This window comes from Periplaneta americana, chromosome 8, assembly GCF_040183065.1.
Source record: "Periplaneta americana isolate PAMFEO1 chromosome 8, P.americana_PAMFEO1_priV1, whole genome shotgun sequence".
Classification (NCBI taxonomy): domain Eukaryota; kingdom Metazoa; phylum Arthropoda; class Insecta; order Blattodea; family Blattidae; genus Periplaneta; species Periplaneta americana.
The window spans coordinates 20,277,942-20,342,421 of NC_091124.1; the positions used below are offsets into that span (position 1 = coordinate 20,277,942).

Here is a 64,480-nt window from a genome sequence, read left to right on the forward strand (position 1 = left end):
GTATACTGAGTCCTTCAGGGCTACCTCCAATGGGAGGCAGTTATTATCTTATCTTATCTTATCTTACTAAAATATAGCCTAGCTCACTGCTGTTCTTATTAGTACATAAACATTTTTGTTCGCTCTTCCTGTTGCTAGAATCTTATTCAGTAAATTAGCCTCTAAATTTGATCAGAAACAGATTTTATATAGAAAAACAAAATTACAAACATATAAATATAGAAATAATTGAAATGTGTTCACAGTACCGTATTTTGGAAGTGTATCTTTTCGTGTAGTACTTGAGAAGAACTAAAACTACTGATAATATTAAAGAGTATTACTAATAAATTTGGAACTTACGACTATTCGTCACGATGATAAACAGGATGTTGAGTTCGACCTGAAATAAAACAAGACCAAATTATAAAAGTGTGAAACAGAATAAGAAATTAGGAAGTAAAAATCAAAATATGTTGGATACTGTACCCAGAACGTCAATCTTCATCAGTTTTCTTCACTCAAATTTGTTCACCATGCTTCAATGACGGATTTATTTTGTAGATAGGTTTATTTGTACGTGGATGGATTTCAAAATTAATTTTATTCTGAAATCTTCATAATGTGGTAGCGGTAAATAATCAGTAGGCCTATGTATATTTATACGTGGACGAATTTCAAAATTAATTTTATTCTGAAATCTTCATAATGTGATACCGGTAATCAGTAGTATATTTATATGTGTACGGATTTCAAAATTAATTTTTTTCTGAAATCTTCATACCGGTAATGTGGTACCGGTAATCAGTGGGGCATTCATATTTATAAAAACCTTCAAAAGATGTAGTAGTAGGTTTAATGCTATCATAAACAAAAATTTTTCAAATTGTGTAGATCTATATAAGCTACTTCAAAGATAAAGTAAAATAAAAAAAAAATAACAGAAATTACGCAGACAAATCTTACGAAATCGCAGTACTGATTTGCTTCTAAAATCATTACAGAACTGTAATGAAACTCTTCTTATATCCTAATGCATTGAAGTAATCACTGAACGTTACTATTTCGAACATTACTTGATAAAACAAGAATATTTTGATAAACACAACATAAATCAGCAATAAAAATGTTTCTATTCTCTAAGAAGCCTAACAGTTCTTTAAGTTTATTTTACTATAAGGCCTATATTAAAATAAAGCCCATTTAAGTAATGTCGGTGAGAGATCTTACCAAAATGAATTTAGTTTCTTTATGATCTCTCCATCACGAATTTATTGAATTGATATATGACTAAGCAGTTACAGTCCTATAAAAATTCAAACACAAACATAATAATAAACATATTTGCACTATAACCCATGTACTAATCTGATATCAATCTGCGGAAAAAGCATATACACACTTAATAAAAAAGTGCATATTCTAAGAACATTTAACACCACAACAAAATTACAATTCTGCTAAAATAAGAAGAAATTTTTGTCACTGGCCTTTATCCGGTCTGATGGCTTCATTTTCTTGACTTCATTAGGCTCCAAATAATTGAAGATTCAGTTGAAAGTAATTTTCAGCAGTTAGTTATTCACTATTACGACACCGGAATTCACTTTGAAAGACGAAGCACACGTTAAAGAACACAGATCTAAACTATAAGAAAGATTGTTGTAAGTTCAAAGAAAACTGTTTTGAGAATTCGCATTCTTGTCTGTAATGTGGTATCCATGGAAAAGAACCGCCCACATTCAATTAAAAAATTGTAGCCAATTGTTTAAGTATAGCAATACGTTCTCTGATTAATTTGTCTAAAGGCCTAGTCTCGTAAATACAGTATATATATACCGTAATTAAAATCGCTTATAAGTTCAACTAAAATATATAAATAATTCAACAACGACATTAAAATGCAAATATCTCACCTGAATGTCTTTTAGAATTTAAAACAATTTCAGAATCAGTGTTTCTCGACACAGACATAGGCCTTATTCATATCTCTTTCAAATGTACCTCGTCTTGGATAAATAAATTATTATTATTATTATTATTATTATTATTATTATTATTATTATCATCATGTTTTTCATGTATACTTAATTTCTATAGTTAAAATTCAAAGATTTACTAAATACATAGCTCGTTATAAAATTATTACGAATTCTTTTTACTAGGCCTATTGCTAGAACGGTTCGTTGAAAAATAAAAATTCGATAGCGTTGTTTTACACTGGAGACCCAAGTTTAAATCCAGGCGCACCAATTGAAAGTTGTGGTGGACTAAGAAAGTGATGGAGCAGTATTCCTTGGTATAATCCGCTCTCCCATCATTATTTTACAATTTTTACACAATTCATAAATACGTGTGATAAATGTGCAGAAAGAATGGAAAGTTATTGGATAAAATTCATGGAATTCTTACAATGGGCATTCCACTGAACAAATAATTATTATGGCCTTCGCTGGCGTTGACGTCGACACCTGGGTCTTCAAAACGGCAAGTGATAATAAAAAAATATGTCTCAAATGAGTTAAAATATAGCCCACTAATATCGTTACTGGTAGGCAAATATTTCTTATTGACATAATTTGTTGATAATATGTAAAAATTGAAGTTAATTTAACAATTTAAAATTGAGCATATGAGTATACAGCACATATACGTAAAAGCTGTGCGTTCTCGGATACTCGCAAATTTGAAATTACCCAAAAAAACTTTCAGAACAATAGATTTACAATGCACGCTTGTAAAAATGAATTTCATTCTTATACAAATCATATTAATTACGTTATTTTACTCTTAAAGCTACTTATTATAGCCTATGCGACCTTTCGACAGTTATAAAATATACGGTAGTGAGTAACCTAACTTTTCGGACGTCGATTATCACGCCTTCTCATAAGGATATAGGCCTACTAGATATAAAGTAATGCTTGTCCCAAATATGTACGTACAGTACATGATATGGTAGTGTGAATAGAGCGTTAATAACATCACAGTTTTTCCTATTTATTATTAAATTTAGATAATACACTTACACTTAGATACAAAATTATTTTCACGTATTGTAAAATTCACAAAATAAACTTCCTGGTGCTATTACGCAATTTCATATCAATGACAACCGCTTTAAATCCAGAAAGAGAATATTTGGAATAATAATACGATATTATGAATGTCATACGATAATTATAGACAAAAGATACTATGGTACATAAAATGATAAAGTTGAAAACAATACAATGAGAATTTTTACCTAAATTGTTGACGAAGACACGAAATGAACAGATGTAACGTCCATAGTGTGATAACTGGCTGTGAAACTAGCCGCTCGAAAGGGGTTCACAAAACAAGTCTCAGGGACCTAGGATCTAAAAAGAATAACAATTTCAAAAATATTAATGCAAAGAATATCTAATCATAATTTAAATATTAGAAACTATTTAGTCCCAATTAATAATAATATAACCGCCACGGTGGCTCAGTGCTGGGCTTATAAGTCAAGGGCCCGGGTTCAAATCCCAGTTGATCCGCAACTTAGAGGTTTTTACAGGGTAACTTACTTCGGTTTACTTGTGACATCTCAACAATAATTCTCCACCACTACCACCGTCGTCATCATCATCATCATCATCATCATCATCATCATCATCATCATCATCAGCAGCAGCAGCAGCAGCATTCATTACGAGTGGAATGTAGGCCCTCCTCCTGTGGCGCACTCTGGATAGTCTCTGACGAACTAAGTAGTCTACGCTTCTCGCCATTAGCGACATCTAAAAGCCACGCTCGTAGTGTCGGGACGATTAATAATAATAATAATAATAATAATAATAATAATAATAATAATAATAATAATAATAATAATAATAGTAATAATAATAATAATTGAATTCTTTCATGATGGAGCTTGAATATTTCTTCATTTATGACACGGTGCAGAAACCCAAAAACTGGCTCCACTTTTAAGTTTCAACTCATACATATTGCCTGTTTTTCCCTTGATTCTAAAAACAGAAGTACACAATTTGCACTCCTTTATTAGGCCTACATTCAGTATCGTTGTGATTGTAATATTTGGCATTTTCGGAGAACGAGAATATTATTTCAAACTTATTTTTACTATCTCAACCATTTAAACGATAATCCAAGTTACCTTAACAATTGTATCAAAACCTATCCAAATCTTCGCGAACAATAGGGCCTATAGACTAACCAAATTCTGAACAATCATGAAAATGATTTCTTTCTTATTCCAAAAGTTGTAGTTAAATCATAAAAAAGTATTAATAACAATTGTATTAATCCTTCGATTACTCTACTTGGTATTTCATACTATATAAAAAAAATACCTCGCGCTTGCTCGAAAAACCAATAGGACACTTACAAACACATTTAATCTCTTCCATATTATCTTCTGCACAAAATGTATTCTATTTAATGTTCCCTAGGAAACCAAAACGTTTTTCAACAATAATCGCGTTATTATTGAACTTGATGAGTAATTATTACGTGCAATACGCTTCAGATATAACGATGACAACATAGATTTATAATACAGCGTAACGGAAGACGAACCAAATTCAATGCTTGCAGACAGAAACTGTAAATGTTCTCTGATTGGTCAGAAGTTACGCATGTATGACTGAATAACCGTGAGAAAATTGCGAAAGACGGTAGTGAAATAGGGGAGGCAAACAGGGGCGTACATTTCGGGTGTGCTAGGTTTGCGACTCATCAGTATACAAGTGGGATACTTCTTGTATCCTTTCAGTTTAAACATTTCAGTATCCTCGTGTGTAAGGCGTTCCGTTATTAATGTCGCACGCAAATCACTTTTAAAGAGTGATTAATTCATGTACGTTTAGAGAATCACATCTTTCAATTTATTTTCACCAGACGTTAGAGACAAGATGATGGAAGATGATGACTACACCTGTCTCCATTTGAAGGTAATGAAAGTTTGACAAATATTGCTATTTCTATACTTACTACACTACTACTAGGTAGCTTTATTAAATTTAGGCTTTCGCATATGGTTACTGTAAGAATAAAACAAGCGTCCCCCAACTATGGGCGTAACACCAAAAGCTTTAGTTCTTTTTGCCACTGTAGGCATTGCCTAAGGTGCATCATGGAAAGGCGAAATACATAGCACCGCATGATAATGATTAGTGGAGTAATGATGGAATGTTTGTAGGGAAAACTGACGTACTCCACAAAACCTACCACCAAACACCATCTTTGTCCGCCACACATTCTATTTGTACCCTTAGGAACATGAAAACAGGTTACCAGCGTAGAAAGCCGACGCTCTACCCTAGCCCTTTGGCACGATATCTCATGCTTATACTGGGTGTTCAGTTCAAAGTGTGTCATGGCTCGCTGTATGCCGTCATGTGGCTAGTCGATGAGCCTAGAGAATTCAATCTTCCTACACTTCCGCAGAGGTGTATTACTTATGTGCTAGAGAAGTTGCCTAGCAAGTACGGCGTTCATTCAGAAGAGTACTTACCGATACGTACGGTAACGCCGGTACTGGCAGGAATGTGAACTTTTTCGAAATGTGTACTGAGGTAATTTTTTTTCTTACTGTCGGGATATGGGGAGAGGGTTGAGACGATTACTTAGCCTACGTATTTGTTGACATTAACTTCGACGGTCAACATGGACACGGAGCATTTGATTTGTATTGTGGGATGTTGCCGTAAGCAACCAATGATAACAAATACCCTGCGTACGACTTGGTCGCGCAAAACACAGTTCGAAAGAGGTTATGGTAGCACACAGACCGAACAGACCGCCATCTGTTGCTACGACGTTCAAGTTATACCGTACACGTTCTAAGTTCAGATTGAACGCCTTGATTAATAGGCAACTTCTCTGACACAAAAGCTGAAACTCGCTTCAAATCGCTGACTCATCAACAGTGACGTCATGACACACTTTCAAATGAACACCCAGTAGTAACCTATATTATTATTTTTATTTTTACTTTTAAGTCTTTGTCTTGAAAATCTCATGATTCTTTATGAGTAGGTGTACTGTATGTACGTATGTTGTATGTGATTACGATTAGAGATAGCAGATAAATCACAGTTGTTTGATATTTTGTCACAGATACGAGACTGTCATTTTAATATCAATAAGTGAAGACGAGAAAAATCTGTAATAAATTATCATTGTCTACCTTTCGAATCCCTTCACTCAGTACTCATAATCTACTTTTTTATGGAGAAAAAGGTGGTGGAACTCTGTGTAGAATATATTCTAGCGGACGAGGAGATGATTACTGTCCAGAATACGGGAATTTTGCCATTTTTACCTCCTTTTCGTCCAACTGTACGACTTTCAAGGCTTAAGCGGAGTTCAAGGAAAAATTATGTTAAAAACGCACCTTTTTGTTGTATTTTCATATTAGAACAGACAAATGCGTTTATTATTATTATTATTATTATTATTATTATTATTATTATTATTATTATTATTATTATTATTATTATTTGACTCCAGAAGAAAAGCACTGCCGATATTCCTAAAATTATCTTTGGCAAAGATAATGAATATTCTCAATTCCACTTCCTCCTACCTGTAAGCTGTATATTTGCGCATGCGTATAATTTAGTTACAGTGTACTGGCGGGTATGAGGTTGAATTTTAAAATGTGAACGTGAATATTAGTGATTGAAAACGACGAAAGTTTAGTGTTGCATTGCATATTTCTTTATAAAAATTGACGACAAATAAGGGAAATGCGACGTGTTTAGTGTTAAGCTTTCATTTTTGACATTCATTACAAATATAATGAACCATAATTACTCAAAGGCAAATATTCACCAATTTTTATTTCATCCAGACCAAGTAGGCCTACACCATCAAATATCCAGATGAGGTAAGTACAATGATTATAATATTCTATACATTATAATAATCATTCTTCATAAAAAATATCATCAGAATGTGATCTGGTAATAGCCTAGTACACTTTATTTGCTGGAGATTCGAACCTAAAACATCGTTTTTTTCATCCCGATACTGTTTGTGAACACTCTTCCTTTACTGTAGCTAAGTTAAGCCGAGTACAGTATGCTGTATGTGACAAAATGACCGATAAAAGCCATAGATATTTAAAATAATGTTAATAATTGTGCACTAATGTATAGGCCTATATATTACCAGTGACGTCAACTTATATGGGTCCGAGCCCACCTAATAATTTGTCGTGTTATTACTATTGGCATTATTAATGATATTTGAATCGACTTTTTCAAAAAGGACATATGTTACATTTTTGTCAAAACCGGTTTTTTTATGGAAACTGTAACTTAATGGATGGCCAATGGAATAATAATATGAGTAAATTATAACATAAATCAGTCACATTTGTAGTTAACTTCATGTAACAAGAATATCAAGTTCCAATTTTAAGTTTCCCTCCTGCTAATATATTTTTCTTCAATATCTCAAAACATTAAATTTGTAACATGTGTCCTTTTTGCAAAAGGCGATTAATTTACTTATTTTACCTTATAACTCAAGTGTTTGAGCCCAACCAATGCTTTCCAAAAGTCGGCGCCACTGTAGCCTATATTATAATAATATTATTATAATAATATATAAATATAAATAGTATATAATATAATATATATTATTATAATAATATAGAGGTAGATGTATTTGCTACATATAATAATGGGTTTCATTTTTTTGTACACCACTGAATGTGATACGGTACTTTTTACATCATCTGCCACACTATACTTCAGACACATGTTTCTTGTCAGATTCATGACATTAACCTGTGACACTCTCTTCACTCACTTATTATTTTCAAGTTATTCTTTCCTATAATCAGATGCTCACAATTTATTTTCTCCATTTTCATCTCTCCCTAATTGATTCTTTTACTCTTTTCATATACTTATATCTTAAATTCTTCTAAACTTATAATTCCCCTCTTGCTACTGCCGACTCTTTTATTAGAAGATTCACGTTATTTCCACTATAGGCCTAATTGCATTTTATTCATGTTCTTCCTTTAGAGTCCACTTGTTTATGATAATACTCTAGTACATAAACTTATATCTGCCCCCTTTATCTGTAACCTTCTCTGTGCTTAATTTTACCACTTACGGTTCCTCTGTCTCCTTTGCATTCTCTTTCTTCGTCCTCACTTCACTTTCCTTATTCTCACTGGCTCCCCATACTGCATAGTTTACAACACTTAATAATCTGTTCTCAAACTCAAGCCTTCATTGTAACTAACAGTGACGTAGCGTCAATGTAAGCTGAAAAGCTTAGCTTCCCCAGTTAATAATAATTTCATAATAAACCTGCAGTTTATGAACAAAATTATTTATTAATTTTAATATAATTTATATTTATGCGTTAAATATTGTGATGCGGCAGCTCAGGATGATTTGTGATGCAGCAGTAAACAAGAAGCCTGCACACACTAGCTTCCAAGCAGACTGGTTTCTTCTGTGTAATCCACCCCGCAGATTTTCCATCCCTTTCTAACTAAACTACCTAGTCGCAAGGCTCGCAAGAAGCTAGCTTTAACACTTAAAATAAGTAGTTTCCGAGTATTCCTTTTCGTCAGTTGTGTTCAGTTGAAGTGTTAGTGTGCATTGTGGCTGATATAATAAATAATGAGTGAAATAACAGTTCCTGACACTAATTTACTTGATTTTTTTTAGGACAATTCTATTATCAAGACTGACTTATGAACAAAAGTGTGATTTAGAAAACAAATGACCGACTTCCTTGCTGTCAATGAAGGACACAACCAAAAGACAGACGCCTACTTACGTAATGATACTAATATTGTGATTTCTCTAAGTATGACAGGGAGTGAGCTAATGTTATACGTATACGTGTCTATATGTTAGAGATATGTGTAAACAGTGAAATCATATTTTACTACGTATCATTTGAGGTCATGCCTTATTGGTGTTACTTACGAGGTTCCAACCAATCTTCGACTGCTGACTTGACATTGACTATTATTTATTTTAAAACTATACTTTTGTAATACGTTTTCTCATATGTACATCAAAGACAACTTGACTTAGCTTCCCCTGCTCAAAATCTCATGCTACGCCACTGGTAACTAAGTCAAGTAACTAGTAGAGGAAAATAGTGTCTGAGGTCTTCTGGATAGAATGTTTCTTTTGCAATAATGTATAGCCTACCAATGTCGATGAAGTTGTTCTAGATAGGAACATCGCTTTTCTTAAAAAAAAATTGCTTATACTTTTTCATTCGAGTTCATATTGCTGACAGTGTTCCTAAATTGTATGTGTGGTGTGACATCTGGAAGACATTCAGTTTTAAACAATAAACTGTCATTGCTGCTGCTAGGCATAGTGGTGGGAGGTCTTTTGCTAGTAATGCTGGGATGACTCTTTCTTTTATACGAAGAGAATAAATTGTTTCACAAAGTGTTTTCTCCATTCTTTAAAAAGTTTAAAATGTAGCATCTTTTCTACGTTCTATGAACGCAGAATTCAAACGATTACGTAAGGAAACGAGTTTTCTCTCATTTCAATAATATGATATTATAAAGGAAGTGTTGGTCGGATCTTTTTCACTTCACAAAAAAAAAAAAAAAAAAAAAAACTAAGATGGAGAAAGCTCATTTGAAACGATGCTCCTCGGATGCACTATATGCTAAATGGCACGCCGAATGTTTGAAGTGGTAGATATTTTACTTCACAATCACAATTGCCGCTGACACTCGAAAATATCGTTGTACGGTACCTTAAGAAAACTACGAAAAAACTATTGGCAGTTGAGTAAATTATGAGACTTGTATATGAAGAGTCCACTGCAAGAATGACGGATGTCACTTTCTTGTCGAAAATGAACCAAGACTGTCAATGCATAGCTTAAGACATATGGAATGTACATAGAGAGTTATATGGATTAACACTGATAGTCATTGTCCAGTAATGATCGGAAAATCACAGTTAAGCTTTGAGCGCTAAGCATTTCAAACTTTCAATTGCTTCTCCTCAAAAATGTATTCCAAATGACATCCATCATTCTTGCAGTGGACTCTTCATATTTAGTTAATTTTGTGACTGCTAATAATTAAATTGTGTTATAAATTAATTTCCCCAGAGATGTCTAAGTCTTCGTGAAAGGAGAATGTGTAACCAAGATAATGAAAACCTAATTATTGAACATTCATTCTAGAATTAGATATATAGACCTTAGCTTACACATGAACATTATATTTATGTGTTCGCATTTTCTATCAATATTATTAATTTAATGAGAAATGTATAAATTGAAACTGGATTAAGTGTGTAACGGACAGACCTCTCCATTTCTGATTTTTTTTTCACTTGCATTGACTTCCGGTGGCTTTATCTTTGTAGTAAAAGTAGGCGTTCACAAGAGTTGTGGTTCAAATCCCTGTTTATGGTGGATGGAATAAATTAGGATCTATTCTTTGCGTTCGAGTTTTCAATAACTGTGAAAATTGGCGCCTCTGACAGACTAATGACAAGCGGACCTACGACTAAGACATTCATTCATTTCATAATGTTCTGCTCAAGGGCAGATCTTTCACTGCAAACCCAGCATTCTCCAGTCTTTCCTAATTTATTTAATCGACGACTGCTTAGGTATAGATTTCCATTTGCTTTTTACATATCCTTTTCTCTTCAAACTTATTTGAGATTGAAGTGGTGTAGGACATCATAGGTCAGTCGATTTGTCGTAAAACCATGAGTGCTTCGTAACAGATAGTAAGAACCTTATGGTAAGGGTAAGTGAGCTAACTAAAAGTGGAAGCGTAGCAAGGAAAAGAAGCTTCCTGCGCAAGAGGTTTCACAAGATAATGAATGACGTAATGTCGAATCCCAGAGTGAGACAAGTGACCATGAGATTTAGAGCTCACACTTAGATATTTCAGTCAGTCCTAGAATCCTTTCTTACATGGATGAGAGAATGTGTGTGTGTAGTTACATTTTTCTCCATCCAACCCCTCTTCTCGTCATGGAAGTAAGGTGTAAAAGAAAATGACAACTGTTTATCAAAATAAATAATTTTTATTTAAGTAATTACATTCATTTTAAATAATGTTATTTAAATTACAATTATTTGTTTAATTTTATTTTAATTGATAGTCTTTATTTAGTATAACATATATAAATATGATTATTCAATTAATAGTGATATATGCGTTGTACAATATAATTTACAATACAGCATAATATCTTGTCGAAATACTTCTAAGGGATTATAAAGTAACCTATGAGATGGAGCACCTTACAAACCAGTGTCGATGGCTCTAATATTAAATATTTTCTAAAATTGGCCCGATTCGCCCGCTGGGCCAACCGTAGCATTATTCGTGCTACAACTAAGTGTAGACGTATACATTCTTGATAGCACTGGGTTAAGAGAACGCACATTTTGGTCATTGTGACATAAAACGTAGTACGATGGTTAACTGAGACTACGTTAACCTACAGAAACCCATTTAACATGGTAGATAATTTGTGAGTTAGAGGTATGTTCCTACACTTATTTTAAATTCTTGATCTCCTTCATGAGAGCATTTTTTGTACACCATACATACCACATAATGGATTTTCCACTGACTGTCAATGGACGATGCATGCAAATAATGAAGCAAAATTGTTCAGTCTCGTATGTTGTCTAGAATCCACGTAACGAAATCTTCGACGTCTGTGTAAATGGAAGGCGTGGAGGATAGGCAAGACGCGAAGCCTACAGACACAATGCCGACCTGATAGCAGATGCGGGAGCCGCCATTCCTGGAGATGCTGGCTATTAGAGGGCCGCCACTGTCCCCGTTGCATGCGTTCATCGCAGGGAGGCCTCCTGCACAGAACTGTCCTGGAAACACCTTGCGCCCACGCAGATTGTACTCGCACAATGTGCGGGATATGTACGGCACATCCACCTTCATTAACACGTCGCTCTCCATGCCTGCACAAAGTTATTTCATTAACGAAATGTAGGCCTATCTTTTGAAACTGGATTCGAGTCAGTCTGAGGTGAGGTATGTCACAGGCATGCACTAAACCATCTGTCAAACTCGTACTCCCAAGGTGCAAATGAATACGGAGGTGGTTCGTTACTGATCTCCTGATTGCTTCATGTCCCAATGTAAGATAGGGCCGGGCGCGTGAACGTAAACAGAGCTGTTGTACTAGTAACAGTGACGGCTGGTACTGTGCCCCTATTTTGGTACATACTTAGTACTGTAAATAATTTTATCATCATTCTCGTCTTTCTCAGTTGGCCTTTTAGTCCGTAAAATGTATACAGGGTGATTCACGAGTAGTTAGCATCACTTACAGAGCTTATTTCCGAAGACATTCTGAGCAAAAACTGCCATATAAACATGTTTTTTTACAAAGATTACAAAGATATTTTATTGCAAGCAAACATTACATACAATAACAAATATTTTACATATTATTGTAATACTCGTATATGAATATTCTTAAAAATTCGAAATTGATTACCAATCTCATAGTCAAATATCCTACATATTACATTTATTGTATAAATGCAATGTAACTGGATCACACCCGAAAAAGCAAGATGCTTGAGGTCGGGTGTGACCAAGAATGAAAACTGGATAGAAGAAAAAATAATAATAATATAATAATCACAACTGTGATTAAACTGTTAAATGTAATTACACATAAAGTATAAAAAGAATAAGAAAAAAAAAACAAAAACAAACGGTACCATAGCCTATACATAAACATACTAAGTTAAGAATACAACATTGTTAAAGTTACAGAAAAAAATAATAAAGAATAAGAATTTACTGTACATGAAATGTATCCTATTCTCAATATTTCCAGAGTTACACTAATTTGAAGTTGTTAAAATACCTTTTATTTTTAGTTTTAAGGGTAAAAGAATATTACAATTACAGAATTTATTGACTAATATTCTGAAGCTAAAAATGTGTTCTTAATTCCTTAGTTGCTTTGTATAGATTTTTTTAAATTTTTAACTAAAATTACATCATTCTTACACGCTCCTCACAACAATTGTTACAGATCACACGACTTCTAGCAGTTCGATTTTGCATCCTAATGCACAGTTTTAAAGAGTTTACAAGAATGACGTGATTTATAACAATTGTTGTGGTAAGTGCTTTAAAAAAATGTAATTTTGTAGTTAGAAATTGAAAAAAAAATCTGTACTAAGCAACTACGGAATTGACAACACACTTCAGAGTACTAGCCAATTAAAGAAATGATACTTCTGAATAGTTCATTGTATAATTGTAACATTCTTTTACCCATAAAACAAAAAAAGTATTTTTTAACAATTTAAAATTAGTGTAACCCTGAAACTATTGAGAATTGTACCCATGTTTATATGACTTTTTTGCTTAAAATGTCTTCGGGAATGTGTTTCATAAGTGGCGATAACTTCTTGTAAATCTCCCTGTATACATTTACGGGCCAATAGGCCTACTGAGAAAGACGAGGGTGATAATAAAGTTATTACAGTAACAAGCATATACCAAAATAGGGGCACAGTACCAGCCGCCACTGTTACTAGTACAACAGCTCTGTTTACGTTCACGCGCCCTGCCCTAACTTATGTTGAGTCAATGCAAGGGAAATGAAGCAGTCAGGAGATTAGTAACCACGCCCTCTGTATTCGTTCGCGCCTTGAGAGCACGAGTTTGACAGGCATGCACTAAACGAATAATTTATTCAATTATGCCATATTAAAAAGTGCCACGAAGGTAAAACATGCTTTCTCATTATGCGTTTTAGTATATGTTTCCAAACAATAAAATTGAGTTCCTTTTCCATGTTGTGAGTGATATTGCCATGTGCAGTTTATTTTCTTGGTATTCAAAGGCGAGTTTACCAAAAAATAGACTATAATTAGACTAGAGCTTAAAGTGGCAGATTTTAGGGGCGGCAACTTTTAAGAGCGTGTTTACCTCAGTTATAGTAACTAGGCTTTCACAAAGGATAGGTGACTATCTAGAATCTAGATCAGCGGTCATCAAAACACTGCACGTTCGTGCTAGCGTCTCTTACCCGCAGACAAGACACAGCCGTAGCGTGCAATCGTCGCTGCTGGCGGGTATGCTGTCTCTCTATCCCTTGTGCACAACGGAGTAGAGTTCCTTACCCTTCATGCACTCTACCCATTTCAGCGAGTGCTGACGACCACTGATCTAGATGATATGGACCTGGAGTACTGGTGAAATGATCTAGGCCTATAGAATGAATATTTAGTCCCTCATTATCACCTGACATCTTTTAAATTTAATTCAGAAACGTAGCTTTTCTTCTTTACTGCGAGTTAGGAATTATGCCTATTTGTTAAAAAAAAAAAAGAATGAGAATGGACTAAACGTAAGCGCTCATTAACCAAATCGGATTCTTTCGGCGCGATCAGATTTTTATTACTCTGTAACAGCGGTCATCAGCACAGAACACCCTCGGGCTAACGTCTCTGACCCGCGGATAAGAAACTGCACTATGATACATCCATAGCTGCTGGCGAGTATGCTCTCTCCCTCTCTGTCTGCTGCATGACAGGGCATATTATGTTGCACTGAATACCCTTTACTCATTTCAGCGAGTGCTGACGATCACTGGTCTGTAGTATCGCTCACTTCTCTGCAGTTTCAAATTGATCATCTATCAGTTTTGTTATATACCGCTAAAGCGAGCACATTACTTACTTGTAGTATTCTGTACTAAATCTGTAAATAAAATTAGTAATTCTGATAAAGATTTATTTTTAATTGCGTTAGCTTCAGAAGAAGAAAAAACAAAGTGCCGCGTCATCCATTTCATTTATACCTTTAATATTAGCGCGACTGGAGCCTCGTAATCGATATATTGTCATGACTCATTATTTTGATCTTGTCCCGTACGGATATGCGTCTAAAATTCTTTGATCGGAATCCGGTCATGTGGACACAGGCGTTGCTCAATTTAAAATAGTGCAAAGAATAAAAATCCGAACGCGCTGAACGAATCCGTTCCGGTTAATGAGTGCGTACCTTCAATTTTCTACCTATTTTTAACATTGAGCGACAAGTATTGTTGGGATCATTGGAATAATATGACGATTTAATAAATCAATTTTCTATTCAAATTAATTTTAGAGAAGGTTGTGTGGGTCCTGGAGCCTTTCTGGAAGCTATGGTGATATGTAGTGGTAGTAGTATTAGTAGTAGTAATAGTATTTTACTTAACGAATCTTGACTGAAGATATAGGCTAATTTAGAGTCGAAAGTCAAGGAGGACGAGAAATGGACAACAAATTTTACCTGCAGCCCTCTATCAACAACAGAGACGTCCCATAAAACTACAGCACGGGACACAAAGCTTTACTTATCTCCCGAAGAAATCCATGTTTGGAATTTTATCGTAGTTTAAAACACAATGCCCCCTATCGGGCTTGAACTCGCTAACTTAGAATCCAAGCATAACCATTAGACCACGAGGACGCCTGGCGAGATTGAAAGTTCCACCTAAACCTGGGGTAGAATTCGAGCTCTCCCAATTCGCAGTCTGTTGCCCTACAGATAAGAGTCAAGTAGGTTCTAGTGAATACAGAATTTCTTGAAAAAATGACGTGAAAGTTTATCGAGAAAGTAATACGTACTGTTTCCTGTCATTCCCCAGCCAGCCACGGTGAGATTCAGGCCAGCTAGAAAGTCATTCTTCGTGGTCAATCTTCCAGGCACAGGCAAACACACAGGACTCACATATTCTGTAAGAAACATATCTGCAATTATTATTCCACGCTTAACTAATAACTACATCCTAAAACACGTTTATATTATAGTATCAGTTTCTACACAATTACAACATACAATCAACTATGCTTATAGTGAATCCCCAAGGATTTTGATATTTGGTTCACTACAACTGAAATGTGGTAACACACAAAATAGAATACCTAAAATAGAACTGATATTATTGTTGTAGAATCTGTTCATCCCCATCATTCACAGATTAGGCCATCATATCTTGGGTGCAGAATCTGTTAATAATAAATAAATATAAAATGATTGTTTTTATTTTTATTTCCATTGGCACTGAACTGGTCTCGGCTTAATTGACATTCATTTCAAACTTGTACACCTCTTATTAGTATAAGTATGTCGGCGAGATGATACTCTTGCATAATCTTGCACTATCAGCTTCGAGTCACAGGTCTGGGATTTTTCATCTAAATAGGACGAATACAATGAGAACAAGGGGAATACAAGGAGAACAAGAGGAATACAAAAATTAGAAATAAGGAGGGCAAGGGAAGACAAGGAGAACAAGGGGAATACAAGGAGTAGGGATGGACAAGAAGAATACAAGAGAAATAGAAAAGAAGGGGAATATAAGGAAAATAAGGGGAAGATAAACAGTATAAGGTAAGCAAGGGAAATGGCCAGGAGACTAAGGGGAAGATAAAGAGCAAAAAATAAATACAAGGAAGAGAGGGGTAATAAAATGAAAAGATAGCGAAGACAAGGAAAACAAGAGAATTAAAGGAGAACAAGGGGAATGAAAAGACACCAGGAGAAGGCAAGGAGGAGAAGGGGAAGACAAGGAGAGAAAGGGGAGACAAAGAGAATAAGGTGAATACAAGGAGAAGACGGGAATACAAGAAGAACAAGGGCAAGGAAAGGAGACTTAGGGGAAGACAAGGAGAACAAGAGAATACAAGGAGAAGGGGGAAAGTGCAAGAAAGAGAGAGGGAGGACAAGGGCAATACAAGGAAGACAAGAGGAATACAATGAGAACAAGGAAAAGGCAAAGAGGAAAGTCAATACAAGGAGAACAAAGGAAAGGCAAGGAGACTACAAGGAGAGCAGGGGAAAACAAGAAGAGCAAGGGAAAGGCAAGGAGGACAAGACAAATACAAGGATACAATACAAGGGAAAGAAGGGAGAAACAAGAACAAATGGAATACAAGAAGAATGAGGGGAATAAAATGAGAAGACGGGGAATACAAGGAAAAGAAGGAGAAGACAAGAAGAGCAATGGAGTAGAAGGAGAAGAAGGAGAATACAAGGAAGAGTGGCTGATAAAGAGAACAAGGGGAATACAGGAGAAAATGGGAATGAAAGAAGAATAAAGGGCAGGCAAGAACAAGTGGAATACAAGGAGAACAGGGGGATTGCATTTTATGTGACTGTCAATTCTCAAGTTCCCTTCCCCCATTCCTAATGAGGAGAAAGACGTAGTTCTATCACAGTCTACTACATACAGTCACGAAGCTTGAGTTTTGGGGGTGCTAGAAACAATGGACTGTGACGGTACAATTTTGCATTGCCTGTAATGAGGCGATATTAGCGTTCCTAGTAGTGAGCAACTACTAATGTTTGCATATTTACTACGTATTGAGCTTCGCGACTGTATATACTAGACTGTGGTTCTATGTCAAAAAACCAAGGAGTGGATTTGTATAAGTGAGTATTAAAATTACATATTTCATTTCTCCTGATTATTATTATTATTATTATTATTATTATTATTATTATTATTATTATTATTATTATTATTAAATTACTACAGCAGTGAAAAACTGTGCATCGTTGAGCAAGCCGTGAAAATGTTCAGTGTAGCCTACCTGACAGCTCCACTCTCGTCTTCAGTCGAATGAGTGCGATGTCGTTTTTGAACTGGATCCTGTCCTGCTGATTGTACCGGGGGTGCAGCACGATCTCGGAAACGGCGTAGTCTCTCGAACGCAGAGAACAGCGGTTAGTTTTGCTACTGTTCTGGGGACAATCTTCTTCTCGCCTCAAGTCGTACTCTCCAAGCCGAACAGCAACTCTGAGAAACAAATAAATCACAAGATTAATCAAAGTGTTAGTAGCAGTTACAAAGGGTGATTCAGAAAGGACTTTACAACTTTGAAAGCTTACGAAAATGTATTGAGAAGACTTCGTTGGTTTTAATGTCATTTGATAGTAGAACACAGGGAGGGAAGGTAAATGGACCGTGACAATGAAAATCCCAATCCGCCATTTTCCAAAGTAACTGTGGAAAACCACGGAAAATTCACAGTCAGGTTGGTCGGTCCGGGGATCAAACCACGGACCTCCCGAATGCGAGTCCCATGCAGAACGCATGAGCCACCTCGCTCGATTATAATTTTATTAAGAACTAGCCGTACCCGTGCGCTCCGCTGCACCCGTTAGAAATAAATATAAAGTAATTACATAATTAAAATAGGACATTTGATCCAGGGAACATTCGTGTTTGATACAAGGATAAATCGTTTAATATGTTACTTAATTTAAATTGCAATCAAATAATTAAAATGCGATCATTTTGGTCCAGAGACCACTCATTTGGTGCAATGACAATTCCTTTAACATGTTTCTTAATTGTCATTACCAATTATTTTTGGAAAAGCGAAAATTAACAGAAAAATTTTGGCTACAGATTTATTATTATGTTTGTATTATATTATATTATATTATATTATATTATATTATATTATATTATATTATATTATATTATGTAAAACGTGTGTTGATAACGGATGTACTCGAATTAGAAAGTTTTTAATTTGTTGTGGGAGCTCTTGAATCTCAGGAGGAACAGCTTTTACAACAGCGCAACATAATCTGCTTGGCTCATTACCCAATTTTTTTGCATTGCATTTATTGCATATATATTTTATGTATTTTAACACGATTCAATTGTGCATAGTTAAAATTTGAATTATAAAATAATGGATTGCTAAGCTAACGTACTACTGTATTACTGCATAGTAAATCAATACACTCTCGTTGTTCGTTAATTCTCTGAGATAAAAATGAATATGTTCATAAACATTATTTTAAGAAATACAGGAAATGAATACACAGAATAACCTATCAAGTTTTCTGTGCATAAGAAGCTATTTTAATCTTACCTGTCCTCAATTCACTCACAAGTTACTGTAATAACATTATAGCATTATGTCCATCTAGAGAAACTACACTTTCCAATGATGAAATAATAATTAATTATACAAATCGGTTAATTTAGCTTCCGATATTACTTCATACAAACACAGAAACATTGTCTGTAGGCTATGTTTCATAGTTTTTTATTGTTGTGTCCAAGGCCCCTTATAGACGAAGTCATTTGTTTTTTATTTCAATACACTGCCTTAGATGGCAGTTATTTTAATTTAAAAACTCATTTATCTCATTAAATATCGGTCCTATCAAAATGTTTCAAAGAATAAAACTTATCAGAAATCATTTTTTAAAGAAACTTTTGTTATGTAACATTTTTCACAAAAATCAATAATAAGCGAGATATTTCGATTTATTTAATTCAGGCCCCTTTATAACCCCCCTTTTAAATAATGTATTTTGAATGCCATATAGCCTAAAATCTAAGTTACAACGAACTTAATTTATATTCCAATTTTCATCGAAATCCGTTCAGCCATTATCGCGTGAAAAGGTAACAAACATACAGACAGACAGACAGACATACAAACAAAAATTTCAAAAAACCATTTTCGGTTTCAGGGTGGTTAATTGTATATGTTAGGACCAATTATTTTTGGAAAATCGAAAATTACCAGAAAAATTTCGGCTACAGATCTATTATTAGTATAAGTATAGATTAGATTAGTCGTTGGACCGATGGATTGGCATTATTTTTTCCCAGGTAAAATGTAAAAAGAAGTGGCGTTTAAAGCGACAAACAAAAAATGTCTCATAACTCATGAGGTTATAATTTATAAACACAGCTGCTCATATGAAAAATTCAACACAGAAAAACAAATAAAAATGTTAATATTCTGTATATTTATTATATACATTTTTAACATTACTTCGCATTTTTAGTCCCTGTTTTGGGTGTTTTAATGACTTTTTTTTCTACCTATTTCTAACGTTTTAAGTGTCTACATATCCGAGCTATTATTACTATTATTATCATTAGTATTATTGTCGTTGTCGCTATTGTTGCTGCTGCTGTTGCTGCTGAAGACCTTCCGCTCCAGCTACAAATCTATACAACGTTCGGAGTTTAAAAAATATTATTGGGTATATAGGCATGTTCTTAGCGGACATCCCCCTCATTGTAATATATCGTCGGATAAGAATAAAAACCTCGTATCTCAATTAAAAAAAAAAAAGCTTAATCGGAAGATAAACTCGTAACTAACCCGTAAAAAGTGTAAAAACAACTGTTTCTGATTTAAAAGTAAAATTTGGTCAATTATGTTTAAAAAATATAAAAATGAAGTCTACAAACAGTTTTTTGTTCCTCGTCTGAAGTTTGGTTCTCGTGAGATACGAGGTTTTCATTCTTAGCCGACGATATGGTAACTAAAATAAGTTATTTACGTATTTTCTAACGTATATAAAATAACGGAAATATCTAAATACTATAACTAAGCATTGCTTCAAATAGAAACGCTTTATATTGCTTATGAATATACTCATAAATAAGTTTCTTGTATTTCCAATAACCGGATAAATGGAATATATTTACTTTTATTATTTTATATACGCTAGAAAATATCTGTATAACTTACTTTAGTTATATTACAAAGAGGAGAGATATCCGCTAAGAAGACGCTTATACGTATACCCAAACGTATTTTCTAAACTCCGAACGCTCTATAGCGAAACATTTTTCATTTCCTGGCAGGAAAATGAAGATAATCTCTCTTGCATAGTAAATTGTTGTCTTTTGTCTTTTATTATTATTATTATTATTATTATTATTATTATTATTATTATTATTATTATTATTATTATTATTATTATTAGAATAAAACTTTACTTATACTTCGTGTAACCAATGCTGTGATAATACATGCGAAAGAAATAAACACAAAACTAAACAAACAAAACACATAGCTTAAAATTAGGCCAACCTAATTTACTGTAATAGTATTTGAATTCGTTACAGTTCAGAGCTTGTTTCATCCTATATCTGATATAAGTTTAGAGTAGTAGCGGTCCACACCTGTGGAGTAACGGTTACACGTCTGGCCACGAAACCAGGTGGCCCGGGTTCGATTCCCGGTCGGGGCAAGTTACCTAGTTGAGGTTTTTTCCGGGGTAACTTTAGGTGTTAGACCCCGGGCTCATTTCACCGGCATTATCACCTTCATCTCATTCAGACGCTAAATAACCTAAGGTGTTGATAAAGTGTCGTAAAATAACCTACTAAAATAATTAAAAAAAAAAGATTAGCTGAGTAACAGCATCAGTGTTGCCAACCTGTTTAGACTAAAAATTCCTAAAATGCTTCTTATTTTATTGCTAGATTCCAATAAAAGAAATCTCTAATTTCAAAATATGATTTCAGCTTAAAATTGAATAGTAGTCTTTATTAACAAAACTTATAATAACAAATAGAACACAATTAATCGGCCAATATAAGCGTTTAATAGAATATTTTTGCTCTCATTAGCCATCATAATGTAGGCTACTATCAATAAAGGGGAACTTGCAAGTTTTTATTTTATGAATATCCCTAATATCCCTCCCCTCACTATACATTTCTGGAATTATGAAACAAAGAAAACCTTTGATATGAAGGTTTACTTGCTTCAGTTTTAAAGGGAAGATTACTTTTAATTGTCAGCAGACTCCCGGAAGACATACTCATTTACACAAATCTACCCTTTTCTTACTTAATCTTAAATATATTATTTGCTTAAGTCACAAATCCTAAAATCACATCATCTTAATCTCAATGCGCTTCGCCTGAAAGTCTGAGTAGTAATAAATTCAACCAATACAGTTTCCCCTTTCAGTAGAGAAAAGGGGAAATCCGCACTTAACAAAATAATACACTCCCATACTTACCCAATCACCTTCCTACGAGAAAAAACTGCGAGTAAAAAAACTCTGTAAGAATGATATTTTTCTTCTCTTACAGCAATGAGGAATATGATAAAAATGGAAAGCTACATTTTTATTCTTGTTAAAAATTAATTCTAAAGAAATATTTAATTCTAATTTTAAGTATATTTATATATACCTAAATTAAAATTGAAATGAAAGAAAAGATTTAGTTGTAAAGAGAAAAAATAGAATAAATTATCTCAATACCTCTGATGGCATTCAAATTCCCTAGAACTAGGGATAAATCTCTAGGATTAGTGACTCTGAACAGCATAAAAATAACTAAAAAGTAGACAATGGTTAGAGAAGTAACTGGGAACAGATCTTACAGTTGCGTTGAAGAGTCGTTCATGGTGGGTGCCAAGCAGTGCGCTGCTGTGAGGACGTACATGTCTGTGATGAGGGAACCTCCACATAAAAACTCTAACTCGCCAGACACTGAAAACAGAACATTCATATGTTGAGATTAGTATTGATCGTTAAAAAAATTAGACATATTCTAGATCATCTATGAAATTTTTAGAACTTTTTGTCAATATCTTAATATGAAATAAATGTTTAAATTCTTATGTGTTGAAAAATAGTGTAGAAATGTCCCCTGAATGCGTTACTGGCGCCTTGCAGGGTAAGATGACTGCTTGGGCTGCAAGCTTTAGACTAGTCATCATAGTCTTCTCGTGTATTTATCCCCACGAGAAGGGTTGCCTCTTCCGTATGAGACCGGAACAAGCCTTTAGAGGCTTAAACCTTGACGATGATGATGATGATGATGATGATGATGATGATGATGATGATGATGATGATGATGATGAAAAATAGTGGGTTATAAATTGTAACGCTAGTGATGGAAGACATTCATTGCACATCCGAGTATAATGCAACCCCAGGTATTCCGAGATTTGCATATCACACGAAGGATTCAATGTGCCTTTCAGCACATGTTACATACTATTTTTGTACTACCGTAATTTTAAAACAGAAAAATTAATACAATAAAATCGTTTAAAGACTCACACTGCTACAAAACTCAAATAAAGTAGCATTTGAACTACGTTTCCATAGTGACGGAAAATATTGTTTATCCATGGCCATAACGAAAAACATGCCTTTACTAAATACTTTTGCGTTTGTAAAGTAGGCTTTTATTCAACATTACTTTATTTCACTAGTGAGATAAAGACTTTACCTCACAGTTCATTAGTATTTTCCTAGTACCCGGGTACACACGTATACTTTTCCATTGAACTATTACTCAAGAAGTTAATATATTAGTTTAGATGTCACTACCTCTACTTCTTTATTACCATTTCTTAAATATACATACACTCAATCTCCTTCTCTTTTCCCTATCTGCTACGTCGTAATTTGTACATTACATCCATATCTAATATGCATCTTTTTAAAATTTTGTAATAATTTACCTTTTGGGATGCGAGGAGACTTGAACCTACGAAGTTGGGTTTATAGGATTTTAAAATAACACGCGTTAGCCAACTGAGCTAAACAGACACGATGATTAATTAAGTTTTAATATTCCTCTTAAGTTTACAGAAGTAAAATGTGAAATTATTTTAATCACATTAGTTCCGTGAACACTTCTAAATAATCCCTGAAACTTCAAAAAGACGAAAATACACGTTTAAAGTGAAAAAATATATATAAAAATTATATAATTAATTATAATTTGTTATTTATCCAACGCCTTAGATACCATTATTTACTAATCATGGCCTCCTACATCATGACCTACCTAGTAACGTATTGATTCTAAATTCCATGCCATGGTATGTGATTACATGAGGACTTATTTTCAACATAGTTTCTTTTATAAAACATAATTTTTCGTTATGGTCATGGATAAAATTACGTATGGTACTTGTGAGCGTGATCTTTATTGCACTCGTGTAATTTAAGCACTCGGCTGACGCCTCGTGCTTAAATCTTTCCACTCGTGCAATAAAGATGCACTTACCTCACAAGTACCATAAATAACTATTATGTGTCATTATTGTTTTGCTTGTATTGAATTATAGTTTGTGAAATTGATAGAAAATAATAATGGAATTGGCGAAAGATGTTAAGAAGAATTGAAGACTGGACATTAAAGTGCCAAAGATACAAACCGTAGAAAACAGAGCTTTCTTGTGCGACTACCATTGCTCTTCATTTACTTGCTTTGGTTTTTTTTTTTTTTTTTTTTTTTTTTTTTTTTTGCTTTCCTGAAAAGTTATATTTTTGTGACTTTCATCCATTTCGCTATGAGGTACAGAATGTATAGCTAATATGCGTTTTGCATATCTATGGGAAAAGCTAGTTCTAAATAAATTTACAATGGGATTTATCATTTTTCTTAGTGGACTGAGCCAGGAACATACATTCTTAAAAAAAAAATAATTTTAAGCGATATTGACACTAACAGCCTCTTTTACGTCCAGTCTTCAATAGATTGTTCTTGGACACTCCACCAGACGCAAAGGTAGTGAATGTATAGTCAATCTAGATTTTCATTTTACGTCTACAAACATGACGTCTAATCTCTTTACATATAATATATTCTTTGCCGGTTATAATCGAGTCCATATGTCATGAGCAGGGTACGAATTAATGGGGGAGATGGGGAACTCCCCCTTGTTGGAAAGTTATCCCACTCATAAATTCATATTAACATCTCTGCCAGGGATAATTTCTGTCCCCTCACAAAACATATTTGTTTTAATATGAGAAGATATACTCTGTAAAGTATACAGTAAGCAAAGAAAATAATATCGATGTACCGTCAACCGGGTATACTTTACACAAGGGGGGTTAACTTTACACATTTCTAGAAAAATGTTTAGAAGGCAGCACATTACAGACAATGTGTAGCAACTCCGTGGAACTGATTCTATGTGACAACAGCACATATGTGTGGTAGACTGAAGTGTGTGCCATTATTAAAACTGTTATACACCATTTTTCTAGAAATGTGTAAAGTTACCTCCCTTGTGTAAAGTATACCCGATCAACGGTAGGCATATTATCATCACCGGCAAGCTGACAACAATCAATAACTTAGGAATTACACATCTTATCTTAAGCCTGCTCATGGATATAATTAACTCATTCAAGTCAACTATTTTTAAAAATGTAATCCAGTCGTGATACAGAGGTGAGTTTATTCATTACTTTATTATTCTTACTTCCAATGTTTGCATTTCATCACAGTAACGTCAACAGCAATAATAATAATAATAATAATAATAATAATAATAATAATAATAATAATAATAATAATAATAATAATATGTATAGTAGTCTCTATCTAGGATTCTATCGCCCCGTCATTAGAAATTTTAATTCGCACCCTGGTCATGAGCCTATACCCTTTATTTTATATACTTTCTCCATGGACTTGTTTATGGAGTGTACTTAAAGCAACAACATTACAAATTTGAGCGATCACGCGATCAGCTGATACGAGCTACCAGCTGACAGATGGCTGACGTTGAAAACATTAATTGACAATTGACGCGAAGATATAAAACAGTATACGCGTAAATATCGTTAGGAAATAAAATACGAAATGTATTAATAGCAGATATCTTTTGTGCACAACAAATAGTGCCAAGAGCTATTGAACACTCACCACATGAGAACTGCAACTCGGCAACTCAATCATTGTTACCTCTAGCAACAGGCCTCCCACGCTATGTGATATTCAGTTGGTTTGTCGATCGCAGCGCTGTCATGTCCCATCTCACAAGTGACACCAATAAGGCATTACTCATGAAGCAACTAAGCCAGGAGATAATGGGTTAAGTGACCCCGAATTGAGTGAGTAAATGCGATTGTAGTAAAGCGATGTTGAACAAAGCGATTTTCTTTAAGATCCATATTCCTGTCCCTTTAAATTACAACGCATACGTTACATTTCTATTTCACTTAACAGACAGTGTCATTTAGTATTTTCATCGTTGTGATTATTAATTCAATTTTCCGGAACACTTGATCTGACGACATATGCCAACTACAACTTCCGAGTAGATCAATGAAAGAGTACTTACCATTGTACTGAAGAAGTGCCAACCACGGAAATTCTCCAGGAAGTGCACTCTGGCCGCCCACGATGCGATTTGTGAGTCCCACGCCACAGTTCCTATTGATCAAATTGAAGTTACGATGTCCAACAATAGAAGTAGGCGGTCGGGTTTCTGTGTCGGCTGGTAGAGTCGTGGTGGCAGGATCCGGAACACCGGGTTGCGGTTTAGGAATCACAGAGTCCTGTGGACAGCACACTTTGACCAGCCCGTTGTTCAGACCACACATGAAGTACTTCAGTTTTGCCAGAACATGTCGAACACTTGTTGTTTTGTTCACCAGCTGAGCTATTTCAGGGCACTGCGATATGTCCACACATTCTAGCCCTTTTAGTAAGCATTCTCCATAATTGGAAGCTATAATGACGTGATAAAATAATATTAATAATGATAATAATAATAATAATAATGATAATAATAATAAAGATACATGGATCATATGCAAGAAAAAGAGGACGGCAGAAAATAGGAAAGATTGGAGAATGCTAGGTTTGAAGTGAAGGACAGAAAATGATGACTAATAATAATAATAATAATAATAATAATAATAATAATAATAATAATAATAAATGCAGAGAGTCGTGTCAATAAAAAATGAACTATTTATATTTAAAATATCATTATTATAATTGTCAATACAATTCTAAGCTCTCAAATAATTATATAAAACCAAACTAAACATATCGCGTAATGCATTATAATACACACTGGTATATTTTCTAACATTCAACTTCATGACTATGGCCAGAAAATTGACGCATTTTCATATATATATATATATATATATATATATATATATATATATATCAATTGGCTGTAATGAATGCTGATGAATTGTCTTAACGAGTCAATAACATTTAAGCATATCTGATTTTATGTACTGTATATTCTGACTTTGTAAATGCATAATTTTTATTTTGTTAACATTATATGGTACATTTTCGCGTTTAAACTCATTAAAGCTGATTTGATGTTGCATAAAATACATAGTTTAGCTTATTAAAATAAAATAACCATATTTTGTTCTTTTATAGCCTATAATTACTAAACATTTCACCCATTTTAATTGTTGTCACAATTATTGTAGGCCTTCTTTGAAGACCAATGTAGCGCACGGGACTGTTTATCGTTCGATCGGAAGCTCAGAAGGTATCAGACTAAATTCTGTCCCTGCCAATGGATACGAACAGATGTGTGAATCTAGAGACATTTTAATCCATTAGTCCAAGTGAACTATCGTTTACTGTGGAATAGCTTAGTTTAAGTTTGCCCAGTATCATCTTGCGATGTTGAGAAAGCTTTCGAAGATACAAATCCATCTTCAGAGATAACAGACGCTCTTCATCTATTGAAAGCTTACGCCATGTCATTATTGTGAACTGCAACTCATTGCTTCTTTTGGACAGTTACTCGCATGCTTCAGATTCTCAACAGTAACTGTTAAGATTAATCTAATCTGATTTAACCTATAAGTTAGGTATCAAGAATTTGTATTGGTATATATTTATTTTCATACTTTGGAGTTTTAAGGGCATATTTAGCAAGTTTTTAGAGCATAAACTTCCAGGTCCTATTCATAACTTATTCGTAAAAGTTAATTTTCACAGAAAAGATCCTTCTCTTTTATACATTTAATATTGATTTGTACTATACGTTGCTTGCCAATACGCCTTGATAATCTTGTTTAAATTCTTTCCTCAATTTCTTTATTAATATAGTATTTTTTTCTACTTACTGTTCTTTACGAAGTTATATCGATGTCCAAAAGCGCCGCACGTCAGCAAGCAAAGAACATATCCTATAAGACTCCTCTGCAGCTCCATTGTTACGGTCTATCCTACGTTCGCACTTGGTGTCCATTCCTGTGTTAATCCTGGAGATCTTAGACTATATACTGCCACATCCTCCTGCCAGCACACGAAGTCTTTCCGCTTAGGCAAGATACTGTATATTACCTATCATCCTGAATCATCTTTCTGGTCCGCAACACGCTGGAAATTAATTCATATTCATGCAGTTTCTTAATTGCTATGGATAAACAGTCATACTTGTGACATTTAGGATTATTTACGCTATTGCAAAATGAAAATATACAGACATCACTTTATTTTTACTAACATTTTTAATATTAACCTGGCTATACCTTTCTATTAACGATTGAAACAGGAAACACCGTTTGCTACCCCTTCCACGACTGGAGTTCGATGATACTGGAGTAAAATACAAATCACTTTACTAGGTATAGGAGGGAAGAAAAGTAGTTCATCCATTTATGTAAACTAGAAAATACCGCAATTTTGAGTTTGATAATTTTCATTAGGTTTTTGTTTAATCAAAATACAGTACTGTATTAACACTTAGTGTTTTTACTCACGAATTGAGCTATCCATTCGGACGTATTAATTATGCAGTGTATATTGTACTGTTACAGCACATTAGCGTACAATATAGAGAATGAAGTTAAATTGAAAGATAATCATAATATGGATATTTAAACACATTTTTCAAAATGGTGGCCGTTCATTTCGATACAGGCTTTAGTTCTTTTGTGCATATTATCGTACTATAGACTATTGTACCTAATTCCAATTACCAGTTTCTTCCTTCGTACGAGTAACTCATGTTGAAATAATTCTGTACCTACTCTATAAAAGAGTACCTTACGTACTGTAAATTCAGTCTTCACTTCTGCCCGATCCGAAAAGATAAAATTACTCAGAAATGCTATCTACTGTCCGTTCAAGTGGTTTTGTCGCAGGGTCGCAGAAAGGGGGGGGGGGAATCACGTGACAATTACTTAACGAGGCCCTTTTATTTAAGTTATTTTAAACAGTTGTATAATACTCGTATTACGTAGACGTCCAATTCCTAACAGAAATTAATGTTTTCAGAAAAGAGCTAAGATACCCGCTACTAGACTTAACAGAGGGGCGAACAGAAGCAGGTGGGGGAAACCGGGATGCGACGTAGGCAAACGGACGACAGTACCTGTACGAAAATATGATTCAATATTGAAAGCTCTTTCGTCACTGGAAAACGCTAACATATTTCTGGAACGTACTATGCTCGCTAACTCAGTACTGCTTACGCGCCCTCGGCTCTGTGTCGTGAACGGTTGGAAGTTTACTAGTAGAAGGGGTGGGAGTGAAGTACATTCAAAAACTCAGGTACAATAAAAATTGAAGTAAAAATAAAATGATGTCCCTGTATTTTTGTATTCACTTACTTTGTCAAGGTTGGAGGACATCACTCTTTAAAAGAAATAAAAAAGAAAAAGCAGCAAAAATCGGAACTATGAGCAGTGAGCATAAAATTGAAGCATGTGAATTATAAATTTAAATATTGCACATACATAAATCTAATGCACATACACCAACTGACGTCAATATTCACTTATTTTTCATATTAAATGACAAGCACAGGAACACCATTTCGTAGCACTTTGTAAAATCACTGAGAAAACCTATAAAATGAAGGGAAACAGCTCCAGTTAGCTCCGCAGTAAAATACTAATTTATACTCCATTTGTATTGTATTTTTTGTACGGGAAAAAATATATGTATGCCTACTCTTATTTTACGAAAACACTCGTAAAAAAGGAAGACTGTTTTCCCTGGACTAAAAGTAACTTACCTATAATGCAAGTGGATTAGAAGTTTGTACTTTAATTTTACATATACCAGATTTGCGGTAAAACGGTTTAAGTACACATTACCGGGGCTCACTGGAGCTGTTTCTATTTATTTTCTAGGTTATCAGAGTGATTTTACAAAGTGCTACGAAATAGGGTCCCCGTACTTAACATAAAAACTGGAGCAAGTCACTTTTAACAACTAAACATTTTCATTGTACTTTCCCTTTGCTTAAAAGCTTCTTTAGTATTCACGAGTGGGCGTACAAAATCTCAAATCGGATTATTGACATAATATTCTGTAGCCTAAATTATAAAAATAATAATAATAATAATAATAATAATAATAATAATAATAATCCGTGGCGCTACAGCCCGTGAAGGGCCTAGACCGACCAGTCGGCTGCTGGCCTCACGCCCACATGCCGAAGCAGAGGTGGACGATCATCCAAACAGAATGGAGGTATCGTGTGGTTAGCACGATGATCCTCCCAGCCGTTATATGTAGCTGGCATTCGCAACCGGATTTCGCTACCTATCGTAGCTCCCCAAGTGCATCACGATGCTGGGTGGGCACCGGTCCCATACACTGGCCGAAATTTCATGAGAAAATTTCTTCTCCCACGAGGACTCGAACCAGCGCGCATTCCGTAACGTGAGTCCTAGGCAGGATGCCTTAAACCGCGACGCCACGGCGAGGGACAGCCTAAGTTATATGTAGGTGTAAATCAAGAAATGTTGATAGGCCCCTAATTGCAATAATAGAAATGAAATGCTCTCTATGATTTCAGTATTAATTGGAGTGTGAAGAATTGAAACGAAACAGCAGAAAATATTTATTGTAATACAGTACTAGTGTTGAAAGGCATTCATTGCACATCCGAGTGTAACAGGTTGTGACTCGGGGTTTACCGAGGGTTGTATATCACACGAGGATTGGAACGAGTCTTTCAACACATGTAAGTTATTATTAGAGCCCGGATTTTATGTCATTACATATTCTGTTCCTATATATGTAGATATAAGGAAAGCTAAAATGTCGGCGAATCATATCAAAGAGATCGTTATTTCGAAGTTTTAAGTTACATATGTTTACATATTTTGGTGCATAATAAATATTTTGGCATATATTACATATTTTTACATATTTTGAAGAATATTGCATATTTTGAAAGAATACAGGTTTTTTTCACCAATTTTTCCTCTACTTGATTCTTTCTTAAGTAATACTTTTTAAAATTGTTTATAAAGCTTACCCTTTCGTCCCTAGTGCATAAATATAATTATATAATTTAATAATTGAAAATAATAACGTATTGTCAAAAATGTACATATCTTTGCAATGCTAATAGTTCGTATATTCTTTAAGAAGTAACGGTAAAGTAGTAACAAATACCAATGCAAAGGGTGGGTCATTGTACTGCTAACGCGGTGAAGGAAAGAGTGAAAGTTACCCTTTGGGTATGACCATTTCGCACAAACATTCCCAATCATTAAATACTTAAAAGGTCAAAATACAACAGTGTTCATAAGTGAAGATTAAAAATAATGCAGATAATTATTACAGTTGTCTGAACACTATTTATTGATAAAATAAATAAAATAATAAAACTGGTTAGAAACCATACATGTTTCGGGAGCTCTTTAAGATACGACACGCGGTAGAACATCTACACCGTAGTCGTGGTACAACCACTGAAGATGGGGGAGCATAGCCCCCGAAACATGTATGGTTTCTAACCAGTTTTATTATTTTATTTATTTTATCAATAAATAGTGTTCAGACAACTGTAATAATTATCTTCATTATTTTTAATTCCCAATCAGTTGCTCTAAAAGAAAATGACGCGGTAGAACATCTACACCGTAGTCGTGGTACAACCACTGAAGATGGGGGAGCATAGCCCCCGAAACATGTATGGTTTCTAACCAGTTTTATTATTTTATTTATTTTATCAATAAATAGTGTTCAGACAACTGTAATAATTATCTTCATTATTTTTAATTCCCAATCAGTTGCTCTAAAAGAAAATGATGTTTTTTTTTTCTGTTTTCTTGAGAAGCTTATTTTGACATCAGGTGATACAAGTATCTAGTCTACTGCCATTCGTATCCAAGTTAAAAGATTGGATTTCATTTGACGATTTCTTTACTACGATGATAAAATCGTGTTGTGCAAAGTGTGTGACAAACGCATTGGGTGCTCCATGAAGTCACAATATTAGAATAGCATTTTTTTTACTTGGTTATTTAACGACGCTGTATCAACTACGAGGTTAATTATCGTCGATGGGATTGGTGATCGCGAGATGAGGCCGAGGATTCGCCATAGATTACCTGACATTTGCCTTACGGTTAGGGAAAACCTCGGAATAAACGCAACCAGGTAATCAGTCCAAGCGGGAATCGAACCCGCGTCCGAACGCAACTCCGGATCGGTAGGCAAGCGCTTTAGCCTACAGAGCTACGTCGGTGGCTAACAGCATTTAAAGACTGAACTTCATGTGAGAAATAAAAAAGTGCTCCGTCGAAAGTACAAGTTCTTCTTACACAAATGGTATTGAAACATTCTTCGTCTTCTACCAGTGAATTTAATAAAAATGTGTGCATGTCAAGGGTTGCTGCAAACATACCATGGTATAAATTTGGAGTTCCAAAGTTTCAAGCATTCCTAGCAAATACTGCGACTTCAATATTTCGCATGAATCAACACTCCGGAAAAATTGTTTGAACTCCTGATACATTGACACAATGGAAACGATTAGAGCTGAACTTGATGATTCCTACGTATGGGTTGCCATTGACGAGACGATCAAAGACAGCAGAAAATATGGAAAACTATTTAATTATTAATTGCGCCTCCAAACAATAATTAAATGAGGTTGAATCACAAGTGCATTTGTAACTTTTTATTGGTGTACAAAAATATGTCTAATAAAGCCTAGATTTTAAGTTACATTTTTTTTTATTTATTACATATTTATCTACATATTTTGCCATTTTAGCTACATATTTATGTACATATTTCTCATTTTCATATTACATAAAATCCGGGCTCTAATTATATATACTATTTTTATACTACCGTAATTTTAAAATAGGAAAAATTAATACAATAAAAACCGTTTAAAAATTCACACTGCTCTAAAAACCCAAATGAAGTAACATTTGAACTAATATGTTTCCATAGTGACGGAAAGTATTGTCTGTGGATCATTATTGATCCGTTTGACATATGAGATTATGAAATTGATAGAAGATAATGATGAATATTGGCGAAAGCACTTCAGAACAATTCTTGGGCACTCAATCAGACATCGCAAAGCAGCGAATAGTATAAGATATAGCAAACGAATTTCTGTAAGATCCCCTTACATGGAATTAACTGAACTCAATGCACTTCTTGTACTATCAATATTAATGCGAATACGGTATAATATAAAATAGTAAGTTTCAGCAATTTTGTACATTGATCTCATTAACATTATACAAAATCACGTTTTTATCGACTGCGGAAAAGCAATGCTCCAGAGTTATTCATTTTAATAAAAAATCAAGTAGATAATGGTAATTAATAACTCTTCGATATAATAATATAAAATATTTTAAATTACGGTAGCAATTCCGTACAGTACATAAAATTCCGTACTGGATAATAAATTGGCAGAGTAAGATCTTTAGCACGACTTGGGACTTGTGGAACATCCCAAGAATAATTCGTTCAACAGTTTTTTAACTCTATTGTATTCAACTTAATTAAATACGATCTTTTGGTTCAGAAAGCACCTGTTTTTTGGTGTAAGGATAATTCGTTTAACATGTTTCTTGTTTGTAATTGTGTTTAAATAATTAAAATGCGATCGTTTTGATCTAGGAATCATACCTTTTGGTGCAAGAATAATTTCATTAACATGATTCTTAATTGCTAGTGTATACAAATAATTAAAATACGATCACTTGGTCCAGGGAGCATCCGTTTTCGGTGCAAACATGTTTCTAAATTGGTCTTGAATACATTCTTTAATAAATCACTCCAAGCCAATGTGAATATAGCGTGGATTGTGTTGGCCTCATTGTGCGTCATTGTTTACGTAAATAAAAATAAATATAAATTAACATGGCATACAAACATTATTTTAAGAAATGCGGGAAATAAACAGGAATAATAGTCTTTGTCCTTAATGATTTTGAGATAGAAGGTATGTATAAAATAGAAATTAGATACCGGTAAGCTTATAATAAACAGTAAGTAGAACGTGTAAGTAATAAAAGGTGTACATTACGAAATAATTAATTAAATTAATATTATAAAAAATCAATTGATTTCCTAGTATAAAAGAAATCGGTGCCATTAAAATGACACTTACTTTCTCATTTTAGGTTTTACACATTTCGAAACAATTCAGTCCTCTTGTCACGTTGCAAGTTATATTCCCGTGTATATTTTATTTTATTGAAATATTATCCGAAAGCTATATTAACATACATGAAATCATTTGGTATGCATTCAAATAAGGTCAACTTCTGTTTACTGAATTTCACATGAAATGAGTTGATAATACTAAAAAGTAAGGAAAGGTAAATATAACTAAATCGTCAATTGTTATATTATAAAAAACCAAACACTTCAGCACATAAAAATTCACCAGTGTTAAAAATGTGTTCAAATTTCAATGAAATATGTAAAACATGGGATCTAGATTTCTGCATTTCTTACATGGAATACAAACATTTTCTTATTAATATACTGAAGGTTGTTGATTTTATATAATATTGCTATTTGTTACTCTGTAATTTACCAATTATAACTACATTTTACATTTTTGGCTATGATATATATATATATATATATTTAACTATTTTTCATGTATTTTATTTTGTATTTTTCATTTTGTATCTATATCTGTATCTCTTATTTAGGTAGTATCTATTTGTCTGTTCTTTTTTTTTTCTTTCCTTTTCTCATTTTCCATTTTAATTTCTATTTACACTTGTATCTGTTTCATCTCTTTTTTTTCCATGTTATCTATGTTTTTTATTTTTTGTAAACTAATATCTGTACTGTCTATTATAATTGGGGCTTGCCCTGTTATAAGCATAAATAAATAAATAAATAAATAAATAAATAAATAAATAAATATAAATTGCACATAGATAGTCAAGTTTGTTTTACTCATACAGTTCATTGGCTATCTGTGCATTACTATCTGCTTACAGAAATATGTTTTAAAAAGCACACGTTCACAGTGGCCTGCCCTCTACTTAGGTTTCCTCTGCTGTGTTCACACCATCACTACTCTATTACTGTAGAAAAGATCTTGTTGAATAGGCGAAAAGGAATGAAGAGACGCTTTACTTGTATGATTGGTCACAATAACATAGATGGCAATGAAAAAGCAATTACCTAGCAACGAAAGCGGCTGGAAAATCTTCACCTTGGGACAGACCATTTTGTGGGAGTTAAGGTGCATCTACACGGTTCAACTTTTCTTTCAACTTTAAGCATTCAAGCATGAATGAAACGCATTCAATTGTGGATGCTTGTTTCGACTAAAATTGAGAGCGCATGCGGCAATTTGAAAGCTACCTATCGCCGGTAGGTATCTTGTGCGTATTTCATTCAACAGTAGCATGTAGCGAGCAGCTGATTGTTTTACGTGGCCGTGAATAAACAGAAACTTCTTTTGTTTGATGATGGTAGACTTTTTAAGTTGAAAATGGCGGCAGGTACGAGTGCTTATGCACTGTATAACTACAATTTTATGAATCAAGTAGGCCTAAGTATTGGATTGATATTTAATATTTATTAAAATATATACGTAGTGAAGATGACGTTCAACATGGCGCACAGTGTAGACACAAAATATGCATCTTAATTGAACGTTCGTTTTCAACTTGATTTTTTCAATATTCTGCCCAGATTGCATGTGTAAACGCATGGGAAATTGAACTGTGTAGATGCACCTTCAGAAGTGGATGGAGACGAAGCATGCTCGTGCGTGAATATTCAGAGTGGGTATGACATAGCAAGAAATACAGCCTATTTTTTTAGTGCCAACATTAACAAGCAGAGAATACACTTTGGAAGTTACTGATTTTAATTATTCTCTTTCAGATGGAAGTTAATGTAAAATAAAGCGAAGAATAGCAAAGCCAAATTGTACGATATTCAAAGGTTACTGAGCTATTAACAGCGGAAAATACTTTGCTGTTTTCTGAGTTAATTTACTTTCACTCTCCTCATGTCGTAGCTGTAACTCACTGCGTAGGCATGTTTTTTTTATGTTTGAAATTATAAAGAGAATATTGAATACAATCAAACATACAACAAACTAATGTGTACTTGAAATGAACTTTCACCTCGCATTCTGGCCGGACATCCGTCACAGAGTTGTTCGCAGTGTTTCCAAAACACTCTTTCTAAATAAGAGGACATAAAAGCAAGGACGGAAGGAAGGAGAAGAGAGTCGTGGACTTCCTGATGACGATACGTCGCTGTGGTGACTATGAAAAGATTGCGGTAAAGAACACTTGTATGCACCGCCGCAGGAAACCACATGATCTTGACTCGCTTCCGAGGTAGATTTCCAGAAGAAGGTATTTTTTCTGTAAACATATAGTATTATATTAATGTGAATAATAATCATAATCATCATCCACCTTCAAGGATTCTGACCTTATGCCATTTCTGTCCTCACTTTCGTGAGAGTTATGAACCAATATGAAAGGAGTCCCGGGTGATGTGGTTAGCATGGTACGAGGTCACAGACAACATAAGGTAACAGAGCACTAAGCATACAGGCTTTCTTGCCGGGAATTGAGCCTAGGTCCTCTCGAGTCGTAGTTAGAAACGCTTCAGCCTCAGCAGGGAGATTAGTAGTAGTTTATTTTTTGTCACTAGACATGACAGACTTCAACCTTCTTAATCTATCAGCCCGTCAAATAAGGAAGCATCTAAGGCTCCTGAAATTTAAAAATTGGTCATCACATAAGGTTAGAGGTGGCGAAGAAATTAATCCAGGGTCCACCATTGGAAGTTACCCAGCATTTGTTCTTAATAGGTTGAGGGGAAAGCCCGGAAAAGCTCATGTTGTATGTAACAAAAAAGTGTAATATCATACTTGTGGAAAATCCATAGTTTTCTAAGAAAAAAAAATGTTTTTCTTTATTCAAAATGTTTAACACTCTCTTATTCTATTATTGCTAGTAGAATCGTGATTTTTGTACATATCGATAAAAAACCTCATAAAGAATCATTTATACTTCGGCGTATTTCAATAGCGTGGACAGTTTTCGTGTAAATTTAATTTATAAAATCACTAATTTGAAGCCACTGACCGATGCGATCAGCTTGCAACTTGTAGTAAGAAAGGAAGATGGAAGGTATTTCGCTAAGGCAGATAGACCTGAGTCCGTTGATCTCTTATATCTTTATTACGAGAAGAAGGAAGGGTGTGTTAGCGTCGATGTTGCCAGACTGCTGAAATTTCCAATTCAATTTTTGTAATTAACCGTGAATTTAATCACGAAAAGGTAATAGATTTTCTGTTCATTTAAGTGTACCCTATCGTCCCTTTAATCCGCAGGATTATTTCACTTCGCCCTGTATTTATATGTATGTAAATCTTCAAGGAAATCGGAACAAAACTGAAACATTCAGAACGTTTTGTATTGTAAAAAAATGTTATTTCGAGAGAAAAAAACATTCTAATTTCAACGAGAAACCTAAAGAATAGCGCACATGTCATTTTAAATGTCGCTATAATTCTTTTAAAAATGGCCGCGCGTGAAAAATAAATATATTCCCATATGACGCAAGGGTTGAGGTATTATTTTATGCCAAAACCCTAATTTTGGTTTGGGACCATTTTAGGCCCAGAAACTTAGTATGCTTCACCCTTATGTGAAAAGGGCAGACCCATGTTCGTAGTTGATGCCCACAAATTTAGATACCACGAAGATCTGAAGAATGGAACTACACGATGGACCTAGCTACTACATTAAATCACGTATTTCCTTAAGTTAATTGAATTTAATAATATAGCACAAAGTAACATACAGTACAACCACAGTGAAATGTCATTTTCATTAAATAGACAAAGGATCGGCAACTAACTTAAATGAAAAACTGTTGATAGGTGACCGACCAATTAAAATGTTCTATACTGAAATACGCAAAGATGACGTAGATGGCTTTACAAGTAATGATGCCAAGCTGATTACAAGAAACACACAACTTGCACGACGATTTGCTCTGCCAGAATTATCCCTCAACCTTGACGGAATTTCATCACTATACCCTTGCGATCTCGGGATGGAACTCAATCATGCCCTATAAAAATCCTGGACGGAACTCCACCTGAAAACTGACCACAGGAAAGAACTTGTATAGCTCCGCTAGTCTGTTTAGGATGTGCTTCCTTAAAGGATCAGTGTTCGCTAGCTGTAAATTCCCTTTCCTATGTATGAGAGTGAATTCCACAGAAGTGAGCGACATTATTATTGAATTTGAAAAGAAAGGAATGTGCTCAGAATCACATTTATGAATCACTAATATCGTTTAACATTTATATCGCTTTAAACTGCTGATTTTCATAAATATAAAATATTAGAAATTATTATACAATTTACACACAATAATTTAATATGAATATGTTTATATGTGTAACATTAATATCATATATAATATTTATTTATGTGAATCTGTGTAAAATACATAATTTAATATTTGTGATTTGCATTTTTCTGTTCAAAAGGCATTTGCTTTTCCTAAGCTTTGAACGTCCATAGAATATTACAAACGCAATCTGTATGTTTATAACTTTGTCGTACATTCCTTCAATGATTATGTCGGATACATGTACGTCTGGGACACAATGGAAGGAGGAAGAGGCGTTCAAGACCTTTCTAGCATTATCCTAAGACACCTGAATGAGAAAGTCTCTAAATGTAAGGATATTATTGCATATTTTGATGCCTGTGGTGGTTAAAATCGGAATATCAAAATGTATCTTACACTCCTGAAACTAGTCAACAGCACAGACTTAACAGCAGAGACAACTGATCACAAATTCATGGTGTCCGGCCACTCTTTCCTTCCAAATGATGCACACTTCGGAATGATAGAAGCAGCAAGTCGCAGAAGAGAACACATCTATATTCCTGGAGTTTGGAAGGAAACTATCATGAACGCAAAGAGGAATGCCCAAAATGTTGCGTCATTGAAGTTAAGAATTCTGATTTCCGTTCTACTGCAGCTTTGAAAGAAGCTATCTTAAACATAAAGAAGGATACAGAAAAAAGGATACCGAGGTAGCTTCTTTCAGTTGGATGGACATTAGATGGCTGCGCGTTGTGAGAGGTTGTTCTTTATATTACAGTTCAAAGAAACTTTGAATAAAGGCATACCTTTTCACAAAATAAATTTGGAAAAGCAGGCTCGTGGACGAAAGTTGCATTCCTTGTCATATATCGTCCAAGATGTATTGTACACGGGCCGTAGAAAGATCAATGTGGTCAAAAAAAAAGATGTGTGATGGATCTTCTCCCATAGATTCTCCCGATTCATCATGCATACTTTAAGAATCTTCCAATAGTGGAGGCAAATACTAGGCTCCACTAGAGTAAAGGAAGATGATAATATTGTGTAGGCCTACTGTGATTGATTTGCGACAAATAGGAACATGATTCACTTTCGTTGTTTGATTTAGGCCTACAATAAAAATGCAGTACATAAATCAATATCAATAAATACAAAGTTATTTTCTAAATATCTAAAGTAGTTTCCATTTACACTGTAACATAATTTTTTTTTTTAAAGTTTCATAGCCATAGTGAACCAAGTCCTCAATAATTAAAAAAGTATACAATATAAAATCATCATCATCATCTTCTTCTTCTTCTTCTTCTTCATCATTCACGGGGATTAGGCCTATTGGCCTGTTCCGTCTTCAAAGTTTATATCGTCTATCCATCTTGTTCTTGGTCTATCAACATTTCTGTGTCCTCTTGGTTCATAGTTCTGTAATTTATTACTTTGGGTAACCAGTCGTCATTCATTCTTCTTACATGTTAGTACCAATTATGTTTTTGTTGTATTTTTTCAGTCAAATTAAAAATATTTAGTTGTATATTTTCGTTCTTTTGATAATCTAAAAGAGTGAGACCAGCAATACTTCGAAGGAATTTCATTTCGCTGGTTCCAATTTTCTTTTTAGTTGCTCGGTTTATAGATCAATTTTCTGAACCATAGGTTAATAATGGGACAGCTAACGTTTTATAAAATTTTAGTTGTGTGGAACGTTATGTTTTATTTTTTAAGGTCCTTCGTATTGTTCCACACATCTGTTGAAATTTACTCATTTTATTTTTGACGTCTTGTTCTTTTAAGTATGATATATTGCAGCCTATGTAGTTAAATGATTTCATGATTTAAAATTATTTTACATTTTCTGTGACCAACTCCTTTAAAAACCATTGTTTTTTGTTTTATGATTAGAAATGTTAAGATTATATTTTTCTATTAGAAATTGTAGTTGCCATCTGTAAGTCATCCTCCAATTCTGCCATCAAGATCTGATCGTCAGCAAAAAGCATGGACTTTTTATTTTACAATACAAAATATAAATATTAATTTGTTATTTTCCATCGCAGGACATTACAAAGATGATAGTTTTAAACGAATATTGGCATATGTGTTATTATTTATTACATTATCACTCAACCTGAATTAATTAACTATTGAAAACTTTTAAGGGTTGATTTCTCAAAATATTGTTAGATGGACTTGGTCTGCTATAGTTCTGAACCCTTCATATGTTATTGAAATGAAAAGGAAGAGAGGTTTCAGTCATCTATGTATGTAATGACAGAATGTTCGCAGTGATGTGTTAACATCCCAACACAGCCGACCCGAGAGGCTCGAGGCTAGTTTCTCGAAGGTCAAGTTGTTCTGCATGTGATGGCGGAGCAACTGTATCTCGCCTGTTAGTGAACTGCGTGATCCAGTGTGGATCGTGAACGTGGGAAATTCCCGTTCACTACGGATATAGTACGTGTTTGTTAATGTATTCAAACAATAGTGTATGTTCTACGAAGTTCAGTTTTCCATTGGCATAATCACAAATGTAGTGTGTAAGCTGTAGGCCTACGCCTAATTTAATAATTTTATGAAGATTGTAACCAAGAAACAGGAAGTAACAGGTATTATTCTACATATGTTTTTTGTGTTTACATTCGTGACTAACTCTGTAGTGCAAAACTGACAGATGCAACTTGAGAAGTAAGTAATGTATATGACATTAGAAAAGGAGATTTTCCCACTGACAGAGTAATGTTAAATGTGCGTTTTGATTTTTGACATCAATTATGTTATGTTTGCAATTGAAGCAGTGAGATCAATAACCATTTAAGTCCATTTACACAAGTTTCGAGAAAAATGCAAAAGAACTTTTTTATTTCTTACCTAATTATTATTTTTGCACGTAATATTTTTGGTTGTTTTAGAGCTCAGGACAAACTTTACCAACTTTTAAAGTCGTAACACTTGTGGAAATATCCAAAATTTATTTTCAAATTTGCAAAAAATAAATGGCCAGAAGTGGACTTGAATGGTTATTGATCTCACCGCTTCAATTGCTTGTCGTATTGATATGAGGCCGAATTATGTCACTAGGTGATGTGAAGCCGAGGAAAGCGAAAAAGTTTCAATGATTTAAGTACGGTTTTTCTCTCATGTGTAGTGTGGGGAGATATCGAAGTTTTATCTTATTTTTAATATTATTATTATTATTATTATTATTATTATTATTATTATTTTTATTATTATTATTATTACTGTTGTAGGCCTACATTTATTGAAGTAGATGTAACTGCAAAATTGAAACTGTGTTAATAATACAAATACATTTTCAAAATCTTGCATTTTCAATTTTATTGAAATTCGAGATTTGCTATAATCAATAGGTAGATACTGTAGGCCTACCTATTGATTACTGTAGGCCTAACAACCCTAATATACCAAAGGGTAAAATAGGGTTTCAATATTTGGATAATAATAATAATAATAATAATAATAATAATAATAATAATAATATACTTAGGCCTACCATGAAAATGTATTAAGAACCTGAAAAGATAAATAATCATCTTTATGGTACAACATTTATTATATTTTATTAGTAAGTTTTATTTACTAATAATAAATATGTAAAACGTAGTATCTCAATAATTCTGTTCATTGGGATCTCTGTTATAGTTTTCTAAGCCTGCTGATTGCATTTATGTCTGGTTTATGTCTGAAAGTTGTCAGATTATTTCTGTTTCGATATTTTCTGAGTGGACAGTTACGTATAAAACCCGTGATAAGTGCTATAAAAGATAATATTATTTTTCATTTTAGATGTTTAGTAGTAGTAGTAATAGTAGTAGTAGTAGTAGTAGTAGTAGTAGTAGTAGTAGTAGTAGTAGTGATAATATTCATATTAATATAATTATTATTGGCAATGTTTCATGCTATTATTGAATCATATTTTCGTGAATTTTGCATACATTTTAGAGTATCCTCCAAGTATAAAATAAAACTTAAAACACCTTTAGGACTCGCGGAACTCCAATGATGCTCTCGCGGAACACTGAGGTTTCGCGTTACACTTTGAGAAACGCTCACATCAAGGATTTTATTAATTTTACAGTATATAGGCCCTACATTTAATTTAGTACGAATTCACAATAATACATTTTCTTAAAAACACGTTAACCAACTAGCACAAGATGTCATTTAATTTTCATTTAGATAATTATATTATAATAAGACTGACGTTATAGTAACGATATTTTTATTATGGCCAAATAATTTATTCCGTTTCTATATGTAATTAATTCTAAACTATAATTGAATTGGTCATTGCTAGAAGGCCCTTTGTCCAAAAATGTTAGTTCTGAATAAATCGAAAAAAACTCTTTTTAAGAAATACTAATCTTCGTAGAGCAATGTGGTGACTGTCCATTATAAAGGTATATTTGTGCTTTCTGGAAGCACAATTTTTATTTTGTTGTCACGTGTAGTTTGTATAATATTATTAATTAAAAATTCAAATTTAAGGGCCTTTTAGCAGTGAACTTAAAATAATTTCACATTTGGTTAAAAATGGAGTACTGTAATAAAATAGGGGATTGTAAATTAAATAAACTACCATTATTTCAAGTTAAAAGTATATTTCTCTTCTTAAAATATATTTTAATTACGTATTACAAAGTTTTAGGTCCTTGTTTTAAATCTAACTTGACGATTTCATTCTGTATCTTCTCTATGTTCTGCTAGTGGAGAATTTATAACTTTCTGATAAGGTAACTGTTCGTTGGGAATGTAGCATAGAATTTTCTTGATATCCTGCATTTTGTCTGGGTTGATTGCAATCAATTCGTCATAAGCAGGACGTTGGGGAAGGACTGTGTTTTCAATTCCAGGTAGACAAAGAGCAAAGGTATGCCTAATACAACCATCAATGAACTTGGATGTTGAAACAATATGAGGAACAGTGGCATTGTACATATATTCATAATAACTCGCAGGGGCGAATGACAACTTCGAACACCGAGGTACCTTTCTACCATAAGATTCTACAGAAAGACCTCTTTTGTAAAACATGGGCCACCAGTTAATGAGTGGCTTTATTTTTGTGCATGCATAAATATTTTATATAGCATACAAAGATTTTTGTGGCCCTTAGGAAATAACATTTTTATGCAATATTCATTTACGTCAGTGATTTCAGTGTAAATATTTTGAACTTACCTACAATCCTCAACAGTTCGTCTTTCAGCCACCAATTTTCCAGAGTAAGTCACATGTTCAGTGCCTTTAACTTTTAATATATTTCGTTTCCAACTGCAAGTATCACTACGTCTCTTTTTGCTTTTCAAACTCTCAGTCTCCATTTCAATTAGCCGAAATTGCGAAAAATATAATAATTTGTATTAAAACACAAATAAAGATCAGAGCAGAATAAACAGACCCCTTCAAACAATGAAGATAGCTGATAGAATAGTAAGTATAAAGGTTTGTCATCAGATGGAAACACCGCTAAATGATAAGTTCACAGCTAGAAGGCCCCCTAACCTGGAGAAAGGGCATTTTAGCATGACACTAAAAATGAAACGCTCAACTGTGCGCGTGGATGAGGGCTTGAGGAAAGTCCTTTTAGCACAGATTGTGTATTTATATGTAAGGATGTTGAATCTGTAGTTAACTCATTTTTGCAAAAATACGGAGAAAGGGCCTTTTAGCAATGACCAATTCAATTGCAAAGAGATTACAATTTCGCCAAGAGCCAATGGAGAATAATTAGTATAATATAATTACTGTACGTGGAATAAATAATAATATAGCTAATTAAATTATACGCTGTATACCGGTACTCTCATTATTTACATACAGCGAAGCGTTTAAAATTATCACAATAAAGTACCTACAAGCTTGTTACATTACCCGCTGTCACATTCATACTGATCCCTTTCATTTCCGAAGTCTCAAATTGAATATCCACTGCTAGATTTCTCTACCTCCTTCAACTCCTTATTAATAACTCTGTATAAAATGTTATGTAGCTGAAGTCTTAAAGACGTTTTCTGATACAGAATGCAAACCTTGTCTATTAATAGAAGATTAATGCCAGTAATGTTTACGAAGTTACAAAAATTCAGCTTATTCTTTTTACAAAGAAAATTATAATAATGTTTTAATATATTAAACTACTTTTGACACATAAATCTGTGGTGTTCGGGTAAAGGGGGATAAGTCATTTTTTTGTGCAGATGGATTTTTGTTCCCCAGATGAACACACAAGTTAAATTATACAAATGAGTGTGCAAAAATCAGAGAATACTAGTAGTTGACGTGTTTTATTTGTGTAGAAAATTATTTGCAACAAGAGTCCGAAGTTTAATTTTCATTTATCTCCAAACTCATTTTATGACTTATCTCCCTTTACCCAAACAACACAGAAATATCCTCTCTTTTTCCCTTGTGTTGAGTAGAACTTTACTCCTGAGGACCGTTACTAAAAGTTAAAAATTGCTTATTTACGATTAATTTGTTAAACCTGCTTTATATATCGGTATCGTAAAGTAAAATGAATATCAAAATTGATTTAAATTTTTCTTATGCTGTTGGATAACATTTAGTCAATTCCATGACATAATATATTAAAGCATTGTTGGAGTACATTCATTTAACTTAAATGATATAACTAAGTATTAAATAATAAGTATGAATTATAGCTACTGCACATCTAAAAACTATTCGTAAAATTCGTCTTTAGTACCAATAATTATGGCGGTCAGGGAATGCTTTGGCGTTTTTTCCCTGGACCAATAATAAACGCTAAAGCGTTCCCTGACCGCCATAATTATTTGTACAAAAGACGCGTCTGATCAGCGATTATCGCTTTGAAATTAATTTCAAACAATTTCTGCACGAACGCTCATGTATTGTAAAATAATTTACCAATTTCGTATATTGGAGATATAATTAAGTTTGACGGTATATTTTAATAACAAAATATAGATAATCGTGGAAACATAAAATACACTGATCGGCATAAAAAGTGGATCACTTATTTTTTTAAGAAGTATAATAGCTAATTTTGTAGCTTATACTTACGACAAAGGCATATTGTAAAATGAAGTAAACATGCATCCTGTGCACTTCATTCCCGTCATCAAAATGCTTTTTGTTTGCTGTTTACTTTAAAGTTCAAAAGTGTTGTAATTTATGCAACATTTCAAGAAACGCATTTCATGGAGTTAATGAGGCAATGGCTTACATTAACACATGATTATGCCACTGATATCAGATGATAGACGACATTAAGATATATGGATCATATGAGGAGACAAAGAGGAAGGCAGAAAATAGGAAAGACTGGAGAATGCTGGGTTTGCAATGAAAGACCTGCCTTTGGGCAGAACACTATGGATGGATGAACGAATGAATGAATCAATGAATGAATGAATGCTACTGAAACTGTCACTGTGCGTGTATCTTGCCCTAATATTGCATGCTACCACCTCTTTAGTTGCGATGATGTCCTCCATTCGTCAAGCCATGCTAACCACTAGGTCCTGCAACATTTCCTGAGAGACCAGTACATAAACTTAATTTCTCCAACAATTTGTGTATTTTCTGTAGCTATATATTTTTTCATCATCATCAACAACATCACGGGTTGAGCCGGTAGGCCCGTTCCGTCCCCATTAGAATTGTTCTCACCAACGAAACCTAGGACGACCAACATTTCTCCTTCCTCTTGGAGCATACTGGAAAGCTTTCTTGGAAATTCGGTGATCCTCCATCCTTTCTAGATGTTCCATCCACCTATTTCGTTGATTTGTTAACCTTTGTGTTATTCCCTCTATCCCTAATTCTTTTCTGATCTCTTCATTCCTCTTGTGTTGTAATAAAGAATATCCCGCCCTGATCTTAGGAATCTCATTTCTGAGGCTTCTAGTCGTCTTTTATCTCTTTCTGTTAAGGTCCAAGTCTCTGCTCCGTAAAGTAGTACTGGAAGGGCTACTGTTTTGTAGAGTTTTAACTGTGTTTCTTTCGTTGTTCTTTTTCCTAAGCTCCGTCCAATTGTTTCACATATACTTGAAATCTATGCATCTTTTCTTCCATATCTCTTTTTTCCATATAAGAAATGTTGCATCCTAAATATTTAAAATTACTAACTTGCTCAATAGTTTTGGAGTCAATAACTATTTTCGACCTTTTATGCTGGGTCCCTATGAAAGCCATTGTTTTTGTTTTAGTGTGTTAATATGTATTATTTTTCTTTAACATTGATTATTATATATTTTTTTCAGACTTTATGCCTTAAAATGGACTTCGTAACCTACAATTTGCTGGTTGTTATACTGTGCACATTAGGTAAAGTGTAATTATTTTATTATGTACAATTAAGTGTCCTACACTGTAGTGTTTCTAGGTACAAATCCAGTGGACCCTGCTTCCATCGTCAGAAGGGAAAATTTTATTTTTAAGTAGAAATTTGTGGATATTTAATTGAACATGGACGAGTATTAATTGTCGCTAGTTCGTCGTGTGTTGTAGTAAGTAGACTGCGGAAGTTTATGCGCTAAAAATCAGAATATAGGTATTCAAGCATTTATGTACAGTTTTGTCCCACATATAAGTTCCAGAAAGGAGGCAATGCGTATGACCAGACATACAACGAAACAAAACTAATTTTATCACCTGAACTAGGCCTTCTCTTGTGAACCAGGTTGCTTGTCCTCTGATCATGCGCACTACCTCCTTTCTGGAACTGTATCTGTGCGACAAAACTTTTTTCTAAGACTGTACTTAAAATTGATGGAATATGCACTAAAAATTACTGATTAACCAAAGTATTTCTTGAGTTTCTGCGCTATTGTAACTAAATATAAAATATTTGTATAAGTAATAATATCTATTATGTTATAATTTTTATCATAAGATAGGCTATTAGTTACTATTTAAATTTGAATTCTTACAAAGAAAAGTATGTATCTACAAATAACTATATACGCCTACAATGTAGTTTTTAAATATTATTTTGTTTAAACATAATTGTAGGTTCGGCAACAACTCGTAGAATTTCTGGCAGATATCTAGTCGTCTCTTCACATCACAAGCAATAAGTAATGTAAAATAATAACAATATTGAAATGAAAACATAAAGTAATACTAAAGGTAATAATATAATTTGCATTTAAGGCACGTGAAAATACGAGAACAAATAAACAAACCACTAAAAATAAGAAAAATCGATACCAAACAACAGGACATAGTTCTCCGCCTGAAAAAAAAAAACATTATGAACACATCGAAAAATGGAAATTGTAAGTACCGGTAACTACGTGTGTTTTCTCAGTTTAAAAACTGACTTTTTCACACACTTGATGATCTTCACTATCACCAGAGAAGCATTTCTCCTCTTCTGTTTTTCACTTCGATAGTAAATTCGTCCTACTCGTTTTTTTCTTTTGGCATTTAAAGCTTTCTTCTTCGTTAAAACCTCACTTTTTAATACGAAGTAAAATACAAATCACACTTTTATTCAAACATACCAATTCTGTCGAAGCTATGGTAAAATTCTGCATGCGTGTTACTTAGAAACGATCAGAACATTCTGTGAGTCAAATTACATTGTTGTTGACAGAAAAGCACACGTAACAAATAAGTTAAATCCGGCAATTGCTTTAAATTCAAAATACATTCAGTTTTCACATAGACAAAATGTTGTCAAAGAGTTAACAGGTATTATTTAATTTTTAATCACGAGTTCTGCAATATTAATATGATAATAGACAAATACGATACACTTTGAGTGAAAAATTTGTTAAGCTGGGACTAATTTCGGATTGTCGCTTCATATCAAGAGAAAATATCCTACAGCATGCCCTTCATTAATAATTTCATCTTATCATAGACTCATAAGGCCTACTCTTCATTTCTAAACCGAAATAAAAATAAAACATAACATTCAAACCAACACAATTTTAGTTTCATTCCCGGAATTGGATAATGACTATGTAACTTGAATTGAATTGCATTTTATAACTGTTTATTATTGTAATCTATTATATTATATTTATTTTTTATATTTACTAATATTCAAAAATTGTATCCAATTTCTTATTTGTGCTAAGTTTATTTGTTTGTGTATGTGTGCATGCGTATATTATCTAACCAGACAATGTCATATCCAGACCTTGTACACTGGTTTCTGACAAATTATTATTATTATTATTATTATTATTATTATTATTATTATTATTATTATTATTATTATTATTATTATTTCTGGTTCATTATTATTTCAAACTACGTATTTTCATAATATCTATGGACCATAACTTTGTAGGTTTATATTTGTTATATTAGGCTATTTAATTTGTAAGTATGTATTAATACTTTAGTATAATATGTATGTTAAGTTGACTTGTGCTATATTGATGTACAGTCTTAGAAAAAAAGCTTTGTCGTACAGGTACTTTCTAAGTCCTAGAAAGAAGGCAGTTCGCATGATCAGACATACAACGAAACAAAACTAATTTTATTACCTGAACTAGTCCTTCTCTTGTGAACCAGGTCACTCATCCTCTGATCATGCGCACGCTTCCTTTCTGGGACTTGTATGTATGTATGTATGTATGTATGTATGTATGTATGTATGTATGTATGTATGTATGTATGTATGTATGTATGTATGTATGTAAGTATCTGTGCGACAAAACTTTTTTCTAAGACTGTACAGAACCTGTACCAGAATTGTAATGGGCCACTTGAATATTCTAAGTCCCAAATTGCACATGCTCGGAGACTTAGGGCACAAATACACAAGCTACTGTTGACGGAGTTATTGAAATTCGTTCATTTCGAATCTGACGTTTCGACCAACATACTATGGCCAGGAACGTTGGTCGAAAAGTCAGCTTCTAGAAACAATGACAATGCCGCAAGAACCCGGAAACCTAAAATCTATAAACAGTGGCAGCTGAAGCCTAAGTCAATCATTGTAACAATGTTTATTTCTCCTAGTATTGCTGTTTTTCTGTTATAAACAAAAATGTATCGTGTTCAAAACCAATGACATTGTAGTTATTTATGTTCAAAACTAATAAAACAAACATAAGAATGGCCTCTCGCAGGAAGAAACTAATAATAATACAGTACAATAGCCTCTCCACAAAATACATGTTCAAAACTAATACAAAATTACTTTTATTAAAAAATTATTTTTTTACCAAAGTGGATAAAACTTGTACAAATTACCCTACTTAAGTCCTCTAGAGTCATAAGTCACAATATCCAAAAATTACGGTACTTATTCTTTAATAATTCATCAACTTACATAAAAACAAACGATTTTACTTTACTTTAAGAAAATATGTAATAATTACAATTATAATAGATGGCATATTAAAAATAATTTTGCCAAATGGTAATAATTAGTGAGATACAAGTTTTTACTTAATTGCCAAAAAACAAGTTTTTGGATATTGTGAGTTATGATTCTGGAGGACTCGCTTACCGTAAATAACTACTGTATTAATAGTATTTGTTTTCGGTTTCAATGTGAAAGTAATTGCTTTAAAATCCACCAGAATTACTGCCTTGTCGAACTTTAGACCCCTTCTAGTACGTACTCTTTTCTGCTGGCCTATAACATTTTTTTCCAGTTTCTTCTCATTCTTTAAACATGTTTTGTATAATAATTCTTTTTGTATATCAATAAAAACGATCATATAAATTGCTCCCATTCGGTTTGTCTTTATGTTTGAGACCCTAACTTCACAGTTATACAGCAGATTCGGAAAAACTAGTGTACTGGTACCGGTTCTGTATACGCTTTTTATTGTAGAAGATATTAGCAATGAATTAGATCTTAGAATGTCGTTAAGTAATTCCTAAGATTTGTGTGAATTTGTAATTTTATTACGATTATTAATATTTTGTTTTTAATTTCGTAGGATTATAGCCTATAACTCCACAAACGATTAGGGAAAACACGGAAATTTTACTTGAACAAGTAAAGCGATCGGTTTGGAAGTAAATCCCGAAAAGACAAAGTATATGATTATGTCTCGTGACCAGAATATTGTACGAAATGGAAATATAAATTTGGAGATTTATCCTTCGAAGAGGTGGAAAAATTCAAATATCTTGGAGCAACAGTAACAAATATAAATGACACTCGGGAGGAAATTAAACGCAGAATAAATATGGGAAATGCGTGTTATTATTCGGTTGAAGCTCTTATCATCCAGTCTGCTGTCAAAAAATCTGAAAGTTAGAATTTATAAAACAGTTATATTACCAGTTCTTCTGTATGGTTGTGAAACTTGGACTCTCACTTTGAGAGAGGAACATAGGTTAAGGGTGTTTGAGAATAAGGTTCTTAGGAAAATATTTGGGGCTAAGCGGGATGAAGTTACAGGAGAATGGAGAAAGTTATACAACACAGAACTGCACGCATTGTATTCTTCACCTAACATAATTAGGAACTTAAAATCCAGACGTTTGAGATGGGCAGGGCATGTAGCACATATGGGCGAATCCAGAAATGCATATAGAGTGTTAGTTGGGAGACCGGAGGGAAAAAGACCTTTGGGGAGGCCGAGACGTAGATGGGAGGATAATATTAAAATGGATTTGAGGGAGGTGGGGTGTGATGATAGAGATTGGATTAATCTTGCACAGGATAGGGACCGATGCCGGGCTTATGTGAGGGCGGCAATGAACTTTCGGGTTCCTTAAAAGCCATTTGTAAGTAAGTATAGCCTATAACACCCCAGGTAATTAAAATGTAAGCTTGTTCTGGACATGTATGTTATGCTGCAGTTTTCCATTTTATTGGCTCCTCTATTAATATTCCACTGTTTTGAATTTTTCCATTGGTATTACTGTTACAAAATCTTTTTGTAATTTTTCTACTACCTGTAGGCGTATGTATGAATTAAATATTAATCCATATTGTGCTTTTTTCAGTTATACAAATAAATTATATAGATGGAACGACATCAGCATGCAAACATGGAATGACGTGTATGTCACTGAAAGATTGTGCAGTTCATATAAAGAATCAGCAGAATCATGAAGTAGATGTGTTTTTCGTTTGTGGTGGCCAACAAGTGTGCTGCCCTCACCAACAATCAATACCAACACAACCGATACAAGAAAACACAGCCAATCACGTCAACATGCGATTACTCCCACTTGACAAATGTGGTGGCTCATTTGATGACAAGATTACTGGTGGCCAGAATGCATCATTAGGACAGTTCCCATGGATGGCTCTTCTGGGTGCTAGATGTAATGAACAACAGAATGTTCTTTGTAGCCCTTAGGTAAAACAGTTTGTACCCCAGGATGTAGAAAAGGACTTATGCATGTGCAAAACCCACTCTAATAATTTAAGAACAGAATAGAAATAACACCCAAATGTGGAGTTTTCCTCTTGAAATAAGCAAAATATTCATCATTTTAGATAGGTACCTATATTCAGTGGTGATATTCGGTCGGTTTGCACCAGTTCAGACGAACCGGTTGTTAAATTATTTCTAGGTAATATTTGCAATTACCATGGACACACCGTATACGTTTAACATAGATACACATGAGAGAACTGGTTGTTGAACTTCTTGAATATCACCACTGCCTATATTATCGAATTATTTAAAATAAAAGAGAAAGCATGGTGAATTATTTAGGATAGATGTAGCTACCATTTTTTCAGTTACTGGTGAAAGGCAACAAAATTCACAGCATTTCGAAAACAGTATCCAGCTTCGTCTTCAAGTGGAGAAATAGAGGTTTTGTTTGGATTGTTACAAATGGCTAAATCCAAGTAAATGACACATCTTCCCAAAAAAAAAAAAAAACGGTCAGTCACTTAGATTTAATCATTTGTAATAGCCCCAAGGAACAAGATAATCTTCTCAACACTTTAATCATCTGAAAGTAATGGAATATACAACTTTAAAACATTGTGAATTTTTATATACGTCACCACAATGAGAAAAATCCAGACTACACTTCTTCTTCTGAATAACATTGAAATTATGTTCAAAAAGTACGTAGTATTTATTTATTTTATTATGACAGAATCAGCCACTAATATTAACTTAGTAGGTACAGACGAGCAGGTATAGTACTGGTACTGATTTTATAAAAATTTTATTTATGTTCTTTTTCTACTTCCTTTTCAAACGCTCTTCAAATTATGCAGCATATGTGAGTAGTTTGACATCTACTCTGATTTTAGAATAATCATAATTAAACTTATGAATAGTATTAGAGGAGAAAAATTCGCTCCAGGGCTGGGGATCGAACCCGGGTCCTTGGTTCTACATACCAAGCGCTCTTACCATTGAGCTACGCCGACGCCACAGTGAATTTTTCTCCTCTAATATTAATTGTTACCATAACAGATATATTCTGTAGGAGCAAAAAATAATAATCTTTATATAGATTCTTCTAACAACAATGCATATTTCTGTACAGATTACTGTGCATATTACTGTGGAATCCCGGCCACCAAGTAACTCAACTGAGTGCGCTCCTTGTATAAGGCAGTTGACTTAATATAAAATGTCAACATATATGCTCAACATTCGCGTATAGTTAGTACCTAGTAATCCCCTCTTCCCCCCACAATATTTCAAAGCAATCAGAGCCTATGTTCCACTTATGTTCTACACCACGTCTTAACATAGATACAAATTTCCTGCTTATATTGTATAGACTATAATTTTGCTGAATGTAGCCTATTATCATTTTGTTGTTTCAGTGAGTAATGGAAGTCTTCTATTTATATGTGGAGGAACTCTCATCAATGACCGATATGTACTGACAGCTGCACATTGTCTACAGCAACCTCACGCAATTGTGTAAGAAGTACAAAGTTGTATAATACATAGATGTGCATAAGTTATGGTTATGTGCGTGAATTAAATTAGCTTGAATATGTATAATTCAGTGGCATTGTTTGATAATACCCTAGATTCTGCAACTCAGTGAAATGCCATTGTTAGAGAGGCCTTGATTTTCTGACATCCCTTAATATACCCTACCGATATAATTCCAATTCTTTATATCTAATTCTGAGACTATGTTCCACAAAAGTATGGCATGATATACGAGGCCCGTCCATAAAGTAACTTTCCCACTTGTCCCACAGCTAGCAAACCATATGTTGTGCGAAGCGACTGCGTGTACATGATAAGGTAATGTCCTGGCATGGCACATGCGCTAGCGGAACTTCCCGAGTGCTCTCGGTAGCTTCGTTGCATTGGTTGAAGATGGACGTTACTATTCCAGCTCCCACCGCGTGTGAAGTGCGATCAGTGATAAAATTTTTTTATTGAAATTTATCGTCAGCTGTGTCAGGTCATGAGCAAGCAGATGGTGCTTTGCTCCAGAAGGTCGTCTGTGATGATGGTTGGTCTCCCACTGTGTTCCTCGTGATACACATTTTGGTGTCCTGCTGAAAATTGTCTACAGCAGGAACGCACCATCTGCTTGCTCAAGACGTTAGGCCCATAGACCTGGCACAGCTGACGATAAATTTCAATCGGCGCTATCCCCTGTGCATTCAAAATCTTTATCACTGATCGCACTTCACACGCGGCGGGAGCTGGAATAGGAGCGTCCATCTTCAACCAATGCAACAAAGCTACTGAGAGCACTTGGGAAGTTCCGCTAGCTCATGCGCCATGCCAGGACATTACTCTATCACGTACACGCAGTCACTTCGCGCAACATATGGTTTGCTAGCTGTGGGACGAGTGGGAAAGTTACTTTATGGAAGCGCCTCGTATTACAAATTACAAGTGAAAGTTATTGTAAAGTATGGAATTGTATCTTTCTATTCCACAGAATTATGTAGGCCTACGTATAACACCATACATTAATAGTAAATGTGTACAAGTGACGTCATAATAATGATGACGTAGCTATATAAAGGCTGCTTGCATTTTACGCCTGTTATAATAAAGTTATGTTCATTTCCATTAATTCTTATATCGTATTTAAGGAACTGGGAGAAAATAATGTTACTAAAATATTTGTCTGAACTCTGTTACCGGTACATATTACCTTGATAGTTTACGGCGTTTTTGACTCCATATGAATTGTTTGTTGTTTTCCAGTGGCTGGATATTGGGCTAAATCATTAACTTTCTTGCTTCTCAATACAGTTCTGCAAGATCTTGTCTTCCTTGTTTTCCTGCATCAAGTTTTCCGCCATTGGAGGAGGTGATCCTTGTCCATAACTACATGGCTGTCTCAGATGGTGTATGAACTTGTGGGTTTTATTCCTATTTTGTTGTGTCCATTCAGGCAGTCATGGCCAGAGAGTCAGAAGAGGTCAGTTGTTTTCCTTGGGAGACGTTCATGTGGTTTTCCAGATAGTAGTCCTTGGTTTTATTTTTGTCTCCTTATGTTTATATCTTTTTTGAGATCTTTTAGTCGTTTCTCTGTTGTCATGAGTTGAGTTGGTTTTTGAATTATCGTGGTGCCTTTTTTGGCTGGGAAGTCTGCTTGATCACTTCCCATTAGTCCAATATGTGATGGGATTCATTGCAGAATAATTGATTTTCCCTATGGTTGCAGAATTTTGATGCTGTGCCTTATTTCATCTACATTACGGATTTTGTATTTGAAACTGCTAATGACTTCTATTCCAGATTTAGAGTCGACTAATAGACAAGTAGAATCGCATTTGAAATACTCTTTGCAAAGAAAAGCATATTGTTTATTATTAGATGCCTAATCCTGCTTGATCGACAAAGAACTAAAATGATCATAATGTTATCATGCCCTGTTCTTAGCCATAACTTTCTTTTTACTAGTGTTATTAGGTACTTCATAACCATAAATACTTATTACTATCAGTATACTGTTATTTTTAAATATTGATTTACAAGATTCACTATTTTTTAGGTGATATATGCATTTAATACTTTTTTAAAAATAAAATAGCCTTATCACCATTCAATTCGAGAAAAATTCGTACCGGCACCAGGAATCGAACCCGGGACCTTTCAGCTCTACGCGCTGAGTGCTCTTTCTAACTGAGCTATGCCGGGACACGATCCACGGTGCCGGCCGAACTCCTCTCGTAATGTTTTACAGCCTTACTGCCTGCACTTTAGACAATGTAAGTCATACATGCAGGAGCTCATATTTAAATGACTTTAATGGTCATATTCAACATCAGTTTGTGGCAACTGCTAACAGTTAATACATCACATATTCATTATACAGAGTGTTTAAAAAATACGGGGCATAATTTCAGGAATGTATTTCCCACATGTAGACAATCAAAATAGTTCATTACAACATGTGTCTGGAAATGCTTTATTCCCGAGTTATGGCCTTCACAACATTGAAATTCACCGGAACGTTTTTCTTTCCGCAGGTCGTTGCCTTCAAAGGAGATATTAAGAGGGCACTCTGACAGTTCATTCCGAGGCGAAGGTTACATTCAGTGTTGTGTAGGCGTTAGACTGTGCGACATGTATTCAAATCAAGAGCTGGCAGAGATACACTTCATGTACGGTAAGGCGGACGGCAATGCTGCGCTGGCTCGTCGTTTGTACCAGGAGAGGTACCCACAGCGACAATGTCCAGATCGGAAGACATTTGTACGTCTTCATTACCGTCTGTGCGAGTATGGAAAATTTAACTCGATGGATAGGTAGAGGTGGCCCAATTGCTTGGCTTCTACGCTCACCTGATCTGAACCCTCTCGATTTCTACTTGTGGGGCCATTTAAAATCATTGGTTTATTCGCCTCCGGTGCCTGATTTGGAATCCCTTCGGAATCGAATTGTGGCATGTTCTGAGGTCATACGCAATACTCCTGGAGTTTGGGATCGTGTTCGCAGGTCAATGAGACATCGATGTGAGGTCTGTATTCAAGCAGGAGGTGGACATTTTGAACATCTTCTGTAATGACAACGACCTGCAGAAAGAAAAACGTTCCGGTGAATTTCAATGTTGTGAAGGCCATAACTCGGAAATGAAGCATTTCCGGACACATGTTATAATGGACTATTTTGATTGTCTACATGTGGGAAATACATACCTGAAATTATGCCCCGTATTTTTGAAACACCTTGTATATGAGGTCTCGCCCACCTCATTGAATATTACACGACTACTATGAAGTAGCCAATGTGTATTATCACCATTTAATTCGAGAAAAATTCGTGTCCCGGCATAGCTCAGTTGGAAAGAGTACTCAGCACGTAGAGCTGAGAGGTCCCGAGTTCCATTCCCGGTGCCGGTACGAATTTTTCTCGAATTAAATGGTGATAATACACATTGGCTACTTCATAGTAGTCGTGTAATATTCAATGAGGTAGGCGAGACCTCATATATAATGATGTGTGATGTATAAAATAGCCTATTTAATTTTGGTATACTCCAACCTCCTCCCCCCTCCCCCAAGTTTTATTCCATACTCCAGGTGCGTGTATATTATTCCATAATAATATTACTACTACTACTACTATTACTACATCTATTATCATTACTATGTTGTTGATATTTTATATCAGTGGTCAGTAACCTGTGCTCTTTGTGCAAGAGCGCTCTCCATTACACATGAGCAATTTACGAGAGCAGATCCAAAGCCATTCGAGGGATACATAGGTTACTGTGGCCAAGCATTGAAGCACCTCTGTCACCACCGAGGCAACATACTCTATTCTGTACCGAGTGAAAATGCTTGCACACGGCTGGCTTGCTTGCTCGCAGGCACACTTACTGCCTCAAAAGAACACTTGAGTTGATGAGCACTGTTTTATATAGTTAGTTTTTAATCTTGAATAGGTGGGCAGCCTGTGTCTGTTGTTATTGTTGTTGTTGTTGTTACTATTATTATTATTATTATTATTATTATTATTATTATTATTATTATTATTATTATTACTGTATATCTTAGTTTTAATTAGTAACACTAATTAAAATTTTATATTACATGTTCTAGAGAAAAAGTTCGTCTTGGAGAACATAATCTGGACACTAATATGGACTGTGATCCTTATGATGACTATTGTGCAGACCCTGTGCAAGATTATGAAATAGAAGAGGCTATTTCTCATGAGGAGTTTAATTTGAATCACACTCAACAGCGATTTAAAAATGATATCGCATTAATTAGACTCAAGAGTAAAGTTCATAATTACACAAGTATGTATCAACTTAAATTACAAATTTAAGGCTTTCTTCCGAAACGTGTGATCAGAATATTTACGAACTTAATATGAAAAAACTCTGTACAAATTCGTATCGTTATGATAGCATTTTGCATTTACTATACCAGGCAGAATGAAAATGTTAGTCAGCCAATAACATGGCTTATAACATCTCTTGTAACCCAATCATAGCACTGCCAGCTTTTCTTATTGGCTATCACCCATATTCAATTCGTTTTTGAAGTGAATGAGATATTTTACTAGCAACATCAGTAGTGGCAACTGATTGACTATATTGCTAACTACACAGTTCACATCCCTTGAAAATATTACTACGAATATAGGAAAATCTAAACGGGAATAAATCATAACATCTGATAAAATCCAGGACAAATTTGCGTCCTAAAATGCCTCCAGAAAAATCTGGGACAGAGGGTCTAAATTCAGGACTGTCCAGGAAAAATCAGGAAGGATGGTCACCTTACCATATTGGATAACAGTGAAGTTCTGACATAAATTTTCTCTTTAGCTTTGGCATAACATAATATAGTTAGAGAATAATTTGTATTAGTCTAGGTAAGCCTACAACTATTATAGTATGAATTACTAATTTCCGTAATTAAATGTTTTGTTCACAAGATATCTTTCTGTTGCAGGTTATATACAACCAATATGCTTGCCATTTGATATAGAAATAACTGGAAGAGAAGAAAAGAAATACCAAATTGCAGGATGGGGTAAAACGGATTTCTGTAAGTAGATTCATTTTAAGTTCTCTATTTTGAAAATAATGAAACATACCAATTTTCTTTGGATAAATTATACAGTGTACCTAGGGTTACCATATGAAGAGTCCACTGCAAGAATGATGGATGTCATTTGGAATACATTTTGCAGGAGAAGAAATTGAAAGTTTGAAATGCTTAGCGCTCAAACTGTGATTTTCCGATCATTACTGGACAATGACTATCAGTGTTAATGCCATATAACTCTCTATGTACGTACATTCTATATGTCTTAAGCTATGCATTGACAGTCTTGGTTCATTTTCGACAAGAAAGTGACATCCATCATTCTTCCAGTGGACTCTTCATATCTTTAAGTGTAAAATTGACGACAACATACCAGTCGGACCCTTCCAAATCCTAAATAACATCTTACAGATACAAATTCACACAATGAGCAAAGTCATTCAATTCCAAAAAATTAAAATGAATTAAAATAATGTTTAAACTTTATTCTTGTAGACTTAGCAGATAGGGAAACTTTAGTCAGGAATAAAATTGATCAAGTACTTCCTTTCAAGACACATTGATCTTGTATCTAATGGTATTTAGGCCTGTATAATACGATTACATCTAAAAATTAAATCATCCATGATATTTTGAAAAGCGTAAAAGTACATAATTTCCAGTTTAAGTGAAATTGTCTATATTGATCCCATAATGAAAAATTAAAACAAATCTAAATTCTCATGTGAATACAAAGGAAAATCATTGCTGTAGTTAACTTAGCTTCAACTACAACATGCGCCAGAGCTCTGCTTTTTTTTTTTTCACCAGTTTGGTTGTATGAAGTTCTACTGAAGATGTACAAGTCCCAGAAAGGAGGCATTGCGCATGATCAGACATACAACAAAACAAAACTAATTTTATTACTTCAACTAGCCATTCTCTTGTGAACTAGGTCGCTAATTCTCTGATCATGCGCACTGCCTTCTTTCTGGGACTTTAAAGTATCTATGCTACAAAACGTTTTTCTAAGACTACATACCCAGAGGAAGGAAATCAGATGTGCATCTGTCAATTTAGAGCGACCATTGCTCTTAATGAAGTTTATTTTCGAGAAAGTTTGCTATGTAGAACCAACACAGAACTCATACATGCAGCGAAGGCTCGAGTGCTCTGTGACTGTCTTGAATACAGAAGTATTCATTTTCCCATTGCTCTTTAAACTGGTATTTTCCAAACGACATTGCGTTGAATTCCACCACTTGAAATGAATACAAATCTGCTCCACCTCATCACGTGAATGATCCGTGAGGTTGACTGGTTGAATTGTTTATGCCTTAAATTTAATTAACTTGTTTTGTATTATACATATACCAACTGATGAATGATCATTTGCGTTTGTAAATTTAATAATCTGATTGGCTATGTATTGTATACTTTTAGTAGAGCCATCGATGTAGCTCAGTCGGCAGACTCGCTTGGCTGCTGATCTGGAGGTGCGTTCGGGCTTGGGTTGGATCCCCCTTTGGTCATTGGTTTCTTCCGAGGTTTTCCACAGCCGTGGGACTGAAGAAGGATGGTTTATGGCGAGTCCTTGGCATCAACCCCCTTTGATTAGATTACCCCCCTTTGATTTGATTACCTGGTTGGGTTTTTCCGAGGTTTTCCCCAACCAAAAGGCAAATGCCGGGTAATATTTTGGCGAATCCTCAGACCTCAACTCATCTCACTACATCTCGTCAAAATATTGTAAAAAAATTGCACAAAATTGTAAAAATTGTAGAAAATTGCTAAATTGTGAAACTATAAAAATTTGTAAAAATTGTAATTGTAATATTGTAAAACTTTTACTTTTCCACATCTTAAAGCTTCATTGCTCATGTAAGATCTATGGAATAAAATAAATGAATGAATGAATGAATGAATGAATGAATGAATGAATGAATGAAGTTGAAGAAGGAGTTAAATGACGTAATCCAGCTTCTGACATGCCATAACTGGCGCCCAGTTCTGTATCCCCGACATAAGCAATATATTAATTAGAGACATTATGTCATGTTTCAGATGAGTCTGGAGGCAGTCCTGTCCTGCAGTTTGCTACAGTGATCAACGTTCCTATTGACGAGTGTAATAATCTTCAAGCAAAAGAAGTGCGCAACTTAACAGAAAAGCAGTTGTGTTCTGAAGGTAACCGTGGTGAAGATCCTTGCAAAGGCGATAGTGGTGGCCCCTTGATGGAAGTAATAAGCAAGGGCAGAATCATCCAAGTGGGCATTGTTTCATTTGGACCGATCCCATGTGCGAATGCACCCAGTGTGTACTCTAGAGTTTCGGCATATTTGGACTGGATATTGGATCATATTTCAGAATAAAGTTTTATTTTATACAAATTAAATTGTGAAAATTTTCAATAAATACAACATTTCTGCTCAAAACCTGAATCAATGGGAAGCAAATTGGAGGTTTGACAAGGCTCTGGTTATAGAGTGCAAGTATGGTGCACGGTTTATCTGAAAATTTGAAAACCTGACGTTTTGTTTGTCATGGAGGTCTTCTACACACCTAAGCTTCTGTTTAGCAAGTTTTCAGTAAAATAAGCCTTTGTTAATTAGACTGATACTGAAAGAAGTGCTATCTCTCGTAGAGTTGTTGAAGTTAAAATTCTGTTCTTTGTTCGCCATCAAATGTCCAACTTGAACTAGAAGATGGTAACCAATATAAAAACAATGATGACAGTAATACTACATAGCCCTCAGTTCTCAAGCCATTAAACAAGACGTAATGTATTTTATTGCATATACAGTATATACAGATTGTTTCAAAAGGTAATGTCAACCAAGTAGGAGGTGGAAGTGGAACTTAAATATAATAAAATAATTTATACAAACTTATCTTGTATTTGCTATGGTTGAGTAAATACAGTGCTTCATACTGAAGGTACCGGTAATCAAATTTTTGTACAACTGGCAAATAAGCATATAGTACATATTCATCATTTCAGATTGGTAATGATCTGCGTTTAGTGAAGCTGATATTCAAAATTCTGCCCTCTCTCATACAAGGATAACTTAGCATGCCGTTGAATTGTATGTTGCAAATTGTCACACAACCTACAATCTTATTCTGCTGCAGCTGCATAATTCCTTTGCACAAGCTGTTCTCTATTATCTATTGTGGAGCCGTACACCATTTCCTTTATGTAACTGTTACTTACTTGCAAATAGCCTCTAAGGAACCCGGAGGTTCATTGCCGCCCTCACATAAGCCCACCATCGCTCCCTATCCTGAGCAAGATTAATTCAGTCCCCAGCATCACATCCCACCTCCCTCAAATCCATTTCAATATTATCCTGGCATCTACGTTTTGGCCTCCCCAAAGATCTTATGTTGGGGTTTCGTAATAAGTTCTTTTTTACGGCGATAGGTTGTTGGCTCTTCGCCCAACTCCCAAGCTGGAGGACCACCCCTTATTGGCTGTCCGCAACTGCTTATTCAATATATTCACAGCTACCCTCCATATCTGGAGGCCGTCTCCTCTATCTGCAACCTGAGGACACGCCATGCCATGGTGATAGGGACCCAAAATACATGGGTTATGTAACTCTCCCCCCCCCCCCCAAAAAAATTGAATGGCGCAGCGTTAAATCAGGGGAACATACTGGCTGTGACAACCTCCGCTTCAAACCAGCATGCTGGGAAATGCTGATTTAGCTGCTGATGTACAAGGCTTGTAATATGCCACTGATACCACAATCGTTGGTGTGTGTATATAGGAGGCATATCATCTAATAGTACGCGCAGCTAATTCAGATAAATGTTATAAACCTTTCCTACCCCAAATAAAGTGTTCCTAACATGTCCTCAGCAATGCATCTTACACTAATGCACACTTTCTATACCGTACTCTGTATGTGTGTTTTTTTTTCTTTCAAAAGTAAAGCATAATTATTGTCGCAATTAAAATTGAATGAGGGGATTCTGAACAAAAAGCACAGACACGTCAAACTTTCTGTTCAGAAAGTACTGGTAGGCTAATACTTTCATGAAAATAAAATAATTTTTTAATTACCATTGTGTAAATTACGATGTTATCGAGAACATTTTTAAATGGCACTCTGTAGTTTTTTTAAATCATCTGAAGGAGTATATTTTTTAATGTATGGGTTATGGTTACAACAATTTTATTGTTTCAGTATCCATGATACTGAAAATGTGTCTTGTCGCAAAACAGATTTTCTTTTGCAACATCACACTGATTCCACTTATACTTTGTTTAATGAGAAAAAATGTATCCCTTACCTCTTATCTTAATGAAAAAACATTTCTCATGGTAATTAAGTTGGAACCAATTCTTGATCATAACATTATTAAAAATTAAAAAGCATTAAATAAAAATAATTGATTAAATGGCGTTCTTACTCATGTTAATTATGTAAGCGTGTGCGGCTTACAGCTGTTTCGGTGCTATTCGACACCATCCTCAGAGCCTTCTAGATCTCGGCGCTATCTCAACTTCGCTGCCTGTTGTGTGGGTGCATTCGTGTGATGAAGAATTGTGTCAAATAGTGTGCGTGTTCTGAAATTGATCTGTGTGTTGAGAATTTGATTGGGGTGTGTTTTAGTGTGTCTGTATATTTCATATTGTTCTAGTGTGTTGAGTTTTTGGGTTGTATGAAATATACAGACACACTAACACTCACCCCAATCAAATTCTCAACATACAGATCAATTTCAGAACACACACACTATTTGACACAACTGTTCATCACATGAACGCACCCACACAACAGGCAGCGAAGTTGAGATAGTGCCTAGATCTATAAGGCTCTGAGGATGGTGTCAAATAGCACCGAAACAGCTGTAAGCCACACATGCTTACATAATTAACACGAGTAAGATCGCCATTTAATCAATTATTTATATTCAAGTGTTAAAAGTAGTGTACGAAAGATTCAATATGCATTAAATAAAGTACGTGAGAGAGGAGTTGTTTTCAGTGCCATTTTTATGCCATGCAATAGTCTACAAGTAAGTTGTACAGCATACAACGGTGATAGATTGTTGGCCCTTCGCCCAACTCCGAAGCTGGAGGATCACCCCTTATCAGCTGTCCGCAACTGCTTATTCAGTAAATTCACAGCTACCCTCCATATCTGGAGGCCGTCTCCTCTATCTGTAACCTGAAGACGCACCATCCCATGGTGATAGGGACCCACAATACATGGTTTATGTAACTCTGCCCCCCCCCCCAAAAAAATCTCTTGTTCAAAGTCCTTACAATGAGGCATGTTTCCAAATTTGTTTGTTTTTTTTTTTTCTTTTTTTTTTCTCCCGAATTTCGAATGATGGTCAGCAAAAATAGGAATCAGAAGCTTAGCAAGAACATAATGGGTATATGTCAGTGGCGAATTTTGGTCATAGAATTCAGGCATGTCTTTGATAGAGCTAGAGTGTGGTGGGAGGTAGTGCTGTGATTAATGCATGGTTATTGTATCAAGGGTTTTTTCATTCTCTTAACAGAGTTTACCCTAAGTCTGAAGAATTTTCGGGTACCATACTTGAAAATGCATACATCAGCGGCATACTTTCGTGCCATTTTGTGATAAAGATCCTAATTTTATTCTTCCAATCACTCCTGTACATCCAAACAGAAAAAGTTCCAATTAAGAAATGTAAAGTTGAAGACCTGAAGAAAGAGTACTGGTACCGCTATATACTTGAAGAATAAGCTGAGTTTTATGATGTGATACTGAAGTACCCAACATCATTCTAATTAAATAAAATGGAAAAATTTGTCTACTTACCATACTATAATTTGTAATTAATTATACTTTAAACTTATGTGAACCATTCATTCATACTTTTCTGCCCAGGGGACATTTAACTAACTAAATAAATGAAACTATAAAGTAAACATGCTAAAGAGATCTAAGTCAAACAGTTTCAACTTTCTTTTTTCTTAGGTAAAACGTAGTGGTTAGATAGTGAAAATAAACGAAAAAGTTAGAAATATTCAACTATTTTATCGCAAACATTATCTGTATGCTATTTTCTAAAAGTTTTTCAGAAAATCAGTTCTTTTTTTAAGTTCCTTCGAATCTTAATAAAAAATAACTTCGGTACATGTTTACAATAAGCTATAGATAGCCCTATATTCAATACAGCTACAACAACTTTATTAAGTTTCGTTATTCTACAGCAATTTGATTTGATTTTGTTACATTTGGCAATCAATACATTTTGTAAGCAAATGGAAGAACATTCATCCACATACACATTACATTTCTTTGTTTTTATCTGCATCACAATACAATCATAAAACACATATAGACAGCCAAGTATAATACTTGATTAATACAGAACCTACATAGTAATGTTATACAAAGAATCGAACTAATTTTAAGTTAATATTTGTATTGGAGAACGTAATTTTGTAATCCAATTACAAAGCAAGAATTAAACC

At 34.4% G+C, this 64,480-nt stretch overlaps 2 protein-coding genes across 3 annotated transcripts; one reads left to right on the forward strand and one right to left on the reverse strand.

Moving 5' to 3' along the window:
• Positions 1-11,010: 11,010 nt before the first annotated feature.
• Positions 11,011-27,800, reverse strand: LOC138704540 (phenoloxidase-activating factor 3-like). The gene is made up of 6 exons (XM_069832537.1): positions 27,644-27,800; positions 25,876-26,265; positions 22,162-22,270; positions 17,587-17,792; positions 15,619-15,726; positions 11,011-11,937 (listed from the first exon to the last, which is right to left on the reverse strand). Exons 1-6 carry the CDS (start codon positions 27,729-27,731, stop codon positions 11,627-11,629), a joined length of 1,212 nt encoding a protein of 403 aa, XP_069688638.1. The 5' UTR covers positions 27,732-27,800; the 3' UTR covers positions 11,011-11,626.
• A 12,671-nt stretch (positions 27,801-40,471) lies between these two features.
• LOC138704541 (phenoloxidase-activating factor 3-like) lies at positions 40,472-60,452 on the forward strand. 2 transcript variants are annotated; one of them, XM_069832538.1, is made up of 7 exons: positions 40,472-40,741; positions 46,403-46,466; positions 51,072-51,395; positions 52,873-52,972; positions 57,079-57,281; positions 57,943-58,038; positions 60,082-60,452. In XM_069832538.1, the coding sequence occupies exons 2-7, from the start codon at positions 46,418-46,420 to the stop codon at positions 60,387-60,389; spliced, it is 1,080 nt and encodes a 359-aa protein (XP_069688639.1). In that variant the 5' UTR covers positions 40,472-40,741; positions 46,403-46,417; the 3' UTR covers positions 60,390-60,452. The 2 variants fall into 2 exon arrangements, with proteins under 2 accessions (XP_069688639.1, XP_069688640.1); XM_069832539.1 differs by having other exon boundaries at positions 40,488-40,589.
• Positions 60,453-64,480: the final 4,028 nt, after the last annotated feature.

Excerpts from the sequence above, each read along its gene's own strand:
- LOC138704540 (XM_069832537.1), bottom strand. The coding sequence starts at position 27,731 with ATGGAGCTGCAGAGGAGTCTTATAGGATATGTTCTTTGCTTGCTGACG. Across the intron at positions 26,266-27,643 it reads ATATAACTTCGTAAAGAACA|CTTCCAATTATGGAGAATGC; the intron begins GTAAGTAGAAAA and ends ACGTCATTATAG. Across the intron at positions 22,271-25,875 it reads GGCACTTCTTCAGTACAATG|TGTCTGGCGAGTTAGAGTTT; the intron begins GTAAGTACTCTT and ends TTCTGTTTTCAG.
- LOC138704541 (XM_069832538.1), top strand. The coding sequence starts at position 46,418 with ATGGACTTCGTAACCTACAATTTGCTGGTTGTTATACTGTGCACATTA. Across the intron at positions 51,396-52,872 it reads GGCTCTTCTGGGTGCTAGAT|TGAGTAATGGAAGTCTTCTA; the intron begins GTAATGAACAAC and ends TTGTTGTTTCAG. Across the intron at positions 57,282-57,942 it reads TAAAGTTCATAATTACACAA|GTTATATACAACCAATATGC; the intron begins GTATGTATCAAC and ends TTTCTGTTGCAG.